The 72,089-nt window shown below is 47.2% G+C and overlaps 1 protein-coding gene and 2 long non-coding RNA genes across 3 annotated transcripts in view; all 3 read left to right on the forward strand.

Moving 5' to 3' along the window:
• Positions 1-1,078, forward strand: part of syngap1b (synaptic Ras GTPase activating protein 1b) — a 140,979-nt gene extending 139,901 nt beyond the window's left edge. Inside the window, exon 19 of the mRNA XM_030103511.1 lies at positions 1,071-1,078. Within this exon, the coding sequence (XP_029959371.1) occupies positions 1,071-1,078 (8 nt within the window). The remainder of the gene's footprint in view (positions 1-1,070) is intronic.
• Positions 1,079-6,256: 5,178 nt separating this feature from the next.
• Positions 6,257-7,194, forward strand: LOC115396564 (uncharacterized). Its single transcript, XR_003932390.1, has 3 exons — positions 6,257-6,373; positions 6,951-7,020; positions 7,130-7,194. It is a non-coding gene; the product is annotated as an uncharacterized LOC115396564 (long non-coding RNA).
• Positions 7,195-32,775: 25,581 nt separating this feature from the next.
• On the forward strand, positions 32,776-58,778 carry LOC115396562 (uncharacterized). The gene is made up of 3 exons (XR_003932389.1): positions 32,776-32,942; positions 46,490-46,545; positions 58,703-58,778. It is a non-coding gene; the product is annotated as an uncharacterized LOC115396562 (long non-coding RNA).
• The last annotated feature ends 13,311 nt before the right edge of the window (positions 58,779-72,089 follow it).

A 72,089-nucleotide genomic window follows, 5' to 3' on the forward strand; every position in this document is an offset into this window, starting at 1 on the left:
CGGTGGTCCCTCTGCCGGGTCGGTGGTCCCTCTGCCGGGCCGGTGGTCCCTCTGCCGGGTCAATGGTCCCTCTGCTGGGTCGGTGGTCCCTCTGCCGGGTTGGTGGTCCCTCTGCCGGGCCGGTGGTCCCTCTGCCGGGTCAATGGTCCCTCTGCTGGGTCGGTGGTCCCTCTGCTGGGTCGGTGGTCCCTCTGCTGGGTTGGTGGTCCCTCTGCCAGTGTCGGTGGTCCCTCTGCCGGGTCGGTGGTCCCTCTGCCGGGTTGGTGGTCCCTCTGCCGGGCCGGTGGTCCCTCTGCCGGGTCAATGGTCCCTCTGCCGGGTCAGTGGTCCCTCTGCCGGGTCGGTGGTCCCTCTGCCGGGTCGGTGGTCCCTCTGCCGGGTCAGTGGTCCCTCTGCCGGGTCAGTGGTCCCTCTGCCAGTGTCGGTGGTCCCTCTGCCGGGTCGGTGGTCCCTCTGCCGGGTCAGTGGTCCCTCTGCCAGTGTCGGTGGTCCCTCTGCCGGGTCAATGGTCCCTCTGCCAGTGTCGGTGGTCCCTCTGTCGGGTCAGTGGTCCCTCTGCCGGGTCGGTGGTCCCTCTGCCGGGTCAGTGGTCCCTCTGCCGGGTCAGTGGTCCCTCTGCCAGTGTCGGTGGTCCCTCTGCCAGTGTCGGTGGTCCCTCTGCCGGGTCGGTGGTCCCTCTGCCGGGTCAATGGTTCCTCTGTCGGGTCAGTGGTCCCTCTGCCGGGTCAATGGTCCCTCTGCCGGGTCGGTGGTCCTGGTGTTGGGTTTTATGTTTGGTAATTCATATTAAATTACTAAAGTATAGATTACCGAAGTATTTGATTAGTTTAAGTAATTTATTAGCTTATTAATTTCAGTAAATTGTCATTTACCAATTAATAATTACAGGTCATTAACAGTGAATCACTAATTACAACCAATTACCCTGTAACAGACTGTTTAAAGGGGCACAGCGCAGTTTTAAATATTAAATTATCAATTATTCACACCCACACACGTTTTCACCTTTGCCTGATGGGCAGCAAGAGCTATTTTTGCAAGATCGCAGTCGCTCCTATTGTCCTGTGCAGGGCACTGAAGGCTCAGCAATATCGCTCTGAGCCTGACGTAATGCGCCTCCCGCTGGCCTGGTAATCCTAAGTTTCGTTTTGTCCGCCATTACTCCGCCAGACGCTTAGCAGCAACAGCTGAGCAGTACTGAGGATGGAGCTTCCAGAAGTAAGAACAGACCGGCTTCCAGCACCTCAGCTCCACACAGACCCACCAGGCAGAAGAAACTTACATCTTACTGGAGCGCTGCTAAAAGAGCGAGGAAGGAGTTCCCCTCTTCTGTGCACGTACATGGGCACGAGCCACAGACACGAGCTTTTCACTAAGCTACAGTTACGCCTAAGGCCTGCAGGGGGTGCTGTTTTACATAAAACGAGCAAACTGCGCTGTGCTCCTTTAAAGTGAAGCACAAAGTACTGGCCTGTTACAGCGTAATTGGTTGTAATTAGTGATTCACTGTTAATGACCTGTAATTATTAATTGGTAAATGACAATTTACCCACCTGTTCAGACAAGCTGTGCGCGCCGACGGTCCGCAGGGCAATGTTAACTTTACTCGCACTGTCATGGCTGCTTCCAGTGGCAATGAAACCTCCACGGTACTCCGATGTAGTGAAGAAATCAAACGGACCCACATAGCAAAATGAGTCTGGCCCAGAAGTGGCCCACACTTCTCACTCACACTTGGCCCACATACCGCAATGAATTACGGCACTTGGGAGGGCCACCTCTGGTTGCCACATATTGCCCATGATTGTGCCATGTCTCAGCCACCTATTTAGCCATACGTGGCCCTGTCCTGGCCCAGTGTTGGGCGAGGTCAGTTTTAGTTTTTCTCCCAGATGTCAACCACCTGTATGACCACAGCTGGCCCGAAGGAAAGTTTTATACAACATATATCCCACACTGAATACAAATAACCCCCAAAAGTGAGATATGTAGTTGAAAACAGTAATGAAGCAGCAGAAATAAAGTTTGGGGTAAGTGGAAAACTTGTGAAGGACTGGACAAAGCAGAAGTTACTCTTACTGAAATGAATACAACAGAACAATTCGATGTAGTATAGTGTATAGTGGTAGTATAGAGTATAGTGGATGTTGAGCACATACAGAAGTCCAAACAGCAGAGCAGTGTGAGTAGTCCTTGATGCCATGCAGGATGATCTGATCCTCCTGCACCACAGCCAGCTCCGTCAGATCCTCCCCTTCTGGTATTCTGAGGATTCCCACGTTCAGTCCCCTCGTCATGTCTCCTCCATGTCTGTGGGCTCCTCAAAGATAAAAAGAAAAACAAAAAAAGCGCTGTTAGAGTTTTTACTTGTCTGCAAGTTCCAAAAAAGACATTTAACTCTAAAGTCCACTGGTTTGCTTCTGCTAAATCCATGTTGTCTCACATGGGTTTGGAGAGACTTTTGAGACTTGAAAAAACACACAATCACTGTAAATGCAAAGGAGAGCTAAACTTCTTCCATCATGACCACGGCTGGTTCTGTAGTGTTCAAGTGTTCTTCTGGGTTTCCCGTGGCAGAAGTGCAAAACTTACCTGTCCATCTCATCCAAGACGCAGCCAGGTGGAGCAAATACGATGAGCTACAACAGAAAATCCCATATTAGTACAGAGACAATGGTTACAGTACACTCAACAATCATAACTGTTTTGATTTTCTAGAGGCGTGCACATACACTAATACTAGTGCACTGATAATACAGTTTTTGTGTCAAATTCAACAATTTGCAGAATTTAAAAGCTGAAAAATATTTTAGGTGGGCTGAGGGCAGCAGCATTGTGCTGTATATTCCTCAACTAAACTGAAGACTTGGACCTTTAATTTAATAAAAATAGTGAACACCATTTTCACTTAAAACTGAAAAATGCTTGATTTTGAATTAGCCTTTTAATGTCAGAAACATGTCTGGAATCTGTTCTGACAGATTTACCAGATTGACAGATTTAATCCTCCGGCCTGCACACTCTGCTCCTGCACCCCCACCCGCGTGCCCCACGTGACTCCCCCATCCGCGCACTCCTCTGCGTGCACACCCCAAGCACACAAACCGACAGTCTGCCACGCCATCTCCCCCGCACCCACAAACGTCGTCAAACGTTGTCTGCTTTAATTCAACTGGCGTTTTCATGGTGCAGTCTGCACAGAGCAGGCTGGATTCATGTCATTCACTGGGACAAGTTGTGAATTAACATGTTCAAAAACGCAGAGTGTCCCGCTCGTTGTCTTGAGAAGCTCCAGTTAGCATAGCTAAAAGTTAGCTAAAAGTCTCACGTTTAGCCTTCTAATAACTTAACAATTTAAAGGCAAGAAAAAACCTCTGGGTAGTATTCATAAAGAACGGTGACTTACCTTTTCTGAATATGTGAGCGTGACTGAAGCCAGGCTGAAGGAACACGTCGCATGCAGCTGCAGAAACTGAACCGCCGGGGCTGTTTGAATGCACGTTCAACGTGCTGACGTCATCAGAAATGTCCAATGAGGAAAAGTATCATCGGTTCAAATTCCTAATTCCACTGGAATCGTTTTAATAAGTTTGGAAAGTTTTCTTTAGTGAACACAACATAAACATAACATCTTGAGTTATCACAACTGTTTCAATAATTTGAAGTCCTGCTGACTAAAATTCTTAATTTATCATGACTAATTGGTAGAATTATTTTTAACGGTGTACAATTTTAAAAGAAGAAATTTATATAAGGACCAAGCAAGTAAAACTTGTTTATGGAAGTTTGAAAGATGAACAGGATTTTTTTCAATGTTATAGTTACACTCTAGAGGAAATGTTAGGCCTCCAACCAGATAGCATGGCTAGACATAAAAATCCACATTTTTTCACAACACTTTGACACATTTAATCTTAAATTTTTTGTTTAGAGTATCGAAGTCTATGAAGTTGAGTCCTTCATTCTCATATGTATTCACGACAACAGGCTTTTTCCAAAAATATTTAAAAAGCATCTTATCCATGCACTAGATGGTTTTATTATCAACATATAAAAAAGGGCTGCGTAGGTGAGTCTCGAGACTCCCTCTGCTTTTGATTTAAGTATTCTTGATTTTCAGTGATGCTGTGGCTAATGCTTCACTTTATAAAATAGTCATGACTTTTGTACTTTTTTTCAGATTTAAGTTTGAATAGCAAAAAATATATTATAAGCAAATAGTAGGCTACAGCAGTAACAAATCTGTAATTTTGAAGTTATATATATTATGTATGCTATATGCTAGAATGAAAATGAGTGGTTTTAATGATAGTAAATGGGCCCAAAATCTTCTCCAGGAAAAAGTGTGATTTTTATTTGTCTATGATGTTATTGAAATGTCAACACACATTAAAAAAAATTTAAATCTTTGTCAGATTTCACAGAATGAACGACATGAATGAGAGCACAAATAAATTGATCAGCCTCTAGAAATAGGCCAAAAATATTGTGCATTAAAAGAGGCCAATTAAAGTTAATGGTATTTCACACCTGAAATTTAAGTTTTATTGCATTTGGTACAAACAATAATATCTGTCACTGTGAGCTTATCTTTACATGAAGAACAGACCCGGGCCGCATGTGGCCCACAGTTCAAATTTGATATGTGGGCCACATACTAAACTTAACATCTGGCCCACATCTTTTTTTCCACCTTAAAGTGATACCAACTGAATGCCACCTGTGGCCCACCGCTCTTTTTTGACACGTGGGCCACATATTGAACTCAACATCTGGCCCACATTCGGTTTGCCACCTTAAAGACGGCACCACCTCCGCCACATCTGGGCCACGTTTGGTTCACATGCTGCATGCCAGTGCCGACCGAATGCCACCTGTGCCAGCTTCCAGCCAGATGTGGCCCAAGTGTCTCTGCTATGTGGGGAATTTATTCTGGATCCACAAGACGATCTTCATACAGGAGCTATTAGGTAAGCAATCACCAACAGAAAACTTAATTCACGCTACAGCTGCGGTAAGAAAAACTGTGAAGCCTCCGTCCCCGCTTACGCCGGCACACGCCAACCCGTCCCTGGCCATTAGGCCGCTAATATAACCCAGCTGTGCGCCTCTCGGGGGGAGGTTCCATCAAACGTCATAATAAAATTCCGATCAAAATTATCTGAAGTAAACAAAACTTTTCTCCACGTAACTCATCAAACCAAAACCTTCCTAATCTCCTATCCAAACCCTCTGCAGTATGCAATGTAAATAAACATTAATCCAAACAATGAAATAACAGCACACCGATCTTACATCTTTAAATATAGACTCTGAAAGTCTGAAACTCTGAAGTCTTAATAAGATAGATTAAATCAATAAATGTCCAAAAGTCCGTTGTAAGCCTTGCCTCATGCTTTGGCTCCTGCACAAGCTTACTCACTTTGATCTCCAGTCCTCCTTCTGTTTTAATCCGGTAAACTTGTATTCGTAAATTCCTTTTAACACTTTTTTCTGTTTTAACCCATGTATTTGAAACTGTTTTTATCTTGTTTCCTTGTGCGGTGACCTTGAGTGTCTTGAAAGGCGCCGATAAATACAATGTATTATTATTATTATTATTAACCCTGAGCATTAAGAAGGAACAGTTGTGTAGTCCTTGTTTTCATCACGCTGAGGGAGGTACAAGTCTGGACGTGGACGACGTGACAACACCTGGCGACGGCGGTCCCGGGTATTCGGGATAGTGGAGATCAAGGGTTCCTGTAGACGGGTCTGCAGAAAACACATGATGATGTGAATTCACAAGACTGGAGCAGTGTACCAATAATGTTGATTTATAGTGACTGTTTGTCACTGTTATTTGTATTTTCTTTTTTGCAAAAGAAATCTGTTCGGATTCTTAAAAAAAAATAATAATAATAAGGTGCCTGACTGCTGAAAATTTGCACAGTTTTGTAAATTGTTTTATAAGAAGTTGAACTCCATTTGATTAAAATGTTTAAAGGTCCCATATTATCCTAAGTTTCAGCAAGTTCCAGTGGGTCTCAGAGGTCCAACACCAGTCTATTTGATGTTTTTTGCCTAAAAATCCATTTTTTCCTGGACTTCAGCCAGCCTGAAGTCCCCTCTCCTGAGCTCTGCTGAGAACAGGCTGTTTCTGGTCTGTAGCTTTACATTCCAATGAGCTGCTCTGACCACGCCTCCTCCACACCATATATGGGAGAGGGCGTGGCTCTCGCTCTGGTATCGCTGTAATGTTGACACGCAGAGCCGGCATGTCTGCTACGAACTCTGTGGTTCAGCCGTACCAATCTGATCCAGAGTCCGACCCAGAAGGAGAGGCTCCTGAAGAACTTCACACTCTGCGGCTGCAGCAGGACGGTTCTGAACGGTAAGTTCTCGATAGTATGTGTCCCTGATATTTTTCTTTTTACTTTGTGTGTGTGTGTTGTTGCACAGTAACTTATGCAGCTAGGTCACGTTAGCTCCTGCTAACGGTTACATCTCCGCTGTCGTCTCGTTACTTGGAGCTGTTTTGTTGAATGCGCACGATTGTGAAAAGCTGATAGTTATCTCTCATGACTGTATTCTTGCAGATTACGGAGAAAAAGTGTCGTCAGAGGACTGTTAAAGCCTCTGCTGTCTGTTGACAAAGGCCAGAAAAAGTCTTGTTTGTGATGTTTAGAGCAGAGTCGTTTGTCATCACAGCTCCCTGCCGTTTCTTTTTCACATCATTATGCACTAATTTAGCGTAAATATGACTGTATCAATAATCTTTTAGTCAGTTTTCATAATTGGAGTCGGTGCAGTGTTGTGTAAGCTACACTGTTCTCCATGTCCACATTAGTCACATGCTATAAATGAGATGTTTCTTGCACCTGAAGTGGCTTTAGGCTCAGGTTACTTCTGATCCACCTCTGCTTGTCCACTCATTTTTTGTTGAAATGTTCACTTTTCTCATTGGACAGGTGCAGCTGTGGAAACTGAGCTACCATGCCCACAGAAGCTGAGAATATCTGCTGTTTGGAGATACCACAGGTAGCTTCATCTATACCCAAACTGAAAATAATGTGTCTTGATGAGGCTCCATGTTACATTTACAGTATAAAACACAGTCCATACATTTACCTTCTGTAACTCCCTGTAGGTTACCAGACGGCTGCGGGAGGTGGAGGAGCAGCCGTCCTGTATGGTGGACCATCCTGGGTCGGAGCCTGTTTGCCTCAGTGTGTACTCTCTGCAGAAAGCCTGCCAGATGTATGGTGCTGACTGTGGTCCTTTACAGCTGAGAGGAATACACCAGTATGTTATGCTTTGTATCTAAATCAAAGATGTAGTCTTACTTTGCTTCAGTGAGCATAATCTTACAATTGTAACAAAACGTGATGAATGTGAATTGATTTTGCTTTTTTAAAACTGCATATTTCTTCCAAAAGCCGTTGGTCTGTACATCATTCATGTAATCACAGAGTCACTTCTGTAGACAAGCATTTATAGACATCACACACTTTACATATGACCATAACACGGGGCCAGCCTATGACTGGCAGTGACCTCCTCTGTCAGGCTGCTGAACTGTGCAGTGAGGTCCTCTGGAACGGGGATGGCCAGGACTGCCTCTGTGTGTGGAGCCGGATCCTTGAAGATTTCTTCAAAAATGAGGTCCATCATCTCAGCAACATACCCTGTTTCAGAAAAGACATGCACAAAGAAACTGTTGTTTTTGTTTAGTTTTTTTAATTTTACAATGACAGAGTTGTTTCCTAAATACGTCCTGGTGTTTGGCACTTTATCTGATTTACTGTTTTCACAAGGTTGTTTTTGGTGTGTTGAAGGTTCTTCCCAAAACACGTTTCGGTTGAAAAAATTAATAAAAGAATATGACACTTACAGAATGTTGCTCTGTCTTTAGTTGTTTTGCTCTGCATCCTCCCTTCATGGCCTTTGGAAAGTGGACCTTGAAGAGGGGCACGCCTTCGTTTTGGCTTGTGGTCGGTTGGCGTTTTCATTATAACACATGGCAGCCAGGTAGAGTCTGGAAGTCCAGGAAAGAGAAAATCAAAGACGTTAACGCTGACAGACACTTTTCACTAGACACTCACACAATTTCTATGTAACCAGTTTATTTTACCTTTAATTTCAGTGAAATATAAAAACCTGGAGAGGCTGCCCTCATGTCGCCACAACGATTACTTTGTCGTCCTGACGGAGCCGCTGCAGCATCACATCCTGCAGTGTCTTCCAGTGGCGAATGACTGCAGGCTCGATGAAGGATCTGGCACGCCGGCGAAACGGGTCATATTGTCATAGTTAGAACCATATTGACAGAGTCAAAGGAAATGTCACAGAGTCTGAATGGTCATAGGTGGAGTCCTGCCCTTTTGAAGATGCCACTGAAGAGGAGTCCTGTAATGGATCTGAATCAGCTCCTGCTCCTCGTCCAGGTCGAGACGAGATCTCTCTGAAGGTCTCTTTACTGGTGTTGATGATACATAAAAAGGATCTGTAGTGGATGTCCCAACACCAACATCCTGGCAGGACACCGTAGCCTGGACACCTGTGAAAAAATACAATTTTTACTAAAGGAAGTCTTTCCATGACACATAAAGACAGTAATACATTACATTATAGGTGAATAGTATTATAACAGGTGAATGATTACTAACTTCATCAACAGTAAATGAACTACACTTGACTACAGACCTTTACTTCTGACATGAGGCTGTAGAGTCCTCCAGGACAGCTGTGTGTCTCCAGAACGGGTCTCCAGTGGGTCCGTCTGGCAGGCAGCATCCCTCCATGCAGGAACATCTGTGGCTGCAGTTGATGTGCTGGCCTGTAGACAGGAAACAGAGGTTACACCTGCATCCTCTCAAATACACAGTTACTACAGCAACAAATACTGCAAAAAGTACATGTGCACAGCTCCACTACTTCCTGGAGTTCTGACAGCACCTTTGTTTACTGTCTTTCATGACAGGATGAACTGATTCATCCAGGTGTGTCTGACCAGTTCATCCTGTCATGAAAGACTGGAAATAAAGGTTCTGTCAGAACTTCAGGAAGTAGTGGAGCTGTGCATCTCGACCACTGTATCCCCCCCTTCACTTATTCCCTGTAATCCAACTACTACTACTATCAGGGAACAAAAACTATCGTTAGCATCTTGGTGCTAAGTAAAGGCTAACGCCTGATGAGGTGTACATTATCACCGTCCGCATCGTCCATACATTATCCCTTACGTATATAATGCTCGTTTTACATGAAATATATGTTCATACGGCAGTGTTTACTGCAAGGAAAGAAGTTTGGCCGGGGGGGCGGGGGCGTGTGGTGTCGCTGCTAACGCTGCTAACGGCTAACGCTGCTAACACTGCCGTGTTCAACTGTCGGGGAGTTTTTTTTTCTCTCTCTCAGGTGGAAACCCTGATACGTCTTCTCTTGAAACGTCCCCAGATATTATTTACCGTTGTGTGTTAAAGTAATATGAGGAGAGGACTCTATGTTAGCAATTACCATGTAATAACATGGAAACAGACCTCACTTCCTTTTACAGTACAAATCCACTTTAATAACCATGTAATTTCCAGGTAGATATTTTTCTATTTACTGGGTAATAAATGAGTAATTACCAGGTAATAACATGGAAACAGACCTCACTTCCTTTTACAGTACAAATCCACTTTAATAACCATGTAATTTCCAGGTAGATATTTTTCTATTTACTGGGTAATAAATGAGTAATTACCAGGTAATAACATGGAAACAGACCTCACTTCCTTTTACAGTACAAATCCACTTTAATAACTATGCATTTTTGAGGTAGGTATTTTTGCAGTTCCTGGGTAACGAATAAGTAGTTACCAGGTAATAGTGTGGAAACAGGCCTCACTTCCTTTTGCAGTAGTCTACAGTTCAACCGTAATTATCAGGTAAATGTTGTAGTTACTGGGAAATACTAAGAAGTTACCGGGTAAGTAGTAAAAACCACTTGACTGCTAGGGAAATACATAGCGTACACACCTAGCAGTACCTAGTAATACCTAGTAAAAAGTCTACATTTCCCAATGATTACATGGTAATTACTTAGCAATTACTTAGTAAGTACTTGGCAATTAACAACATTGTTAATATATAGGCTGCATTATTATTACCCAGTAATTAATACTTACTACCAGGTAGTTATTTGGTATTTGCCTGGAATTGGCTTGGTAATTACTCTAAAAGTACTAGGTAATTAGCAACATAGTTACCCTGTAATTACTTGGTAACTTTACAGTAACTTCTCCTTATTACATGGTATTTACCTTGCAATTACCATGTTAATCCATGGTAATTACCGTACCGTAAAAGGAAGCGTTACCAAAAATTACAGTACACGCAAAAAATATGTAATCTCGTTACAGGTACTTCTGATGAAAACACGGATTACTGAGCGGGATTACTTTTGAAAATCAGGCAGAATATACCAGCAACAGCAGACATCCGCGCCGTGTACAGACACTGACTGTAGAGGTTTATGTCTTGTGAGAGATTGATATTACTTACTCTCTTCAGCAAAAAGACTTTGCTGCTTCTTTTAAAGCCTCTATTTGATGAATGAAAAATGCTAGAATCATGGGACCAACTGTTACACAAAGCTCTTCAACTCCACTATCCTGTCAGGTTTGACTTGACATTATTACCAGCAGGGGGCATCACAATATCTGGTAAAAACTAAATTTCACCTATGTATATCAGTTTCATTTGAAAAAATAATCCAAAGAAGCATGTTCCTCGTCACTCTAAACCCCTAAATGTACTTAATTCGTATATTTCACTGTTCTATTTAGGGAAAACGTGTATTTTGAAGATAGAACTACAACTCCCAATTTCGCCATGATGCAAATCCATGGATGACGTCATGACTCTTTGTAGTTCTGTCTGGGGTTTGAACGTAGGGTTACGTTTCTGAGTCTATGAACAGCTGAACATGTACTACTGGTAATGTTTAATCAGTGTCTTATGAATTGAGTGTGAAGAAACACATCGCTCTGGATTTATTTCTGTGATTTGCCAGCTGCCGTGTGACTCCTCGGTGTTGCAATTCCCGCGAGATCTTGTGTTCTCGCGATACCAACAGTCCCGCTGTCCAAATCAGTGGTTTTTCGTCCACTGACAGTCTATGAGATGATTCTGGCGCAGGACTGCAGGCAGATGTGGAAGCCCGTTTGATCTGGTGCATACTCCCGCCGAACAGATGTGCATATGAGACGGATGCGGCGGGTTATTGTGCATATGAGACCACTCGTGTTCTTTGCACTACGATTCCCATGATTCTTTGCGGCCTGGTCACATGAGCGCACCTCCGATTGCTTGTAGCTACCATAATTACACAGTCTGTTATTTAATGCAAAGAGGAGTATTTGTGGGCAATCATTATTAGTTAAAAAGCAAAACTTTGTTCTTTAAGAAAAGAAATGCAGTCCGTGACGCACATCAGCTTCCGGGTCGGAGGTCAGAGTCCTTAACAACCGCGACTGGTTGTCAAGGACGCAGCGGAGCGGTAGCTCTGCAGAGAACGCTGTCAGGAGGCACGGAGGAACGAAAAAAAAAAAAACTGCAGATCACATCCATAACTGGAGTGGAAACCTTGAAGACAAAGAGCATGTTTGACTCAGGAGAAGCACTGTGCAAATTACAATACAAATATTTCTCCATTCTTTAGATTTGTTTTTTGTTTTGTTATTGTGGTTCATATTGTGGCTTCTGATCGGTTTCAGAAACTATTTCAAAGGTTTTGTTCTGTTTTGAAAATAAAACTGAAGTCATTCAATGCAGAGAATTGTATTTGCAGTCAAATGGAATTATTATTATTAAGTACAACTCACTCCGCTCCGCTCTGTTCCGCTCAAAAAAAAAAAAAACTCCAGTCCGTGGTGTCTGTGACATTATTTATACGGTCAATAGGGGGCGCTTGATTTTAAAACGTACCCCGTGGTCGTAATTTGAGGCATGAATTAACGACCACTGTGGTCGTTTGAATTGGAGGACTTGTTGCCCAGCAGGGTCCCACAAGGTGCAGAATGTAACGCCAGATGACGTCTTTTTTTTTACGGAATTTCGATGTCGGATATCAACGTCACCAGGACCTCCAGACAAGGGCCAAAAAAAAGTGGGGAAAATATAATTTAAGTTGACCAAAATCTAATCACCAGGTTCGCGGTCCAAGTTTGAGGCATATTTTTTCAGTCACTTCAAGCATTTCATTACAGACGGGCGACACACGAGATTCGAACTCTCGACTTAGTTCAGCGACCCTCAGCCTGACCTGTTCAGCTGTTAGTTTATCGAGTGGTTCATCAGTGAACGGGAGGGTGACCACTATTTGGCGGAAAACTACTCCTGAAATACAGTGCACACGAAACAAAGTGGTGCTTTTAAAAATGTTTGTTTTGTGTTTCTCCAAAGTTCACAGTTTGATGAAAATATACGAACTAAATTTAACGCTTGGGCCGCTCTTTTATTCGACATAATTGTGTCTTTACGAGACAATGAAAACAAACAGACTCAAAGAAAAAGAAATACAAGGCGGGCTTAACATTCACATAAACACTTTTCCAACGGTAAATTTATCAGCGTTGTCTGGATGTTGTTGATGTTGTTTTTTTTCAACTGACATATTTCAGGAAAATTTTTATAAGTCATGATTTTAAAAATACTAACGATTATATACATCTAAAGAATGTTGATATTTCAATGTTGAATCCACAGTGAGTTTACGACACAACTTCAAGCATTTACTATCAGCGTTGTTGTGATGTCCAGGGTTCCTATCAGCGTTACGAGTGGCCTGAGTCGGACAGGGTTTCTGCTGTTTTCTACTTTTTTTTCTCTTCAACTTGAAAACAAAGCTTTGCACTATTATTTAGCTGTCCCCCTTTATGACAAAACCAAAGTATGCATTGTTGTCTTTCCAAAAATGCGCCTGTTGTCTGGTTGTTTTCCAAAATATTTTTTGTAGCCGAGATAAAAGCTCACAAACTTTGCCAGTTTCGCTCAGGTGTGGCTTGGCAGAGTCGGACAGGCTGCGTTCGAAAACAGAAGCTCACCTTTTCACGTCTTCTGTTTATATCCTGAGATGTTTGCATTAGTCTGTTGTTATATTCCTTAAACACAGCCCCAACATTGCCTGCCCGATCCGGTCCAGGGCCGAATCAGAGCCGGCGTCACGACAAATAAGTTCCGATTTTAATTTTAGTTCCGGAGCTGAACCAGAGCCGGTCCAGGGCCGAATCAGAACCTCAGAGCCTCTTGCAGCCAGGTCCAGCCCATTAGCACTTTGTCCTGCAGACGGTTTGTATGCAAAGCTCAATATAAATACAGTTTGATTGATTGAATTAGGTCAGTAATTTACTATGAGTGACTTATTTATGTTCCTGATTAATGAGGGCAGCTAAAGATGTACATAGAAATGAGACAACTTGGACAAGCAAGACAAATTATTTTTAATGAAAACAAAATTTTTAAAGAGTATTAATAAAATGATTTTTAAAAAGTATGATGACAAACTAAAATTGATAAATTAATAAAGATATCATTGATAAATTGATAAATTAATTAAGAAATAATTTAAGTATTATTTACAAATATAATTTAATAAATAAAACTATTTATAAATAATTAAAAACTAAAAACCTATATATCTATACACCATTAACAAAAATACTGCTCCAGGCCCTCCTGCCAGGAAACACAAAGTGTGTGAAACCACTTGGAGCAGTTGTCCCACTGGACCCAGGACACCTCTTCTTCATCAGCCGGTGGACCAGGTTGTCTCCACCGGCCACACCGCCACACCTTTGGCTCCATGGCTTGTTTTTTAGTGGTGTGACCTGCAAAGGACAAATATGTATATGTTGTAAATACAAGAAACAATATCAGCTTGTGATAACCAATGTTATAATGTTCAGGTTGTTTTTACCGGCTGTAGGTGTCGTGGATCCAGTGGACGGAGAGAAGGGGCTGGAGCTCAACTGAAGACCTGTAATAAAGATAAAAACATTGTAAATGGTCCCATTATAAGACAGTTTTAACGTGTAAAACTGTTGCAATATAAATACAATTTTACCAAGTTTAATAATAGTACTTACGTGAGGGGGAGAGGAAGCTCTTTTTCTTTTTTTCAGGAGGCCATGAGCCTTTGTTCTGAGCTGTATTCCTAATAAATGGTCATCACAAGAAGAAAGTAAAAATGTTGTTCGCGGTTGTCATTTTCAGCACAATTTTAATTACTATTTCAAAATTTTAAGGGATTATTGTTTAACAGTTTTCATGTTGTTTATAGAAAGATGTATAAGAACATACTCACTCAGAAGGGTTTTCTGATCTGAAAAGTGGTCCGGGAGAAAGTTAGATCCACAGTCGAGCTGCAGACCTCCATATGCTGTTAGCCAATGGGGCATCCATGGCGCCGGCTCCCAAAACGGCTTTAATTGTCAAAAAACTCATTAGTTTCACCAATATTTCCTCCTGGTCCGCTCAGCCTCTCCTCCACCACAGCCCGGTGTGACAAAATCCAGGCTGTTGGTTTTACAGATCTCTGAAGTGAACACGGTGATCAGGAAGTAAACTGAAGTACATTCACCAAGAGACACAGTAGGGGGCGCTGTGCTCTGATCCCTTCTGAGTGAGTATATTGTTATACATCTTTCTATAAACAACGTGAAAACTGTTTAAACCGAACTTATCCTTTAAAGTTTCCTGTGTCAAACTTACCTTGACCTTGTAGAGGCATCACTGCAGGCAGGCTCGCTGTTGTTTGTGTTATGGAGTTATGACCGCAGGAGGATGTAGAGGGGGCCCCGGGGGCCCCGGGGGCTGAGGGACCAGAGATGGAGTGTCTGGAACTGACGGTGGGGCTGTCGGAGGACATTCTGCGACTGTGGCGGGAGGCTGGTTCACCAGGCAGGGCAGCTGCGGTTGTTGGTGAGATGTCTTCAGCCCGCCGCTGCTCTCGTCTGGGCCTCTCTCCTCGAAGCTCTGTCCTCTGCATCCTCGATAGCTGCCGTCATCTCCTCAGCCGAGAGGATCCGTGCCTTTGAGATGTTCCTCCCGGCTCTGCTGTTCTTGTGAGCGAATTTCATCTCAGCCAGGAGGTTGGCAAGACCTGATGGAATACGGCCTGAAGTCACCAACGGATGTGAATTGAAGACATCGGGCCTGGCTTCAGGAGGTGGAGGATCCAACGTAGAGGCTGAAGGTGGAGAGGATGGTCTTGGAGGAGGAGGTGGAGAAGGCGTGGCTGGAGGGGGAGTTTGAGAGGAGGGAGGTGGTTGCAACGGAGATGAAGGTGGAACAGGCTGACGGGGTGGAGAAGGGGGAGGTGAAGGTGCCTTATGTTGGGTCCGGACGGCATGACCCGGGACCAGTCAACTGCATCCGGATCCAAAGGGTAGAGGCCACATCTCCTGAACCCGGCCACCACAACCCCACGGTTCTTCAGCCTCTGATTTGAATGTTTGAGGACTCTTGAAAACTCTTTCTTTGAAACCAGAAAAGAGTGGCTAACAGCCGACAGATCACTCGTTGGGTGAGAAATCTGCCTTCAAGGGTCCAAAAAAACTCACATCCAGAGGCTGCAGAATGTGTGAGGTGTGTGGTGGCAAGCACAGAAGAATGACTCCTTCTCTCTGTGCCGCCCGAACCAGCTCTGGCCCGAAGTGGGACTAGTGGCCATCCATGATGAGGAGCAGGGACGCTCCTTGGTGGCGTGGAGGAGAAAATGAGTGGTAAACCACTTATAAAATAGCTCTCAACGATGTGCCCTGCCTGGGACTTCTCATAGAGAGCACTGGGGATGCCCTCCCTGTTGTATGCCCCCCCTGGATATCCTCCTTTGTAAACGATGAAAGGGGGGACATCCTCACCAGTCGCATTAAAACCGGCCAGGACGGTGATGTGGTCTCTTGTGCCAGGGGCCTGCCTGCATGCATGTTTGGTCCCCTGAGGCACGATGACTGTTCGCCTCACACTGTCAAGCTGGAAACCTGTCTCGTCACTGTTGTATATTTGCTGCGGCTTCTCCCTCGGCCCATGCTCGTCGACGGTTGCTTGGAGCAGTCTGAAATATTCCTCAGTGGGCCCCCTCTTAGCATGGGCAGCCCTCCCACGGTCAATAATGTCTGGGGTCCGGGTGGTGAGGCGCTCTCTGCAGTTAATCCACCACGTCAGGCCAAGTGCCACCTTTGGAGCCTCTCGGTGGCGCTGATTGTAGATGGCCAGAGCGCGGGCCCGGACCTACAACAGGATACGAAAAGTCTTAATTTTCTCTACTTATATTTGATTAAAATTAGGGCTGTCAAAAATAACTCGTCAATTGCGTTAATTAATTTATGTAAATAATCTGATTAAAATTTTTAACGCAGTTTAACGCATGCGCATCATGACAAGCCTCACCTCTACCAGCGGGTGGCGGTGGAATGCAAGCTGCCTGCAAGCTGCCAGCAACAGAAGAAGAAGAAGAAGAAGAAGAAGAAGAAGCCTCCCCTCAGCCTCGGCTCTCCATGCTTCACATGTACGCGTTTCCACGTCTGCTTTCGAGTGTCGCGCCACCGATGCCACGCGCTTTCTCCCACACTACAATCTGGCTGCTGCGCGGACGTCCGCGGATCGGTCCGCTGGGGTCCGCGGATCGGTCCGCTGGGGTCCGCGTATCGGTCCGCTGGGGTCCGCGGATCGGTCCGCGGACCCCAGCAGACAGGAATTCATGACGATTTTTACGTCACGCGGACCAACGCGCAACACGCACCCACGCGGACATGTGAAGCTGGACGGCAGCAGACAGGAGGCAGAGGAGGCCTGGAGTCAACTCATTTATCAGAACAGAAGAAGAAAGCAGTATGGAGGGAGATGAGCCGCTGGCCTCATGGATTCTACTTGATTGATTAAAAAATGTTGAAGCAGTTTTCTGTTTTCCACACAAAGAGGAGCACTGGCTAACAATGCCCTGTTTAATTGTGCAAGAATAAAGTGTGGTATCTCTTAGTTTTACTTTTCTTGTGCTACTACATTTGTTACAGACCTGACAGTGTAACTCCTGCCAAAAGCCAACGGTAGAGGGACTGCAGAGGGAGCGCTGCACACACACACACATTATGTTATGGTGTGCTTGTTTTAGTTTTTTGAATATTTATTTTATTTGGAGCCTTAAATATAAAACACATCATGTGTTAAGTATGTATAATCATGTCCTGTCGTTTTTTTGTTAATGCAATACAGGAGAAAAGGGTATATTTCAGACATAGTTGGAAATTGTGATTAATCTGATTAAACATTTTAATCATTTGACAGCCCTAATTAAAATATCACAAGTGACAGAAAGTAGAGCTTGACATTTCAAGAAAGCGTTGCTGAGCTGAGGCTTCGTCAGTGGAAACCCGCAGCTGGCAGAGTGCAGACAGCGCTCTGCCAGGGCGTTCTCATCCACGGTACTGAGAAGTGGCATCTGACCTTGTTGGCAGTCAGATGCCACCCTTCCACTGACTCGGTCACTCAGGCTGGACTCCGGGACCCCAGACTGTGCTGCTGCCTGCCTGATGGTGATCCTGCCGGCGTGCGCCTCCTCCACAGCTCCGGCCATGGCTTCCCGAGCCCGAAGACGAGTCTTCCTCTCCCCCTGTCTCTGCCTGATCTGGAGAATGTTTGGCATCTGAAGGATATAAATCAATAAATACAAAAATAGGGAACATTGGAAAAAGAGCTAATATAACCCAGTTTAATAATATAATTGTAATTCATTTTGTTAAAAATTGTTTTTCATGCAAAGTTCAAACACAGTTTTGTTACCTGAGGCAAGCTCTGGAAACATATTCTTTATACTCTGCAGGTACCTGCGGAAAAGACAAAAACACACACATTCCCACACCCCAAAACCCACCTTCTTGGCTTCAACGATTCTCCTCAGCTGCGATCCAGATTCTAGTTCTCAGCTTTTCACTGTATAAAAAATCTCTACTGCTGGCTGTGATTCGCTGATTATGACTCTTTCCCTCACTGGCTCTGGCCTCACTTGAAAATATAAAAAAAAACAGCATTTATCAAAATGGAAAATTGGTAGGAATGTTAACATTTTCTTAAATAATTGGCTTAAAATTGCAGTGTAAATAAAAAGTACAAGTAAAACTACACAATGTAGGAGTTACTTTTACTTACCCGAGTGAATTTTCTGTGAAATACTTATTATTTTGTACAAGTAAAGGGTGTGGAATTACATCTTCTCTGTTACACTTTCTGTAGTTTGGATCTCAATGTTTATATACTTTTTTGATTTTGTTCTTTTTAATGCATACCTGATGTTTTTGCCTAGTTAAATTCTCGTTATGTCCTGGTTTATATTATTTTTTTATTTTATTAAATAACTAAATTGATTGCAAATGAAAAATCAGTGTTAAATATTTTCACTCTCATGATTAAAAGAATATAACTTCTGTACTATTTACTAAAGTGCAATGTTAATCTGACACTTTTACAATAAGAAAAAAGTATAGTTTATCTGCATTTGCACACACTCCACACACACACACACAATAAGGAATCGTTTCAATAAACAAGTCACGTGACTCTTGAAACAACAAATCCTCGTCATTACAAGAACACAAAGAAAAGCAAAAAACTTTAACACTTTTCCTGATAAAACATTGGAAAATAAGGAAGAAATGGCAACATATTGACATTCAGCGTTAATTTTGACATGAATTTTTCATTTCATTTTAGTTTTAGTCACTCACCAAAGACTTGATTTAGTTATAGTCACATTTTAGTTTTGTTTCATTTTAGTTAAAATTTAGTCTGTGGAAATTAGTTTTAGTTTTAGTCTTAATTTTAGTCTTGATGAAATTTGACATTTTTGTTGTACTGTAGTAAATTAGATAGATAGATAGCTAGCTAGCTAGCTAGATAGATAGATAGATAACTTTATTGTTCCAGTAGGAAATTTGTCTTGGGCAAAGTGCTTCATCAACACACACATAAAAACAACACAACATAAAACCACAGCAGCAGAAGTGCAAAAGGATATTTGTCACGGTTGTAAAAGCTCCACTGTGAGCATATCTGTAATTATGTTTAGATATTTAAATTCAGAATGTATCATATAACTCTTGTATCATAAATATGAAAATCTATGGCTTGTTGGAAAAAAAATTAATATATAAACTTCTGATTCTTTATAAACAGATGACAGCCTGCAGGAAAAAAGCTCCAATCATAATGACCAGCAGGTGGCGGTAATGCAGCCAACGGGATGCAAGCTGCCGTAAAACATCACAGAAGAAGAAGAAGAAGAGACACACAACAAAAAACAGTGCTGCTGCGGTGCTGCGTCTCCGTATCGGAGCCGGACCGGAGCACCGGAGCCGGACCGGAGCCGGACCGGAGCGGGACCGGAGCCGGACCGGAGCCGGACCGGAGCCGGACCGGAGCGGGACCGGAGCCGGACCGGAGCCGGACCGGAGCCGGACCGGAGCCGGACCGGAGCCGGACCGGAGCCGGACCGGAGCTGGACCGGAGCCGGACCGGAGCCGGGGAGCCCGGCATGAGGATGGCTGCAATAACCCAGCTTGTCCAGCGGCCAGCGTCAGCTTTTTCGTCACATTTTTACTCGTCAGTTCATGATGTTCAGAGATTTTCTTTTAGTTTTTGTTGTCATTACTTATTAAATTTACGTTCTCGTCACATTGACATTGACATTTCTACCAACAATACAGGGCAACTTTGCCCAGTGTTCGCTGTTTTGCCCAATCAGGATGAAGCTAACGCTCTACAGGAGAGAATAACGAGGTATAGTAATCCAAACAAAATCAGCCAGGTGAGCTAGATTAGACGTCGCCCAGGTGCTACCGACGCTTAATGCCAATCAAATTATCTTTAAGAGCATAATTACTTTACAAATGGTGAACTTACAGACGTAAAATTCACCATAAAGGTAGATGAATCTGCTGAGATGCAGTTTACCTTGGTAGCAAGCGTCAGTTGTCGCTAACGTTTACGCAAGCGCGTCAAACGGCTATAAATAACTTGGTCCGACTCTGGCCAAGCGCATTCAGCGCATTCCACTTGGTCCGACTTAGGCCACGCTTCCGTTACTTCATTTGAATCAATCGCCAGCAGATGCTAACTCGAAATGTATAAAGAAGCATCCAACCTGCTGACAAGCCAAAATTCACAGGTACAGGAAACTACGATCACAATCCAATTCTTTTTAAACAGATTTTATTGCAAAAACTTCACAGTGCTCAAAATACTGGACCAGAGAAGAATCTGCAGCGAACTCTTCCTCCATCCGCTGTCCCAGCATGCTGTGGTGCTGATGGCCCTCAAAAGGGACTGAGACCGGCCGGTCCAAGGTGGCTCCAGACTACCGTCGGTCCACAAAACAGGAATCAGGGTTCCCCGACCACCGCTGGACCAGCGATTAAGGGAAAAACACTTAATTAGCCCGACAGCAGCGTCTCCAGCTCCATGGCTTTGGCAGTAAAGCTATGCATCTGACACACCTCCACTTCCGGGTTCACTCAGTCAAGTTAATGTACACTATGGCAGCCAATAAGTGAACACAGACACAGAACTTCCTGTCTGTCGCCCTTCAAAATAAAACAAAAATAAAATATATCAAAACCCATTTCATACATAATACGTCATCTCATCTCTTTCAGATGGTAAACACTTTTAATCAAGGAACATAAAGTTTCCCCGACTTTCGAATGTTCAATCGCATGTAGACGTGGACATCGGGTCCTAATTTAGACGTTCAGATCTTCAACGTCATCTAGACGTCGGAATTGGGTAATAATAAGACGTCCAAATACCTCACCTATTGTGGGCTTCCAAATAGCTCTATAATTGGTCTTGGACAGACGGACGCAATATGGACATGATCTGGACGTCCATACGATGTCCCATGTTTAAGGGGTGTTAACCTGTCAGTAACCTGTCAGTAACCTGCTAACCTGTCAGTAACCTGCTAACCTGTCAGTAACCTGTCAGTAACCTGTCAGTAACCTGTCAGTAACCTGTCAGTAACCTGCTAACCTGTCAGTAACCTGTCAGTAACCTGTCAGTAACCTGTCAGTAACCTGCTAACCTGTCAGTAACCTGTCAGTAACCTGTCAGTAACCTGTCAGTAACCTGCTAACCTGTCAGTAACCTGCTAACCTGTCAGTAACCTGTCAGTAACCTGCTAACCTGTCAGTAACCTGTCAGTAACCTGCTAACCTGTCAGTAACCTGTCAGTAACCTGCTAACCTGTCAGTAACCTGCTAACCTGTCAGTAACCTGTCAGTAACCTGCTAACCTGTCACTAACCTGTCAGTAACCTGCTAACCAGCCTCACCAGGCTGAACTCAGAAGAATCTGACGGAGGCAGTAATCTCTTCATCCTGGATGGAGGATTTACTGGAGACTGATGTTTCCTTCTGTCACTGAGGAATGAATGACCTCTGACCTCTGGAACAAACGGTGTTCATGTCCGACCTGAAGACACCCTGCTCCTCCTGCAGCAGAGCAGCTACACAGCAGACTGAGGATACAGTAGAAGTGTGTGTTACACTGTCAGTACAGCTGCTGCTGGACTGTAGAGCTGCTGGAGGAACAGTCTGGACTGATGGAGCTGATCCTGAGTCAGAAAGACAGGAAGTCAGGTTCTCAGTAGGTTAGGGGTTGAAGGTCATGTTGGCGTTAATTGGGGCTGAACACAGAGTTCAGCAGAGTTCAGAACATTTAGTGTTTACTGTGTAGAGCTGTCACTACACTGTCAGGATGACACAGTGTATTTGTCTTTATTTTTTATGTTTGCTGGTGAAGTGATCTAAAAGTAACTAAAAGTAATCTGGTACATTACTTTTTAATTGAAGTAATTAGAGCAAGTTACTGATTAAATTTTTTGACAAGTAACTTGTACTTGTACCGGATTACAATTTAAAAGTAACCGTCCCAGCCATGTCCAGAGGATTATGCCACTCATCCTGATGAGAGGAGCTGAATAGATGGAAACTGACCACAGAGCGGTGAGGACATGAAACCTGCTGTGTTTGGCTGAGCAGCTGTGAGGTTTGGTGAAGAAGTGTGAGAAACATGATCTGAGCTGCTGCTGTGAGCCGTGAAGCTGGGTTCTGGTCGGTTCTGGTCGGTTCTGGTCCCGACGGGAGGCGGTCGGCTCAGAGCAGATTCTGCCTGCTGTCTCTTCAAGTGTAGATTTTCTAGTTTCATATGAGACCCAGCATGGTGGAGCAGCCGGTTCTGGTTCTGGAGCGTTCTGCGTCTGGAGGTGCGGCTGAGGGCGGGTGTCGGATCGTTGCATCTGGATTTTAAAGTTGTTATAAAACAAACACTCGGCGGTCAAAGCGCAGCTGCAGCCTTCAGTCAGTGAGATGAAGGCTTCGGGATTGAGACAGTTGAAAGAAATCATCCTCACAGCATCTTAGGCTCTTTTTACTCCTGTTGAAGTGGAGCAGACGGCTGGACCCGGTGTTCCATATCCAGCTGTGACCATGTTCGCTGGTGACCGGTGTTCCATATCCAGCTGTGACCATGTTCACTGGTGACCGGTGTTCCATATCCAGCTGTGACCATGTTCGCTGGTGACCGGTGTTCCATATCCAGCTGTGACCATGTTCGCTGGTGACCGGTGTTCCATATCCAGCTGTGACCATGTTCACTGGTGACCGGTGTTCCATATCCAGCTGTGACCATGTTCGCTGGTGACCGGTGTTCCATATCCAGCTGTGACCATGTTCGCTGGTGACCGGTGTTCCATATCCAGCTGTGACCATGTTCACTGGTGACCGGTGTTCCATATCCAGCTGTGACCATGTTCACTGGTGACCGGTGTTCCATATCCAGCTGTGACCATGTTCACTGGTGACCGGTGTTCCATATCCAGCTGTGACCATGTTCGCTGGTGACCGGTGTTCCATATCCAGCTGTGACCATGTTCGCTGGTGACCGGTGTTCCATATCCAGCTGTGACCATGTTCACTGGTGACCGGTGTTCCATATCCAGCTGTGACCATGTTCGCTGGTGACCGGTGTTCCATATCCAGCTGTGACCATGTTCGCTGGTGACCGGTGTTCCATATCCAGCTGTGACCATGTTCACTGGTGACCGGTGTTCCATATCCAGCTGTGACCATGTTCACTGGTGACCGGTGTTCCATATCCAGCTGTGACCATGTTCGCTGGTGACCGGTGTTCCATATCCAGCTGTGACCATGTTCGCTGGTGACCGGTGTTCCATATCCAGCTGTGACCATGTTCGCTGGTGACCGGTGTTCCATATCCAGCTGTGACCATGTTCACTGGTGACCGGTGTTCCATATCCAGCTGTGACCATGTTGACTGGTGACCGGTGTTCCATATCCAGCTGTGACCATGTTCGCTGGTGACCGGTGTTCCATATCCAGCTGTGACCATGTTGACTGGTGACCGGTGTTCCATATCCAGCTGTGACCATGTTCGCTGGTGACCGGTGTTCCATATCCAGCCGTGACCATGTTCGCTGGTGACCGGTGTTCCATATCCAGCTGTGACCATGTTCACTGGTGACCGGTGTTCCATATCCAGCTGTGACCATGTTCACTGGTGACCGGTGTTCCATATCCAGCTGTGACCATGTTCACTGGTGACCGGTGTTCCATATCCAGCTGTGACCATGTTCGCTGGTGACCGGTGTTCCATATCCAGCTGTGACCATGTTCACTGGTGACCGGTGTTCCATATCCAGCTGTGACCATGTTGACTGGTGACCGGTGTTCCATATCCAGCTGTGACCATGTTCGCTGGTGACCGGTGTTCCATATCCAGCTGTGACCATGTTGACTGGTGACCGGTGTTCCATATCCAGCTGTGACCATGTTCGCTGGTGACCGGTGTTCCATATCCAGCTGTGACCATGTTCGCTGGTGACCGGTGTTCCATATCCAGCTGTGACCATGTTCGCTGGTGACCGGTGTTCCATATCCAGCTGTGACCATGTTCACTGGTGACCGGTGTTCCATATCCAGCTGTGACCATGTTCACTGGTGACCGGTGTTCCATATCCAGCTGTGACCATGTTCGCTGGTGACCGGTGTTCCATATCCAGCTGTGACCATGTTCGCTGGTGACCGGTGTTCCATATCCAGCTGTGACCATGTTCGCTGGTGACCGGTGTTCCATATCCAGCTGTGACCATGTTCGCTGGTGACCGGTGTTCCATATCCAGCTGTGACCATGTTGACTGGTGACCGGTGTTCCATATCCAGCTGTGACCATGTTCACTGGTGACCGGTGTTCCATATCCAGCTGTGACCATGTTCGCTGGTGACCGGAGCCTCTGGCGTCCGTTGTTCCTGCTCGCAGCAGCAGATGTGGAGAAGCCACTGAAGCAGGGCCGGTCCAGGTTTCTCAGGCGCCCCAGACGAACCCCAGACTAGCGCCCTGTGTTGGGGGGGGGTCCCGAGCGATGCCGAGCAGTGCGGTGCGACAGAGCATTGCAAAGCGGGGCGGCGCAGAGCGGTGCGAACACGGAGCGTGGGGGCGTCCCTTGCACGTCCACGGCGCCGCCCCCCCGTACACTGCGCCCTAGGGGGCCGTTTAGTTCGCCTATGTCTAGAACCGGCCCTGCACTGGAGCCTAGAGCTGTCCTGCCGCGGCGGAGCTGTCGGCGGCGGGCGTCGGCTCAGCAGCTGGCTGGACCCCGCTGATGAGGCGGGTTAAGCCCCTCATGGCGGCGCTGCGCTGTCGGTCCCTGAAGAGGAGCGTCCTCAGTCAAGCTGGCTTTGATATGTGGCTTTACTCACTATTGAGCACATTTCAACCAGAATGGAACCACCAAGATCACCAATATGCATTGAGCTCTTACAGAAATTGGATGAATTTGTTTCTCCCGTTTTATATTGGAATGGATCCTACTTCCTGTTTCCAGATGAACTGTGCAAAGCTCTGCTCCTGGACACCATTCAGTAGATTTACGTGACTCAGAGCACATCCGTGGGACTGGGTTGTCTATTCTATGCGCCTGGAAATGTGGTGCGCCATAAATATCAAAAAAGTTTTTGAAAAAGCATTGACTTGACGGTGTTTCATTATACTAAGCATTCATTGACGGTGTGCCTCATAATCCGGCGCCTTATAGTGCAGAAAATATGGTAAGTTATTGCATTATAAGGATATTGATAAAATGCTCCTCTAAAATTAAACTGACTCATTATTTTGGCAGTTTCATGCATTTCGATGTCTAAAATAAAAAAATCGAAAATCGAATCGCAATCACAATTATTGGTCTGAAAAATCGCTTTCAGGTTTTTTTTGCCAAAATCGTGCAGCCCTAGTTTGAACCCCTGAGCCTCTTCCAACCTGAACATTTCACTCTGCTATTGAGAAAACGGCTGTACTTTGACCTCTCTCCCCCCCCTCTCTCTCTCCCCCCCCCCCCTCTCTCTCTCCCCCCCCCTCTCTCTCTCTCCCCCCCCCCCTCTCTCTCCCTCTGTCTCTCTCTCTCTCTCTCTCTCCCAGACTCATGGCTGTGGAGGATGAGATTAGGGGCGGAGCCATCATTGAGCCCAAACCCAGGATTTTTGCTGATCAGGTCTGTGAGACGTCTTCTCTTCTTCTCTGCTTTTTCTTCTTCTTGTTCAGCCGACGGGTCCGTGCCCCCCCCCCCCCCCCCCCCCCCCCCCCCCGTCCTCCCTGCTGTTGCTATGATTCCTGTCTGCTGTGCCCCCCTGAACCCCGCCCCCTGAACCCCGCCCCCCTGGAGGGCCTGGCTGTGAGCGTTCTGCGGTTCTCCGGCTCTCCGGTGTCGCTTGTGTAAAGCCGAGCATGCTGGGCCGAACCGTCCCGGAAACCTCGTGACGCCCGCCGTGCCTGGAGCAAGCCCCGCCTCTTCCTGTGACACACTTCCTGTCCTCTCCTCACCTCATTGTCTCTCTCAGCTCATCCTGTCAAACCCATCCCTGTCAAGCTCATCCTGTGTGTGTGTGTGTGTGTGTGTGTGTGTGTGTGTGTGTGTGTGTGTGTCGTTGGGGTCCTTCAAGCCTCCTCCCCTCATGGTCTCTTCCAGCCTGCAGGCTCTCAGGGTCCTGGTGGTTCTCCTGGGTTCTGGTCTTTCACTGACCTGACCCGGGCCACATCCTGATGTCAGGACCTGATGGAGATCCTGGTGGAGTGTTGGAGCGGACTGAGGGGTTCAGGTCTCCAGAGCTGATCGGTTCTTGAGTCTTCCTCCACAGTCCAACCAAGTTCTTGATGAAGGTTCTCAGTGTTGGCTGATCTGGTTCACTTCCAGACCATCTCCATGTGTGGCTCTGAGGTGTAGACCTTCTTGCAATCAGTCCAAGCTGGTCTCTGTTCTTGTGGTCCTGGTGGTTCTTATGTTGGTCTCCTTTGTTGTGATATAGGTGGTCCTCAGGTTGGTCTCTGTTCTTGTAGTCCAGGTGGTCCTCAGTTTGGTCTTCGTTCTTGTAGTCCAGGTGGTCCTCAGGTTGGTCTTCGTTCTTGCAGTCCAGGTGGTCCTCAGGTTGGTCTTCGTTCTTGCAGTCCAGGTGGTCCTCAGGTTGGTCTTCGTTCTTGCAGTCCAGGTGGTCCTCAGGTTGGTCTCTGTTCCAGGCAGTTCTCAGGGTTGTCTCAGTTCTACAAGTCCAGTTGGTTCTCTAGTTGGAGGGTATTAGTACAGATGGTTCCCCTTGGAGGGTTCTGGTCTGGATGGTTCCTCTTGCAGGGTCCTAGTACAGATGGTTCCTGTTGGAGGGCTGTTTGTAGAGACTGGTCTTGGGTTTAACATGTTCTGGATTCCGGTCTTCTGGCAGAAGGTCTGACGATGCCCTGGTCTTAGTGTGAGGTTCCAGGTTTCCACTTAGCTCCGGGTCTACTTGGTCTGATTAGCTGCTCATATGGACCGCTGCTCCTGGTCTCAGATTGCGAGCCTGGCTGTCTCTCTGGTCTCCTATTGTGGTCTTGGTGGCCCCGGTGGTCCTCGTGGTCCCGGTGGTTTTGGTGGTCCCGGTGGTCTTGGTGGTCCTGGTGGTCACGGTGGTTTTGGTGGTCCTGGTGGTCTTGGTGGTCCTGGTGGTCCCGGTGGTCTTGGTGGTCCTGGTGGTCACGGTGGTTTTGGTGGTCCCGGTGGTCTTGGTGGTCCTGGTGGTCACGGTGGTTTTGGTGGTCCCGGTGGTCTTGGTGGTCCTGGTGGTCCCGGTGGTCTTGGTGGTCCTGGTGGTCACGGTGGTTTTGGTGGTCCCAGTGGTCTTGGTGGTCCTGGTGGTCCTGGTGGTCTTGGTGGTCCTGGTGGTCCCGGTGGTCTTGGTGGTCCCGGTGGTCCCTGTGGTCTTGGTGGTCCCAGTGGTCTTGGTGGTCCCAGTGGTCCCTGTGGTCTTGGTGGTCTCAGTAGTCTTGGTAATCCTGGTGGTCTTGGTGGTCCCTGTGGTCTTGGTGGTCCCAGTGGTCCCTGTGGTCTTGGTGGTCCCAGTGGTCTTGGTGGTCCCAGTGGTCTTGGTGGTCCCGGTGGTCTTGGTGGTTCCGGTGGTCCCAGTGGTCCCTGTGGTCTTGGTGGTCCCGGTGGTCTTGGTGGTCCTGGTGGTCCCTGTGGTCTTGGTGGTCCCGGTGGTCCTGGTGGTCCTGGTGGTCCCTGTGGTCTTGGTGGTCCCGGTGGTCTTGGTGGTCCCCATGGTCTTGGTGGTCCCGGTGGTCTTGGTGGTCCCAGTGGTCCCTGTGGTCCTGGTGGTCCCTGTAGTCTTGGTGGTCCCTGTGGTCTTGGTGGTCCCGGTGGTCTTGGTGGTCCTGGTGGTCCCTGTGGTCCTGGTGGTCCCTGTGGTCTTGGTGGTCCTGGTGGTCTTGGTGGTCCCCGTGGTCTTGGTGGTCCCGGTGGTCTTGGTGGTCCCAGTGGTCCCGGTGGTCCCAGGCCCTGACTGGCCCTGCTTCCTGGCTCTCCTGGACCGGTGCGTTGTTGTATTTGGTGAAGGTTTTTCCAGCTGGAGGTTTGTGAGGAACCAGATTCTGGTTCCCAGAAACTGCAGACCCTCTGAAGTGATGCGGTTTCTGTCGCCTCTTGGTGGCGTCTCTGTGACCTCAAATTGCATCTCTGGTGCGCCACTAATGCCTCTCTGTTGTGTCTCTGTTGTGTCTCTGTTGTGTCTCTGTTGTGACTCAGTTGCGTCTCTGTTGCGTCTCAGTTGCGTCTCTGTTGCGTCTCAGTTGCGTCTCTGTTGCGTCTCAGTTGCGTCTCTGTTGCGTCTCAGTTGCGTCTCTGTTGTGTCTGTGTTGTGTCTCAGTTGCGTCTCAGTTGTGTCTCTGTTGTGTCTCAGTTGTGTCTCTGTTGTGTCTCTGTTGTGTCTCTGTTGTGTCTGTGTTGTGTCTCAGTTGCGTCTCAGTTGTGTCTCTGTTGTGTCTCTGTTGTGTCTCAGTTGTGTCTCTGTCTCTGTTGTGTCTCAGTTGTGTCTCAGTTGTGTCTCTGTTGTGTCTCTGTTGTGTCTCAGTTGTGTCTGTGTTGTGTCTCTGTTGTGTCTCAGTTGTGTCTCTGTTGTGTCTCAGTTGTGTCTCTGTTGTGTCTCTGTTGTGTCTCAGTTGTGTCTCTGTTGTGTCTGTGTTGTGTCTCAGTTGCGTCTCAGTTGCGTCTCTGTTGCGTCTCTGTTGCGTCTCAGTTGTGTCTCTGTTGTGTCTGTGTTGTGTCTCTGTTGTGTCTCAGTTGTGTCTCTGTTGTGTCTCTGTTGTGTCTCAGTTGTGTCTCTGTTGTGTCTCTGTTGTGTCTCAGTTGTGTCTCAGTTGTGTCTCTGTTGTGTCTCTGTTGTGTCTCAGTTGTGTCTCTGTTGTGTCTCTGTTGTGTCTCAGTTGTGTCTCTGTTGTGTCTCTGTTGTGTCTCAGTTGTGTCTCTGTTGTGTCTCAGTTGTGTCTCTGTTGTGTCTCAGTTGTGTCTCTGTTGCGTCTCTGTTGCGTCTCAGTTGCGTCTCTGTTGCGTCTCAGTTGCATGTCTGTTGTGTCTCAGTTGTGTCTCTGTTGTGTCTCAGTTGTGTCTCTGTTGTGTCTGTGTTGTGTCTCAGTTGCGTCTCAGTTGCGTCTCAGTTGCGTCTCTGTTTCGTCTCAGTTGTGTCTCAGTTGTGTCTCTGTTGTGTCTCAGTTGCGTCTCAGTTGTGTCTCTGTTGCGTCTCAGTTGCGTCTCAGTTGCGTCTCAGTTGTGTCTCTGTTGTGTCTCAGTTGTGTCTCTGTTGTGTCTCAGTTGTGTCTCAGTTGTGTCTCAGTTGTGTCTCTGTTGTGTCTCTGTTGTGTCTCAGTTGTGTCTCTGTTGTGTCTCAGTTGTGTCTCTGTTGTGTCTCAGTTGTGTCTCTGTTGTGTCTCAGTTGTGTCTCTGTTGCGTCTCAGTTGCGTCTCAGTTGCGTCTCTGTTGCGTCTCAGTTGCGTCTCAGTTGCGTCTCAGTTGCGTCTCAGTTGCGTCTCTGTTGCGTCTCAGTTGCGTCTCAGTTGCGTCTCTGTTGCGTCTCAGTTGTGTCTCAGTTGTGTCTCTGTTGTGTCTCAGTTGTGTCTCAGTTGTGTCTCAGTTGTGTCTCTGTTGTGTCTCAGTTGTGTCTCAGTTGTGTCTCTGTTGTGTCTCTGTTGTGTCTCAGTTGTGTCTCTGTTGTGTCTCTGTTGTGTCTCTGTTGTGTCTCAGTTGTGTCTCTGTTGTGTCTCTGTTGTGTCTCAGTTGTGTCTCTGTTGTGTCTCAGTTGTGTCTCAGTTGTGTCTCTGTTGTGTCTCTGTTGTGTCTCTGTTGTGTCTCAGTTGTGTCTCTGTTGTGTCTCAGTTGTGTCTCTGTTGTGTCTCTGTTGTGTCTCAGTTGTGTCTCAGTTGTGTCTCTGTTGTGTCTCAGTTGTGTTTCTGTTGTGTCTCAGTTGTGTCTCAGTTGTGTCTCTGTTGTGTCTCAGTTGTGTCTCTGTTGTGTCTCAGTTGTTCCAGCATTTCTTGGTCAGTAATATATCAATTTGCCAACAATGTCAGGCCCCGTCCACACGAAGACAAAACGCTCATAGTTCCAAAAACGTTTGCCCGTAAAGACGGAGTTGATTCAATATTTATGACCGTCCACGTGACTGTTTCCAAAACGTCCGAAACATTGCAGTAACATGTAAGGCCATTAGGTGGCGTTTCATTGACAACCGCTGGAAATCATGGCAATATCATAGCGCCTCCGCCTTGTAGCCCTTTGTGATTTTTTTCATTGTCGATCCAACATTACATGAAGCATCCTGCTGACCGCTTCTTGACAAAATATAAAAGGGACGTTGATGTGAACTTTTCTTTCTGCGGAAATCACCCTGAAACAACTCAACACCTCTTTTGGACGTGATGACTCCAAGATCTTTTAGAAGGATTTCTGTCGCGTTGCAATTAATAAAGTACACAAGGACTTTACTTTGAGGTAGGAAAATGTGCTTTTTTGTTTCTTCAGAAAACAGGAAAAAGAATGACGGATTTTTTTTATCATCAATTTACTAATCCTAAAATCAAAATTCTTTAATCATAAATGCAAATACAGCAGGCAGAAGCCGTCATTTTCCCCACTTCAGAAATGTACTCTCTTGTATAAAAATGTTAAAAGACTCTGAAAACAAAAAGTCTGCAACAACTATCAGTATCTGTGAGAAATTTAAACCGTTTGAAAGAAACTGCTTGCTTACTGTGTACCCCCGGCATAATGTTTGCCATGTACGTGTATATTTAAAATATATATATATATATATATATATATATATATATATATATATATATATATATATATATATATATATATATATATGTATGTATATATACATATATGAAGCATGGCGTTCTCCATGTGGATTTGTTGTATCCGGTGGTGCTGACAGAGTACAATATTTTACTGTAAAAGCGGCAAAAGGCTCGCAGTCTTCAGCAGGATGTCTGCTACACCGCACAGCGCCACTGTTGTTGTTTACAGTGTTCTGCACGTTTGTTACGACGTAGCGCGATGACGCAAGCCTGTCAGGAAGCGCTCCAAAATAGGAGTAAATACGGAGACGTGGATTCAACAGTTTCGGGATCTGTTCACCCTGGGACCTGGTTTCAGAAATGTTCGGTTTCAGACCCACAGAACGCTGAATTTGTGTGGATGACAGGGTGAATTGATCAAATATTTTTGCTTTTTGGCCTGGATTCGTCTTCGTGTGGATGGGGCCTCAGTCGTCAGGTTGTTTTGGCTCTAAAGCAGCTAAGACGTGTGTGTGTGTGTGTGTGTGTGTGTGTGTGTGTGTGTGTGTGTGTGTGTGTGTGTGTGTGTGTGTGTGTGTGAGAGAGAGTGGTTGAAGCATGCAGATGTTCGTGGTTCTGCTCCTTGAAGCCTGATCCTCTGCATGCTGCCCAGCTCTTCACGCCCCCTAGTGGTGGTGGTGGTGGTGGTGGTGGTGGTGGGGGGTGGGGCGGGTCAGCCATGAGGGCTGTTCTTCTCTCGCTGCCATTAATAATCTCCATCATCTACACAAAGTCTGGCATCTCTCAATGAATTTAAATTTAAATGTTTTAACAGAAACACTTCTTCCATGTTTTTTCCACATGAAGACTCTGGCCGTTCCTCCGTCCTCGGGACAGTGGAACCCGGGTTCTAGTCGAGAACACACTTGTTAGTCGGACTTCCAGTGCAGACTGGTGACGAGGCGAGAACGCAGTGAAGGTCAGGATGTCCTGACGGCATCAGAGTGTTTCATTCATCCAGACAGAATATTGATCAAAGCAACATCAGATGAGTGTTTATAGGCAGAGATCAGGAAGTGTCCATGAAGAGAGTCGTTGGTGTTGGAACAATTTGATAGAGCAAGTCGCAGCATTAAACATGAGGAACACGTTAAAATAACGATACAGGAGGATCGAGACTGCAGAAAGATGTGGGGGAGCCAGACCCTAACCGGTCCAGATCTCCTGTTTAACCACAGGAGAGTCCCAGCCTGCTGCAGTCGAACGCCGGGTGACCTGGGACCGCTGGGACCGCCGGGTGGCCTGGGACCGCCGTCCGTCCTCAGATGTCCCAAACCGTCAGAACTAATCTTCAGATGAGCCTGACGAGACAGACTGAGCCCAGATCAAAATTCTAAACAGCTGTTGTCCCTGAAACTCCATTTAAAACTGCGTTCGGTTCAACAATAACGCTGATATGTCAGCATTTTTTACTCGCCACTGTGTGTTTACTCCTCCGTCATGTCTAGCCAAATGCATTCTGGGTAACTTTGCCTCTGTCTACAAAAGTCTGGTCCGATGCAGACTCAGTAGGGTGAGCGGAGTTAGTCACTTCCAGGTAGTTTATGCATGCTTGGTGAGATGCGTACTTTGGATTGGATCAGGACCTGGATCAGGACCTGGATCAGGACCTGGATCAGGACCTGGATCAGGACCTGGATCAGGACCTGGTCTCAGACTGATGACGACTCAAAAGTCCTTCGGTTCACGAGTCCAGAGAAGGACGCGTATTGAGGAACGGCCAGAGACAATGACTAAACATTCCACGCCCCTCAGGGAGACCACGCCCTCCTCCCAGAACATGCCCCACCCCCTCAGGGAGACCACGCCCTCCTCCCAGAACATGCCCCACCCCCTCCTGGAGACCACACCCTCCTCCATCCCTCAGACTTTCTGTTTGCTTTAAACGTGGCTTCAAAATTTTTCACTGTATTTTGACATTTTCTGTCTCGTTTCATCAATTCTGATTGTCCTGTTTGTCGAGGTGGACAACCCTCCTCCTCCTCCACTCCACCTCCTCCTCCACTCCACCTCCTCCTCCACTCCGCCTCCTCCTCCACTCCACCTCCTCCTCCACTCCGCCTCCTCCTCCACTCCACCTCCTCCTCCACTCCGCCTCCTCCTCCTCTCCTCCTGCTCTTGTGTTTGATGAGATACGGTGATTTCTCTTAGGGGAGACGACAGTCCATCCTAGTGCAGTCCCGTCTTGTTCCCGTCCCACCCCGAGTGTCCAGGTAATAACAAAGCCGACAGACTGTCCTCCGTCTCCTGCTGCCTCTGTCCACTCAACTCTTCTCTGTGTGCGTCCTGCTCCAACAACACTCCAACAACACTGTAAAACCACTCCAACAACACTGTCACACCACTGCAACAACACTATAACAGCACTGTGACAACACTCCAACAGCAGTGTAACAACACTCCAACAGCACTGTAACAACACTGTAACAGCACTGTAACATCACTCCAACAACACTGGAACAGCACTGTAACAACACTGTAACAACACTGTAACAGCACTGTAACAACACTGTAACACCACTCCAACAACACTGTAACAGTACTGTAACAACACTGTAACACCACTCCAACAACACTGTAACAGCACTGTAACAACACTGTAACACCACTCCAACAACACTGTAACAGCACTGTAACAACACTGTAACACCACTCCAACAACACTGTAACAGCACTGTAACAACACTGTAACACCACTCCAACAACACTGTAACAGCACTGTAACAACACTGTAACACCACTCCAACAACACTATAACAGCACTGTAACAACACTGTAACACCACTCCAACAACACTGTAACAGCACTGTAACAACACTGTAACACCACTCCAACAACACTGTAACAGCACTGTAACAACACTGTAACATCACTCCAACAACACTGTAACAGCACTGTAACAACACTGTAACACCACTCCAACAACACTGTAACAGCACTGTAACAACACTGTAACATCACTCCAACAACACTGGAACAGCACTGTGACAACACTCCAACAACACTGTCACACTACTCCAACAGCACTGTAACAGCACTCCAACAGCACTGTAACGACACTCCAGCAACACTGTAACAACACTCCAGCAACACTGTAACAGCACTCCAACAACACTGTAAGAACACTTCAACAACACTGTAACAACACTCCAACACCAGTCCAACAACACTGTAGCAAAACTCCAACAACACTGTAACAAAAATCCAACAACACTGTAACAAAACTCCAACAGCACTCCAACAACACTGTAACAACACTCCAACAACACTCCAACAGCACTCCAACACCACTCCAACACCACTCCAACAGCACAACAACAACACTGTAACAGCACTCCAACAGCACTCTAACAACAATGTAACAAAACTTCAACACCAGTCCAACAACACTAACAGCACTGTAACAACACTACAACAGCACCGTAACAACACTCCAACAACAGTGTAACAACACTCAAACAACACTGTAACAGCATTTCAACAACACTCTAACAGCACTCCAACAACACTGTAACAACACTCCAACAACACTGTAACAACACTCCAACAACACTGTCACAAGAATCCAACAGCACTGTAACAGCACTCCAAAAGCACTCCAACAGCACTGTAACAACACTCCAACAGCACTCCAAAAACACTGCAACACCACTCCAACAACACTGTAATAGCACTCCAACAGCACTGTAACAACACTCCAACCGCACTGTAACAACACTTCAACACCCCTCCAACACCACTCCAACAACAATGGAACCCCACTCCAACAGCACTCCAACACCACTCCGACAGCACTCCAACAGCACTGTAACAGCACTCCAACAGCACTGTAACAGCACTCCAGCAACACTGTAACAGCACTCCAACAGCACTGTGACAACACTCCAACAGCACTGTAACAACACTCCAGCAACAGTGTAACAGCACTCCAACAACACTGTAACAACACTCCAACAACAGTGTAAAAATACTCCAACAACACTGTAACAACACGCCATCAGCACTCCAACAACACCGTAACAACAGTCCAACAGCACTCAAACACCACTCCAAAAGCACTCCAACACCACTCCAACACTCCAACAGCACTCCAACACCACACCAACAGCACTTCAACAACACCGTAACAACACTCCAACAACACTGAAACAACACTCCAACAAAAAACTAACACTCCAACAGCACTTCAACAATACTGTAACTGCACTCCAACAGCACTGTAACAACACTCCAACAACATTGTAATAACACTCCAGCAGCATTGTAATAACACTCCAACAACACTGTAATAACACTCCATCAGCACTGTAAGAACACTCCAACAACACTGTAACAACACTCCACCAACACGCCAACCACACTCCAAGACCCCTCCAAGAACACTGTAACCACACTCCAAGACCACTCCAACAACACTGTAAGAACACTCCAACAACACTGTAACAACACTGCAACAACAGTCCAACAACACTGTAACAACACGCCATCAGCACTCCAACAACACTGTAACAACAGTCTAACAGCACTCCAACAACACGGTAACAACACTCCAACAGCACTTCAACAACACCGTAACAACACTCCAAGACCACGCCAAAAGCACTCCAACACCACTCCAACAACACTCCAACAGCACTCCAACAGCACTGTAACAACACTCCAGCAACACTGTAACAGCACTCCAACAACATTGTAAGAGCTCTCCAACAACACTGTAACAATACTCCAACAACACTGTAACAACACTCCAACAACACTCCAACAACACGGTAACAACACTCCAACAACACTGTAACAACACACCATCAGCACTCCAACAACACTCCAACAACACTCCAACAACACTGTAACAACACACCATCAGCACTCTAACAACACTGTAACAACAGTCCAGCAGCACTCCAACAACACGGTAACAACACTCCAACAACACTCCAACAGCACTCCAACACCACTCCAACACCACTCCAACAGCACTCCAACAACACTGTAACTGCACTCCAACAGCACTGTAACAGCACTCCAACAGCACAGTAACAACACTCCAGCAACACTGTAACAAAAATCCAACAACACTACAATAACACTGTAAGAACACTCTAACAACACTGTAACAACAATCCACCAACACGCCAACCACACTCCAAGACCACTCCAAGAACACTGTAACAACACCCCAACACCAGTCCAACAACACTAACAACACTCTAACTGCACTGTAACAGCACTGTAACAACACTCCAACAGCACTGTAACACCACTCCAACAACAATGGAACCCCACTTCAACAGCACTCCAACACCACTGAAAGCACTCCAACAACACTGTAAGAGCACTCCAACAGCACTGTAACAGCACTCCAACAGCACTGTAACAGCACTCCAACAGCACTGTAACGACACTCCAGCAACACTGTAACAACACTCCAGCAACACTGTAACAGCACTCCAACAACACTGTAAGAACACTTCAACAACACTGTAACAACACTCCAACACCAGTCCAACAACACTGTAGCAAAACTCCAACAACACTGTAACAAAAATCCAACAACACTGTAACAAAACTCCAACAGCACTCCAACAACACTGTAACAACACTCCAACAACACTCCAACAGCACAACAACAACACTGTAACAGCACTCCAACAGCACTCTAACAACAATGTAACAAAACTTCAACACCAGTCCAACAACACTAACAGCACTGTAACAACACTACAACAGCACCGTAACAACACTCCAACAACAGTGTAACAACACTCAAACAACACTGTAACAGCATTTCAACAACACTCTAACAGCACTCCAACAACACTGTAACAACACTCCAACAACACTGTAACAACACTCCAACAACACTGTAACAACACTCCAACAACACTGTCACAAGAATCCAACAGCACTGTCACAGCACTCCAAAAGCACTCCAACAGCACTGTAACAACACTCCAACAGCACTCCAAAAACACTGCAACACCACTCCAACAACACTGTAATAGCACTCCAACAGCACTGTAACAACACTCCAACCGCACTGTAACAACACTTCAACACCCCTCCAACACCACTCCAACAACAATGGAACCCCACTCCAACAGCACTCCAACACCACTCCGACAGCACTCCAACAGCACTGTAACAGCACTCCAACAGCACTGTAACAGCACTCCAGCAACACTGTAACAGCACTCCAACAAAACTGTAAGAATCAATCAATCAATCAATCAATCAATTAGATAGATAGAATAGAACTGAAGCCAGTCCACGGGCAGGACCGACAGGAGTGTCCTCCCGGTCCGGACGGAGCTTGTTCGTAGGCCTTCATAATAGTGGAGTCAGCAACTGAAACTGGAGAAGACTCCCCCTCGAAGGGGGGGACAGCAGGTGAAAAGCAATGAACGGACTAAAGGGAATAACATTCAGACATTAGAGGACAGAGCTCAGTGCACCGTACTTCCCACAGCATTCTAGCTCCTAGGGCAGCTTTGTGGATAGTTTACTGTTTAAACTAGTATTTAGTTAGTATAGTTTAGTTTAGTTTAATTTAGTTTGGTTTAGTTTAATTTTGTTTAGTGTAGTTTGGTTTGGTTTAGTTTAGTTTAGTTTGGTTTAGTTTGGTTTAGTTTAGTTTGGTTTAGTTTGGTTTAGTTTAGTTTAGTTTAGTTTAGTTTGGTGAGGTTTACTATAGTTTAGTTTGGTTTACTGTAGTTTGGTTTGGTTTACTTTAGTTTGGTTTGGTTTAGTTTAGTTTAGTTTAGAGTCCCTAGCTGACCTGATCATAGGCTGCATCGAAGAGAAACGTCTTGAGCCTCACCTTAAATGTGGAGACTGTGTCTGCCTCTTTGACACCACTTGGAAGCTGGTTCCATAAAAACGGTGCCTGATAGCTAAAGGCTCTTCCACCTAGTGTCCATTTAGAGACTCTAGGAGTCACCAGTAACCCTGCATTTTGAGAGCGAAGTGCTCTGATTGGTTGATAAGGCGTTAAAGCATCTTGGAGATAGGTCGGAGCCATCCCATTTAGGATTTTGTAAGTGAGGAGAAGGATTTTAAATCTAACTCTAAACTCGACTGGAAGCCAGTGAAGAGATTTTAGAACGGGAGCACTGTAACACCACTCCAACAACACTGTAATAACACTCCAACAGCACTGTAACAACACTCCAACAGCAGTCCAACAACACTAACAACACTCTAACTGCACTGTAACAGCACTGTAACAACACTCCAACCGCACTGTAACAACACTTCAACACCCCTCCAACACCACTCCAACAGCACTCCAACAGCATTCCAACAGCACTCCAACAACACTGTAAGAGCACTCCAACAGCACTGTAAAAGCACTCCAACAGCACTGTGACAACACTCCAACAGCACTGTAACAGCACTCCAACAGCACTGTAACAACCCTCCAGTAACACTGTAACAACACGCCATCAGCACTCCAACAACACCGTAACAACACTCCACCAACAAACCAACAACACGAAAAGACCACTCCAAAAGCACTCCAACACCACTCCAACAACACTCCAACAGCACTCCAACAACACTGTAGGAACACTCCAACTGCACTGTAACAGCACTGTAACAACACTCCAACACCCCTTCAACAGCACTCCAACAGCACTCCAACAGCACTGTAACAACACTCCAACGACACTGTAACAGCACTCCATCAACACTAACAACACTCCAACAGTGTAACAACACGCCATCAGCACTCCAACAACACTGTAACAACAGTCCAACAGCACTCCAACAACACAGTAACAACACTCCAACAACACTCCAACAGCACTGTAATAACACTCCAACAGCACTGTAATAACACTCCAGCAGCACTGTAACAACACTCCAACAACACTGTAGCAAAACTCCAACAACACTGTAACAAGAATCCAACAACACTGTAACAAAACTCCAACAGCACTCCAACAACACTGTAACAACACTCCAACAACACTCCAACAGCACTTCAACAACACTGTAACAGCACTCCAACAGCACTCTAACAACAATGTAACAAAACCTTAACACCAGTCCAACAATACAAACAACACTGTAACAACACTACAACAGCACTGTAACAACACTCCAACAGCACTGTAACAACACTCCAACAACAGTGTAACAACACTCAAACAACACTGTAACAGCATTTCAACAACACTCTAACAGCACTCCAGCAACACTGTAACACCACCCCAACAACACTGTAATAAAACTCCAACAGCACTTTAACAATACTCCAACAGCACTCCAACAACACTGCAACAACACTATTACACCACTCCAACAACACTTCAACAGCACTGTAACAGCACTCCAACAACACTGTAACACCACTCCTACAACACTCTAACAGCACTCCAATAACAATGTAAAAACATCCCAACAGCACCGTAACAGTACTCCAAAACCACTCCAATAGCACTGTAACAGCACTCCAAAAGCACTCCAAAAACACTCCAACAGCATTGTCAGAACACTCCAACAACACTGTAACAACACTCCACCAACACACCAACAACACTCCAAGACCACTCCAACAACACTGTAACAACACTCCAACACCACTCCAACAGCACTCAAACACCACTGCAAAAGCACTCTAACACCACTCCAACAGCACTTCAATAACACTGTAACAACACTCCACCAACACGCCAACAACACTCCAAGACCACTCCAAGAACACTGTAACAACACTCCAACACCACTCCAACAGCACTCAAACACCACTGCAAAAGCACTCCAACACCACTCCAACAGCACTTCAATAACACTGTAACAGCACTCCAACAGCACTCTAACATCGTAACCAAACTTCAACACCAGTCCAACAACACTAACAACACTCCAACTGCACTGTAACAGCACTGTAACAACACTCCAACACCCCTTCAACAGCACTCCAACACCACTCCAACAACACTGAAACCCCACTCCGACAGCACTCCAACAGCACTGTAACAGCACTCCAACACCACTCCAACACCACTTTAACAACACTCCAACAGCACTGTAAGGACAATCCGTCAGCACTGTTACAACACTCCACCAGCACTCCAACAGCACTCCAAAAGCACTCCAAAAGCACTGTAACACCACTCCAACCGCACTGTAACAACACTTCAACAGCACTGTAACAGCACTTCAACAACACTATTACACCACTCCAACAGCACTGTAACAGCACTGTAACAGCCCTCCAACAGCACTCCAAAAGTATTGTAACAACACTTCAACAGCACTGTAACAGCACTCCAACAACACTGTAACACCACTCCAACAACACTCTAACAGCACTCCAACAACACTCTAACAGCACTCCAACAACACTCTAACAGCACTTCAACAGCAATGTAAAAACACTGTAACACCACTCCAACCGCACTGTAACAACACTCCAACAGCACTGTAACAGCACTCCTACAACACTGTAACACCACCCCAAAAGCACTCCAACAGCACTGTAACAACACTCCAACAGCACTCCAACAACACTGTAACACCACTCCAACAGCACTGGAACAGCACTCCAACATCACTGTTACAGCACTGCAACAACACTGTAACAACACTCCAACAGCATTGTCAGAACACTCCAACAACACTGTAACAACACTCCAACCGCACTGTAACAACACTTCAACAGCACTGTAACAGCACTTCAACAACACTATTACAACACTCCAACAGCACTGTAACAGCACTACAACAACACTGTAACAGCACTCCAACAACACTGTAAAAGCACTCCAACAACAGTGTAAGAACATTCCAACAACATTATTACACCACTCCAACAGCACTGTAACAGCACCGTAACAGTACTCCAAAACCACTCCAACAGCACTGTAACAGCACTCCAACAACACTGTAACAGCACTCCAATAACACTGTAACAGCACTCCAACAGCACTGTAACAACACTCCAACAACATTGTAACAGCATTCCAACAACAGTATTACACCACTCCAACAACACTGTAACAACACTCCAACAACACTGAAACAACACTCCAACAAAAAACTCACAACACTCCAACAGCACTCCAACAACAATGTAACAAAACTTCAACACCAGTCCAACAACACTGGAACCCCACTCCAACAGCACTCCAACACCACTCCGACAGCACTCCAACAGCATTCCAACAGCACTCCGACAACACTGTAACAACACTCCAACAGCACTCCAACAACACTGGAACCCCACTCCAACAGCACTCCAACACCACTCCGACAGCACTCCAACAGCATTCCAACAGCACTCCGACAACACTGTAACAACACTCCAACAGCACTCCAACAACACTATAACAGCACTCCAACAATACTGTAACAGCACTCCAACAACACTGTAACAACACTCCAAAAACACTCCAGCACTACTTTAACAACACGTCAACAACGGTCCATAAACAGCCCTACACCAACACTCAAACAGTACTCCAACAACACAATATTAACACTCCAACAGCACTCCATCAACACTCCCAGCAACATTATATTAACACTCCAACAGCATTCTCGCAACACTCCAAAAACAACGTCACAGCACTCCAACAATACCAAACCAACACTCCAACAACTTCATAACAACTCTTCAGCAATTGTCCAACAAAACTGTAACAGTCCAACACTATAACAATGTTCCAACAGAACTCCAACAGTCCAGCAACACTATAACAACAGTACTCCAGAAACGCTATTACAACAATCCCTCAACACTCCAATAACACTCCCAACAACACTACAACAAGACTCCAGCAGCACTCCAACAGTATTATAACAACACTCCAACAACAGTCCAACAACTTTTAAATAACTGACCAGCAAAAGTCCAACGAAACTATAACAGTCCAACACCATAACAATACTCCAACAGAACTCCAACAACAGTCCAACACCAAAAACACTCCCAACCACACTATAAAAAACTTCAACAGCAGTCCAACAGTATATTAACACTCCAACACTGCAGCAACATGTCAACAACAGTTCAACAACACTATACCAACACTCCAACAGCACTCCAGCAACACTCCAACAACATTGTAACAGCACTCCAGAAATACTATACCAACACTCCAACAACAGTCCAACAACTTTTAGACAACTGACCAGCAACAGTCCAACAAAGTATAATAGTACAAAACTATAACAATAGTCCCAACAACACTATAAAAACATTCCAACAGCACTCCAACAACACTGTAACAGTACTCAAAAACACTAAAACAACACTCCAACAAAACTGTAACAAGACGGTAAGAACGCTCCAAAAACACTCAAACTACACTCCAACCCCCCCCCCCCCCCCCCCCCCCCCAGTCCATGAACCAAACCCCACTCCCACCCCCACTGCTCTCGTTCTTCATATGATCCACCCAAGTTCCTGGGCTGTATTTCAACCCCACCCCCCAACCTGCCAACAACACTGTACCAACACTCCAAAAGCACTCCAACAGTCCGACTCTATAACAACACTCCAACAACACTCCACAAAACACTAAAACAACACTCAAACAACTATATAACAACTCTCCAGTTACAGGTAAACAAAACCATAACAGTCCAGCACTATAACAATGCTCCAACAGCACTTCAACAACATTCAAACAACACTATAACAACAGTCCAAAAACACTCCAACAGCAATGTAACAGCACCCCAACAATATTGTAACAACACTCCAGCAACACTGTGACAACAATCCAGCAGCACTTCCATCAACACTCCCAACAACACTCCCAACAACACTTGCAACAACACTATACAAACACTCCAACAACCCTCCAACAATATTATAACAACAATCAAACAACAACTGCTGGAGCTGAACAGGGAACAGGGAGCTGAACAGGGAGGTGAACAGGGAGGTGAACGGGGAGCTGAACAGGGAACAGGGAGGTGAACAGGGAGGTGAACAGGGAGGTGAACAGGGAACAGGGAACAGGGAGGTGAACGGGGAGGTGAACAGGGAACAGGGAGCTGAACAGGGAGGTGAACAGGGAACAGGGAGCTGAACAGGGAGCTGAACAGGGAGGTGAACAGGGAACAGGGAACAGGGAGGTGAACGGGGAGGTGAACAGGGAACAGGGAGCTGAACGGGGAGGTGAACAGGGAACAGGGAGCTGAACGGGGAGGTGAACAGGGAGCTGAACAGGGAGCTGAACAGGGAGGTGAACAGGGAACAGGGAGGTGAACGGGGAGCTGAACAGGGAACAGGGAGCTGAATAGGGAGCTGAACAGGGAGCTGAACAGGGAGGTGAACAGGGAACAGGGAGCTGAATAGGGAGCTGAACAGGGAGCTGAACAGGGAGCTGAACAGGGAGCTGAACAGGGAGCTGAACAGGGAGGTGAACAGGGAGCTGAACAGGGAGCTGAACAGGGAGGTGAACAGGAAACAGGGAGCTGAACAGGGAGCTGAACAGGGAGGTGAACAGGGAGCTGAATAGGGAGCTGAACAGGGAGCTGAACAGGGAACAGGGAGCTGAACAGGGAACAGGGAGGTGAACGGGGAGCTGAACAGGGAACAGGGAACTGAATAGGGAGCTGAACAGGGAGCTGAACAGGGAGGTGAACAGGAAACAGGGAGCTGAACAGGGAGCTGAACAGGGAGCTGAACAGGGAGCTGAACAGGGAGGTGAACAGGGAGCTGAATAGGGAGCTGAACAGGGAGCTGAACAGGGAACAGGGAGGTGAACGGGGAGCTGAACAGGGAACAGGGAACTGAATAGGGAGCTGAACAGGGAGCTGAACAGGGAGGTGAACAGGGAACAGGGAGCTGAATAGGGAGCTGAACAGGGAGCTGAACAGGGAACAGGGAGGTGAACAGGGAGGTGAACAGGGAGGTGAACAGGGAGGTGAACAGGGAACAGGGAGCTGAACAGGGAGCTGAACAGGGAGCTGAACAGGGAACAGGGAGGTGAACAGGGAGGTGAACAGGGAGGTGAACAGGGAGGTGAACAGGGAACAGGGAGGTGAACAGGGAGCTGAACAGGGAGGTGAACAGGGAACAGGGAGCTGAACAGGGAGCTGAACAGGGAACTGAACAGGGAACAGGGAGGTGAACAGGGAGGTGAACAGGGAACAGGGAGGTGAACAGGGAGCTGAACAGGGAGGTGAACAGGGAACAGGGAGCTGAACAGGGAGCTGAACAGGGAGCTGAACAGGGAACAGGGAGGTGAACAGGGAGGTGAACAGGGAGGTGAACAGGGAGGTGAACAGGGAACAGGGAGGTGAACAGGGAGCTGAACAGGGAGCTGAACAGGGAACTGAACAGGGAACAGGGAGCTGAACAGGGAGCTGAACAGGGAACAGGGAGCTGAACAGGGAGCTGAACAGGGAACTGAACAGGGAACAGGGAGCTGAACAGGGAGCTGAACAGGGAGGTGAACAAAGAGCTGAACAGGAAACAGGGAGCTGAATAGGGAGCTGAACAGGGAGGTGAACAGGGAACTGAACAGGGAACAGGGAGCTGAACAGGGAGCTGAACAGGGAACTGAACAGGGAACAGGGAGCTGAACAGGGAGCTGAACAGGGAACAGGGAGCTGAACAGGGAGCTGAACAGGGAACTGAACAGGGAACAGGGAGCTGAACAGGGAGCTGAACAGGGAGGTGAACAGGGAACAGGGAGTTGAACAGGGAGCTGTACAGGGAGGTGAACAAAGAGCTGAACAGGAAACAGGGAGCTGAACAGGGAGGTGAAAAGGGAACAGGGAACTGAACAGGGAACACAGAGCTGAACAGGGAGGTGAACAGTCAGCTGAACAGGGAACAGGGAGCTGAACAGGGAACAGGGGCCTGAACAGGGAGCTGAACAGGGAACAGGGAACTGAACAGGGAGCTGAACAGGGAACAGGGAGCTGAACAGGGAGCTGAACAGGGAACAGGGAGCTGAACAGGGAGCTGAACAGGGAACAGGGAGCTGAACAGGGAGTTGAACGGGGAACAGGGAGCTGAACAGGAAGCTGAACAGGGAACAAGGAACTGAACAGGGAACTGAACAGGGAACAGGGAACTGAACAGGGAGCTGAACGGGGAACAGGAAGCTGAACATGGAGCTGAACAGGGGAGGCTCTGCAGAGCAGAGTCAGGTGATGAATCAGTCCTGAACCAGTCAGAGTTTCAACATGGAGAAATCCTTCAGTGGAATCATTTTGACTTCTCAACATGTTGATTAATCCAGAGAGCAGAAACAAGACCTCCAGCTGACCCCCATCAGACCTCCAGCTGACCCCCATCAGACCTCCAGCTGACCCCCATCAGACCTCCAGCTGACCTCCATTAGACCTCTATCTGATCTCCACTTGACCTCCACCTGACCTCTATCTGACCTCTTCCTGACCTCCATCTGATCTCTTTTTGACCTCCACCCGACCTCTGTATGATCGCCACCTGACCTCTAGCTGACCTCCATCAGACCTCTATTTGACCTCCATCAGACCTCTACCTGACCTTCACCTGACCTCCATCAGACCTCTATTTGACCTCCATCAGACCTCTACCTGACCTTCACCTGACCTCCACCTGACCTCTATCTGACCTCCATCAGACCTCCACCTGACCTCTATCTGACCTCCATCAGACCTCCACCTGATCTCTATTTGACCTCCACCTGACCTCAATTTGACCACCACCTGACCTCTATATGACCTCCACCTGACCTCCACCAGACCTCTATCTGACCTCCACCTGACCTCTATTTGACCTCCACCTGACCTCCACCAGCTCTCCGCCCCTCCTGTGTCTGTTAGCCGACTGGAGTGAATTGAAATCTCCGTATCTGACCCAGTCCTTCCCTGAAGAACCCCCATTCTTGTGCTCATGGTGGTTCTGCGTGGTTCTGTCTGTTCTTCTTCAGTTCTGACTGTTCCTCGGTGGATTGGTGGCCAGTCATCATGTCTGCTGCATGTTTCTGTTCTTGTGTTTGTTTTTTGTGTTAACGTTTGCACTGCTCGGATGATAATTACTCATTTTAGGCCTTCTAGTCGCTGCTTATGACCTTGAAACAGGTAAAATTGACAACTACTCCAGGTTCATTTAAATGTATAATTCTGGGAAGATTTCAGTTTGCTGTGGAAATTCTCAATCCACTGATCAGAGATTGGAGGAGATGGGTAAGCGTTTCCATGTGCATCCTTTACAACACGCCAAGTTTTCAAATGTTGTGTGTTTGTGTGTCCGATACCTCAGTTTCCATTAGCTTTGAGCCAATCACAGCTCACTCCAGACTGCATGTGAGCACGCCAGGCAGTCAGAGAACGAGGCCAGTTCCACGTAACCAAAAGAAAGGATGTCAACCAACATCTCTGGTTCTGGCTGTGCTGCTCGATCTGTTTAATGGACATGTGTACTGGTTTACACATCCGTACTAGATGCAGTTTGGGTGTGAGCGTCTTGGTGGAGTCCTCATGTTGCTGGCATCCTGGACGGTCGGCCCACGCAGAGCTGTTCACAGCACCAGACAGCAGCTGAAAGTCTTTCTCATTTGCTTTGGTTCTGATTGAGAAGAGAAAAAAAAAATCAATCTAATTTTGGGGTAATTCATTTTTTCACCTGTGTTTTTTTTTTTTTTTTACAGTGAAATGGAAGCACCTCCCACTCATAAGTGGACACACTCACCAGAACCACTTAGTGCAGTGATATTTTGCATTTGATCCATTTTTTTTCTTAACTGGATGCAGACCAACTATCTCTCCTCTTTCCTGTCTCCCCTCTCCTCCCCCTCTTCTCTAGCACCTCATTCCATCCATTTATGATATTTCACTCTTCTCCCGTGTGAGCGTTAAACGGTATGTGTACATCCCCCTTTTTGTCTGATCGATCTCCAGATTTACAATGAGCCACCTGCTGTGATTTCCAGAGGCTTCTGCAGGAGTCTGCTGACCAAACGGCTCTTTCTCTTTAACATCCTCTGGCAGGAGCTGCCATCATAGTATAGGCATGAATAGAGTCCTGATAGTTATCCATTTCCAGAATAACTTCACTGTCTTCTCTTCCCACTGCTCCTATACAGATGTCAGTGAACACGACTGGAGTGCTGGCTTGATAAATGCTAATAATGAAACTAATGTTGCATTGCTGTAACTTTGTGCCAGTGTAAGTAGAACCAAAAGATGGCAAAAACCAAACTCGGTCTTGATCACTGGCCAAAGGCTCCAACTCAAAGATGAAGGGCCATGCAGCATTTCAGTGCTGAGTGATGGCTTTGGGTTGGATGTTTTCGGTCAGCGACTTTGACAGAGCTTTGGATTTGATGCCCAGGCGTTGTGATGTATCTATATCATGTTTCATTCTAAAATATTGAAAGTTGAAAGTATTGCATGTTTTTAATGGTGAGATGATGCCCTATCATTTTCCCGTCACACTGGCAGACCAGCATCACTTCCTGCCAGTCGCTGCAGGTTTACCTGCTCAAACAGAAAACGAAGCACCGGGTAGCAGCGTGCCTGTCTTTAGCAAAGGCCAAAAATGGAGACCAACATAGACCTGTAAAATCCAAGATGGATCAAAATGATACAGCATCAAAACATCATACACCAGCAAACACAGCATAGATCTCGAAACAACAACATGGACGAACAGACAAGAGCATCAGACAATCATAAACCACCAGACAAAAACGAAAAAGGGAAAGAGGCCAATGAAAACCAGTTTGAATGCACATCAGACTATCAGACTAATACAGACCAGTTTTAATGGATATCAGACCAACGTAGACCAGTATTAATTGTACACCAATTTTTATGGGTATCAGACTGATGCAGACCAGTTTTAAGGGGTATCAGACCAATATAGACCAGTATTAATAGATATCAGACCAATGTAGACCAGTATTAATTGTGCACTAGTTTTAATGGATACTAGACCAATGTAGACCAGTATTAATGGATATCAGAGCAGTGTAGACCAGTATTACTTGTACACCAGTTTTAAAGGGTATCAGACCAATGTAGACCAGTATTAATTGTACACTAGTTTTAATGGGGTTCTGAACAATGTAGACCAGTTTTAATGGATACCAGACCAATCTAGTCCAGTATTAATGGATATCAGACCAATGTAGACCAGTATTAATGGATACCAGACCAATTTAGTCCAGTATTAATAGATATCGGACCAATCTAGTCCAGTATTAATGGATATCAGACCAATGTAGACCAGTATAAATGGATATCGGACCAATGTAGACCAGTATTAATGAATACCAGGACAATATAGTCCAGCATTGATGGATGTCAGACCAATGTAGACCAGTATTAATTTTCCACCATTTTTATGGGTATCAGAGTGATGCAGCCCAGTTTTAAGGGATATCAGACCAACGTAGACCAGTACTAATGGATATCAGACCAATGTAGACCAGTATTAATGGATATCAGACCAATCTAGTTGAGTATTAATGGACATCAGACCAATGTAGACCAGTACTAATTTTCCCCCATTTTTTATGGGTATCAGAGTGATGTAGACCAGTTGTAAGTGATATCAGACCAATGCAGACCAGTATTAATGGATATCAGACCAGTGTAGACCAGCATTAATTGTACACAGGTATTAATGGATACCAGACGATGTAGACCAGTATTAATTGTACACTAGTTTTAATGGGGATCTGAACAATGTAGACCAGTATTAATAGATATCAGACCATTGTAGACCAGTAGTAATTGTACACAGGTATTAATGGATATCAGACCAATGTAGACCAGTATTAATTGTACATAGGTATTAATGGATACCAGACGATGTAGATCAGTATTAATTGTACACTAGTTTTAATGGGGATCTGAACAATGTAGTCCAGTATTAATAGATATCAGACCAACGTCGACCAGTATTAATGGATGTCAGACCAATATAGACCAGTATTAATGGATATCAGACGATGTAGACCAGTATTAATTGTACACTAGTTTTAATGGGGATCTGAACAATGTAGACCAGTTTTCATGGATATCAGACCAATCTAGTCCAGTATTCATGGATATCAGACCAATGTAGACCAGTATTAATGGATATCAGACCAATTTAGTCCAGTATTAATGAATACCAGCCCAATTTAGTCCAGTATTAATAGATATCAGACCAATATAGACCAGTATTAATTTTCCCCCATTTTTTATGGGTATCAGAGTGATGTAGACCAGTTTTAAGTGATATCATACTAATGCAGACCAGTATTAATGGACATCAGACCAATGCAGACCAGTATTAATGGATATCAGACCAATGTAGACCAGCATTAACTGTACACTAGTTTAAATGGCGATCTGAACAATGCGGAACAGTTTTAATTGTACACAAGTATTAATGGGGATCTGACCAATGCAGTCCAGTATTAATAGATTTCAGACCATTGTAGACCAGTCGTAATTGTACACCAGTTTTAATGGGGATCTGACCAATGTAGACCAGTATTAATTGTACACAGGTATTAATGGATATCACACGATGTAGACCAGTACTAAGTGTACACTAGTTTTAATGGGGATCTGAACAATGTAGACCAGTTTTCATGGATATCAAACCAATCTAGTCCAGTATTAATGGAGTATAAACTCCCCCTAGAACTGCCACCTTAACGTGGTGGGGGAGTTTGAGAGCCCGCATGATCCCAGGAGCTATGTTGCCGGGGGGCTTTATGCCCCCTAGTAGGGTCTCCCATGGCAAACAGGTCCTGGGTGACGGGCCAGACTGAGAGCAGTTCAAAACCCCCTATGATTAGAAAAAGAACAAAGGTCGTTACGTCACCCGGTATGGCGCAGCCGGGGCCCCACCCTGGAGCCAGGCCTGGGGTTGGGGCTCGTAAGCGAGCGCCTGGTGGCCGGGTCTTTGCCCACAGGGCCCGGCCGGGCTCAGCCCGAAGGGACGACGTGGGCCTGACCTCCGGTGGGCTCACCACCCACCGAGGGAACCGTAGGGGCCGGGTGCAGTGTGGATTGGGTGGCAGCCGACGGCAGGGTGCCCGGCGACCCGATCCCCGGACACAGAGACTGGCTCTAGGGACATGGAATGTCACCTCGTTGGCGGGGAAGGAGCCTGAGCTTGTGAGGGAGGTTGAGAGGTACCGGCTCGATATAGTCGGGCTCACCTCCACACATAGCCTGGGCTCTGGAACCCAACCTCTCGAGAAGGGCTGGACTCTCCACTTCTCTGGCGTTGCCCGCGGTGAGAGGCGGCGGGCTGGTGTGGGTTTGCTTATAGCCCCACAGCTCAGCCGCCATGTGTTGGAGTTCACCCCAGTGAACGAGAGGGTTGCATCCCTGCGCCTTCGGGTCGGGGATAGGTGCCTCACTGTTGTCTCGGCTTACGGGCCGAACAGCAGTGCAGAGTACCCGGCCTTCTTGGAGTCCCTGGGAGGGGTGCTGGACAGTGCTCCAACTGGGGACTCCATTGTTCTACTGGGGGACTTCAACGCCCACGTGGGCAGCGACAGTGAGACCTGGAAGGGGGTGATTGGATCGCACGGCCTCCCCGATCTGAACCCGAGTGGTGTTCTGTTATTGGACTTCTGTGCTAGTCACAGTTTGTCCATAACGAACACCATGTTCGAGCACAGGGGTGTCCATAAGTGCACTTGGCACCAGGACACCCTAGGTCGGAGGTCGATGATCGACTTTGTTGTCGTGTCATCTGACCTCCGGCCGCGTGTTTTGGACACTCGGGTGAAGAGAGGGGCAGAGCTGTCGACCGATCACCACCTGGTGGTGAGTTGGATTCGCTGGCGGAGGAGGAAACCGGACAGACTTGGCAGACCCAAACGTGTTGTGAGGGTCTGCTGGGAACGTCTGGCGGAACCCTCTGTCAGCATGGCTTTCAACTCCCACCTCCGGGAGAGCTTCTCTCATGTCCCGAGGGAGGCTGGGGACATTGAGTCCGAGTGGACCATGTTCTCCACCTCCATTGTCGAAGCAGCTGCTCGGAGCTGTGGTCGTAAGGTCTCCGGTGCCTGTCGTGGCGGCAACCCCCGAACCCGGTGGTGGACACCGGAAGTAAGGGCTGCTGTCAAGCTGAAGAAGGAGTCCTATCGAGCCTTGCTGGCTCATGGGACTCCCGAAGCAGCTGACGGGTACCGGCAGGCCAAGCGAACTGCAGCCCGAGCAGTTGTGGAGGCAAAAACTCGGGTCTGGGAGGAGTTCGGGGAGGCCATGGAGGAGGACTATCGGTCGGCCTCAAAGAAATTCTGGCAAACCGTCCGGCGCCTCAGGAGGGGAAAGCAGGTCTCCGCCAACACTGTTTACAGTGGAGGTGGGGAGCTGCTGACCTCAACTGGGGATATTGTTGGACGGTGGAAGGAATACTTTGAGGACCTCCTCAATCCCGTCGCCACGTCTTCCGTGGAGGAAGCAGAGGCTGAGGTCTCAGAGGTGGACTCGTCCATCACCCAAGCTGAAGTCACCGAGGTAGTTGGTAAGCTCCTTGGTGGCAAGGCACCGGGGGTGGACGAGATTCGGCCTGAGTACCTTAAGTCTCTGGATGTGCAGGGACTGTCTTGGTTGACACGTCTCTGCAACATCGCGTGGCGGTCGGGGACGGTGCCTCTGGATTGGCAGACCGGGGTGGTGGTCCCCCTGTTTAAAAAGGGGGACCGGAGGGTGTGCTCCAACTATAGGGGGATTACACTCCTCAGCCTCCCCGGGAAAGTCTATTCCAGGGTACTGGAGAGGAGGATCCGACCGATAGTCGAACCTCGGATCCAGGAGGAACAATGCGGTTTTCGTCCTGGTCGTGGAACAGTGGACCAGCTCTAGACCCTCTATAGGGTGCTCGAGGGTTCGTGGGAGTTTGCCCAACCAGTCCACATGTGTTTTGTGGATTTGGAGAAGGCATTCGACCGTGTCCCTCGTGGTGTCTTGTGGGGGGTGCTCCGGGAATGCGGAGTCCGGGGCCCCTTGTTAAGGGCCGTCCGGTCTTTGTATGACCGGAGTAGGAGTCTGGTCCGCATTGCCGGCAGTAAGTCGGACCTGTTCCCGGCGCATGTTGGACTCCGGCAGGGCTGCCCTTTGTCACCGGTTCTGTTCATAATCTTCATGGACAGAATTTCTAGGTGCAGCCAGGGGCCGGAGGGGGTCCGGTTCGGGAACCACAGGATTTCATCTCTGCTTTTTGCAGATGATGTTGTCCTGTTGGCTTCATCGAACCCGGACCTACAGCATGCACTGGGGCGGTTCGCAGCCGAGTGTGAAGCGGCAGGGATGAGGATCAGCACCTCCAAATCCGAGGCCATGGTCCTCGACCGGAGGAAGGTGGCTTGCCCCCTCCAGGTTGGTGGAGAGACCCTAGCCCAAGTGGAGGAGTTCAAGTATCTTGGGGTCTTGTTCACGAGTGGGGGACGGATGGAGCGTGAGATTGACAGGCGGATCGGTGCAGCGGCTGCAGTGATGCAGTCGTTGTATCGGTCCGTCGTGGTGAAGAAGGAGCTGAGCCGAAAGGCGAAGCTCTCAATTTACCGGTCAATCTACGTTCCCACCCTCACCTATGGTCATGAGCTTTGGGTCATGACCGAAAGGACAAGATCCCGGATACAAGCGGCCGAAATGAGCTTCCTCCGTAGGGTGGCTGGGCGCTCCCTTAGAGATAGGGTGAGGAGCTCAGTCACCAGGGAGGAGCTCGGAGTAGAGCCGCTACTCCTCCACATCGAGAGGAACCAGCTGAGGTGGCTCGGACATCTGTTTAGGATGCCTCCTGGACGCCTCCCCAGGGAGGTGTTCCGGGCATGTCGCACTGGGAGGAGACCCCGGGGAAGACCCAGGACACGCTGGAGAGACTATGTCTCTCGGCTGGCCTGGGAACGCCTTGGGATCCTCCCAGAGGAGCTGGAGGAAGTGTCTGGGGACAGGAAGTCTGGGCATCCCTGCTGAGACTGCTGCCCCCGTGACCCGGCCCCGGATAAGCGGTAGAAAATGGATGGATGGATGGATGGATTAATAGATATCAGACCAATCTCGTTCAGTATTAATGGATATGAGACCAATGTAGACCAGCATTAATTTTCCCCCATTTATTATGGGTATCAGAGTGATGTAGACCAGTTTTAAGTGGTATCAGACTAATGCAGACCAGTATTAATGGACATCAGACCAATGTAGACCAGTATAAATGGATATCAGACCAATGTAGACCAACATTAATTGTACCCTGGTTTTAATGGGGATCTGAACAATGTAGTCCAGTATTAATAGATGTCAGACCATTGTAGACCAGTCGTAATTTTACACTAGTTTTAATGGGGATCTGACCAATGTGGACCAGTATTAATAGATATCAGACCAATGTAGACCAGTATTAATAGATATCAGACCAATGTAGACCATTATTAATTGTACACAGGTATTAATGGATATCAGATGATGTAGGCCAGTATTAATTGTACACTAGTTTTAATGGGGATCTGAACAATGTAGACCAGTTTTCATGGATATCAGACCAATCTAGTCCAGTATTAATGGATATCAGACCAATGTAGACCAGTATTAATGGTTATCAGACCAATTTAGTCCAGTATTGATGAATACCAGACCAATTTAGTCCAGTATTAATAGATATCAGACCAATGTAGACCAGTATTAATTTTTCCCCATTTTTTATGGGTATCAGAGTGATGTAGACCAGTTTTAAGTGGTATCAGACCAATGTAGACCTGTATTAATTGTACACAGATATTAATGGATATCAGACGATGTAGACCAGTATTAATTGTACACTAGCTTTTATGGGGATCTGAACAATGCGGAACAGTTTTAATTGTACACAAGTATTAATGGGGATCTGACCAATGTAGTCCAGTATTGATAGATATCAGACCAATGTAGACCAGTAGTAATTGTACACTAGATTTAATGGGGACCTGACCAATGTAGACCAGTATTAATAGATATCAGACCAATGTAGACCAGTATTAGTGGATATCAGACCAGTGTAGACCATTATTAATTGTACACAGATATTAATGGATATCAGACGATGTAGACCAGTATTAATTGTACACTAGTTTTAATGGGGATCTGAACAATGTAGACCAGTATTAATAGATATCAGACCAATGTAGACCAGTAGTAATTGTACACTAGATTTAATGGGGACCTGACCAATGTAGACCAGTATTAATAGATATCAGACCAATGTAGACCAGTTTGAAGGGATATCAGACCAACGTAGACCAGTATTAATGGATATCAGATCAACGTAGACCAGTATTAATGAATACCAGAACAATGTAGTCCAGTATTAATAGATATCAGGCCAATCAAGTCCAGCATTAATGGATATCAGACCAATGTAGACCAGTATTAGTGGATATCAGACCAATGCAGACCAGTATTAATGGACATCAGACCAATGTAGACCAGTATAAATGGATCTCAGACCAATGTAGACCATTATTAATTGTACACAGATATTAATGGATATCAGACGATGTAGACCAGTATTTATTGTACACTAGTTTTAATGGGGATCTGACCAATGTAGACCAGTATTAATAGATATCAGACCAACTTAGACCAGTATGAATGGATATCAGACCAATGTAGACCAGTATTAAAGCTAGGGTTGGCGATTTGAATGAGATACATTTTTTTAAATACTGGTTAAAATGATCTTTATAACCCGATGGGAAACAATTCATAGCGTGTTCTTAAAGTAGTTTGGAAAATATCCGCTATCTACAGCAGGAGTAAAACGGGAAAAACAGCAACCAATCGTCTTGACGGGACACCTTTTTTTTTAAACCAATCAAATCCCTTCGCCGTTCGACCTGCCCCCTGCGCGTACATGTCAATGGCGTGCACTGACCCTGGTTCAGTGCGCGCGTAGAAGGACGGAGCGTCGTTGCAGAACGGCGGAGAAGAATGTTTGGGGCTTTACTTACCGGTGAGTGCGCCATAACTTGGCATAGTGCAAATAAAGAAAAACGAAGAAACGAAGCGCTGAGGACAGGTTACTCCAGGAACGCACTGGACGCGAAAGTGCTGCGCGCACCGCACGTCTCCGCGTCTCCGCTCCCAACGGAGCTCCTCCAATGGGGTGGGAGCTGGGCGGAGCCTTGGGAGATGCTACATTCGTGCCACATGCTAGTTTTCCAAGATCGCCAACCCTAGCTTTAATGAATACCAGAACAATGTAGTCCAGTATTAATAGATATCAGGCCAATGTAGACCAGTATTAATTTTCCACCATTTTTTATGGGTATCAGAGTGATGTAGACCCGTTTTATGGGATATCAGACCAACGTAGACACCAGTATTAATGGATATCAGACCAATGTAGCCCAGTATTAATTTTCCCCCATTTTTTATGGGTATCAGAGTGATGTAGACCAGTGTTAAGTGATATCAGACTAATGCAGACCAGTATTAATGGACATCAGACCAATGTAGACCAGTATAAATGGACATCAGACCAGTGTAGACCATTATTAATTGTACACAGATATTAATGGATATCAGACGATGTAGACCAGTATTAATTTTCCCCCATTTTTTATGGGTACCAGAGTGATGTAGGCCAGTTTTAAGTGGTATCAGACTAATGCAGACCAGTATTAATGGACATCAGACCAATGTAGACCAGTATTAATTGTACACTAGTTTTAATGGGGATCCGAACAATGTAGACCAGTATTAATAGATATCAGGCCAATGTAGACCAGTTTGAAGGGATATCAGACCAACGTAGACCAGTATTAATGAATTCCAGAACAATGTAGTCCAGTATTAATAGATAGCAGACCCATCTAGTCCAGTATTAATGGATATCAGACCCATCAAGTCCAGTATTAATTGATATCAGACCAATGTAGACCAGCATTAATGGATATCAGACCAATGTAGACCAGTATTAATGGACATCAGACCAATGTAGACCAGTATTAATTGTACACTAGTTTTAATTGTGATCCGAACAATGTAGACCAGTATTAATAGATATCAGGCCAATGTAGACCAGTTTGAAGGGATATCAGACCAACGTAGACCAGTATTAATGAATTCCAGAACAATGTAGTCCAGTATTAATAGATATCAGACCCATCTAGTCCAGTATTAATGGATATCAGACCCATCTCGTCCAGTATTAATGGACATCAGACCCATCTCGTCCAGTATTAATGGATATCAGACCCATCAAGTCCAGTATTAATTGATATCAGACCAATGTAGACCAGCATTAATGGATATCAGACCAATGTAGACCAGTATTAATGGATATCAGACCAATGTAGACAAGTATTAATGAATATCAGACCAATGTAGACCAGTATTAATTGATATCAGACCAATGTAGACCAGCATTAATGGATATCAGACCAATGTAGACCAGTATTAATGGACATCAGACCAATGTAGACCAGTATTAATTGTACACTAGTTTTAATTGTGATCCGAACAATGTAGACCAGTATTAATAGATATCAGGCCAATGTAGACCAGTTTGAAGGGATATCAGACCAACGTAGACCAGTATTAATGAATTCCAGAACAATGTAGTCCAGTATTAATAGATATCAGACCCATCTAGTCCAGTATTAATGGATATCAGACCCATCTCGTCCAGTATTAATGGATATCAGACCCATCAAGTCCAGTATTAATTGATATCAGACCAATGTAGACCAGCATTAATGGATATCAGACCAATGTAGACCAGCATTAATGGTTATCAGACCAATGTAGACCAGTATTAATGGATATCAGACCAATGTAGACAAGTATTAATGAATATCAGACCAATGTAGACCAGTATTAATTGATATCAGACCAATGTAGACCAGCATTAATGGATATCAGACCAATGTAGACCAGTATTAATGTTAATGAATATCAGACCAATGTAGACCAGTATTAATGGATATCAGACCAATGTAGACCAGTATCAATGAATATCAGACCAATGTAGACCAGTATTATTGGATATCAGACCAATGTAGCCCAGTATTAATTTTCCCCCATTTTTTATGGGTATCAGAGTGATGTAGACCAGTGTTAAGTGGTATCAGACTAATGCAGACCAGTATTAATGGACATCAGACCAATGTAGACCAGTATAAATGGACATCAGACCAGTGTAGACCATTATTAATTGTACACAGATATTAATGGATATCAGACGATGTAGACCAGTATTAATTTTCCCCCATTTTTTATGGGTGCCAGAGTGATGTAGGCCAGTTTTAAGTGGTATCAGACTAATGCAGACCAGTATTAATGGACATCAGACCAATGTAGACCAGTATTAATTGTACACTAGTTTTAATGGGGATCCGAACAATGTAGACCAGTATTAATAGATATCAGGCCAATGTAGACCAGTTTGAAGGGATATCAGACCAACGTAGACCAGTATTAATGAATATCAGACCAATGTAGACCAGTATTAATGGATATCAGACCAATGTAGACCAGTATTAATGGACATCAGACCAATGTAGACCAGTATTAATTGTACACTAGTTTTAATTGTGATCCGAACAATGTAGACCAGTATTAATAGATATCAGGCCAATGTAGACCAGTTTGAAGGGATATCAGACCAACGTAGACCAGTATTAATGAATTCCAGAACAATGTAGTCCAGTATTAATAGATATCACACCCATCTAGTCCAGTATTAATGGATATCAGACCCATCTCGTCCAGTATTAATGGATATCAGACCAATGTAGACCAGCATTAATGGATATAAGACCAATGTAGACCAGTATTAATGTTAATGAATATCAGACCAATGTAGACCAGTATTAATGGATATCAGACCAATGTAGACCAGTATTACTGAATATCAGACCAATGTAGACCAGTATTATTGGATATCAGACCAATGTAGACCAGTATTAATTTTCCCCCAGTTTTTATGGGTATCAGAGTGATGTAGATCAGTTTTAATGGATATCAGACTAATGCAGATCAGTATTAATCAATATCAGACCAATGTAGACCAGTATCAATTGTACACAAGTATTCATGGGTATCAGACCAATGTAGACCAGTATTAATCGATATTATACCAATGTAGACCAGTATTAATTGTTCACAAGTATTAATGGGTATCAGACCAATGTAGATCAGTATTAATTGTACACTAGTTTTAATGATGATCTGGCCAATGTAGACCAGTTTTAATATATATCAGACCAATGTAGACCAGTATTAATGGATACGAGACCAATGTAGTCCAGTATTGATAGATATCAGACCCATCTAGTCCAGTTTTAATGGATATCAGACCAATGTAGACTAGTATTCATTGTACACAAGTATTACTGGGTATCAGACTGATGTAGACTAGTGATTTAAGGGGCATCAGACCAGTAAGAAGTGGTGCTGGCTTGTTGCAGATGTTCTATCTGGTTCTACATGTTTTGAAATCAAAACTGTGGCGTTGGCCTTTGGCCTTTAAGATTGTCAAGCTTCTCAGTCATGTGACTCATCTCTTGGACTCTGATTGGTTAACGACTCCTGTGACTTCCTGCTGTTTGGCAGAGGATTTTAACTCGCCCCTTCCTCCCTCATCTCCTCTTCCCCGTGTCCCTGTTTTCTCTTATGCTGCTGTTTTTATCGGTGTTCGTCACACATTCACCTCCTGACTCATCTCTCTCTCTCTCTCTCTCTCTCTCTCTCTCTCTCTCTCTCTATCACACTCTCACTCTCTCTGTCTTTCTCTCTTCCGCTGTCTTCCTCTCTGTCTCTCTCTCTCTCTCTCTCTCTCTCTCTCCCCTCGTTCACACGCCCTTCACATCTCGTCACCGTTACTCCTCCCTCACCTCCTCAACATGGGATTGCTTTTCTGTTCTTACATGTCATGCAATGCGTGCACACACACACACACACACACACACACACACACACACACTCACACACCCTTCCATCGCTCATTGAATGGCCTCTCTCCCTACGACCATCTCTCCCTTGCCCCCCCCCCTCCCCCCCCCCTCCCCCCCTCTCTCTCTAGGAGGACCAGCTTTCCTCCCTGGGTTCAGCAGACCCCGGTGTGAAAACTGAAGGGGGAGGCGGAGGCGGAGGCGGAGGAGGAGCGCTTCCCGTCCATCACAGCCTCTCGGGCCTTTTCTCCGGCAGCGCGCCCCCCAGTGGAGCCCCCCCCCTCAGCGTAGAGCGTCCCGTTCAGAATGGAGAGCTCCGTGGCGTCCACACGTCTTCCTCCGCCGCGGCCGCCGCAGGCGTAGCAGCAACCGGGGGAGTAGATCAAACACCGCAACCCTGAGCCGAATCAGAGAGAGACTGCCCCCCCCCCCCCCAACGGACCCGATATGTCATTTAAAAAGCAAACGAGAGAGAAGAAATGAGACAAGCTGCTGTCCCACTCCGCCCTCGTCCTCTGCGCCCCCCACCCCCACCCCCACCCCACTCAAGGGCTCTTTTCATGGACGGTTCCACCAGAGTCCATCTTGCAGGACAAGACGTGGACGTACGTCAACCCCCCATGAATCTGTGCACTCTGCATGTTTGACTCTGAGGATCAAGTGCTATGGAATGTCTGCCCCCCCCCCTCCAAAGACTTCATAGTAGCCATTAGCAGTGAAGTGCTCTGAGCTGTCAGACAGCTCGCCGTGACCTTTGACTCCCTGGATGTAGACGAGATGCGCCGTCTGCCTTAGTGCCTTTGATCATTCTTCAACAGGGTTCTCCAGCAGATCCACGGGTAGCTCTGCTAGAGGTGATTGATGGGGGACTTTGAGGGACTTTGAGGACTTTGAGGGACTTTCTCTTTTCCGGGACTTGGCTCAGCCCGGTTTTTTTCTCTTCTCAAACTCAGAACCGATCTGTGATCCGGTGGTGCTAAACAGAACCGAACGGTGCCGTGTCCAGGTGGGCTGTCTGTGTGTGCCTCACTCATGACTCACCCCACCCCCCCTCCAGGAGGACAGGATGTCCTCTGTGTCTCGTCCCCTGTGCGTCCTCTTGTCTTCCTCCGTCCGTGGGACTCCTCGCCTGTCCATGTTGTCTTGTTTCTCCTCACTCCTCCCCTCCCTGCTGAGCTCCAGTCAGCAGGCAGCGGTTCTGCTGTCAGTCTCCAGCACTGTCCAGACATCCTGACGTCTCACGTCCTCTGAGTAACGCCCTGTCCCGAGCATGCTCTCCGCCTTCAGAGCGAAGACAGACGTTCTGTTCTCCTCCATTGCTTTGCTCGCCGCAAAGTGCCTGGATGGACGTAACCTCCGTCCGCTGGCAGCAGAGCAGCTAGTCTTCAGCAGATTGCACTTTAAACACAGCAGTAGATCTGCTTCACATTTCTGTCTTTCATTTGAAACTTCATAGATCAAGAGCAGTGGAAGCATTAAATCCATGTGTTTTAGGAGCGTAAAGTGAATCTGCTCCATGATTTCTTGACTGAACTGTTTGTAATGTGCATCCATGTTCCTTTCATTCTGTGTATGAAGTGTTGCGAGGTGTGTGTGAGCCTGTTTTCTATCTCTGTAGCCTCATGTACTCACACACACACACACACACACACACACACACACACACACACACACACAGGTCTGGTGGGCTGGTTCTGGTAGGCGGATCCAGGACCAGCGGGACCGTTCCAGGTCAGCCTCTCGTTCCCACTGCACTGTCAAACCGTTCAGAACGTTCACAGTGGCGCCACCTTCAGGTGGAGATGAGGAAGGTTGACATCAAGCATTTGGGTAGGGTCTCCACCAGCGTTCCTAATTCTTTTAAATCTTTCATTTTCAAAAGAAAATTGTGCCAATGAGGAAAAACTGCAGATAAAAAAATAAATTTATGTCTAAAAAGTAATTTTGATCTGAATGGATCTGAGAGAAACGATGCAGGAGCTTCATTTGAACTGTTCTCATTAACTGGAAACACCGTCACTCTCTAAAGATGTAGTTTTACAACAGGAAGTCACCTGACGGCTTGAACACCCTGATAACTTACCCATCAGGCCCCACCCCCTCTGCACCTATCATCAGGCTCCGCCCACCAACATTTCTCATCGTTAGGCCCCACCCCATTAGACCTCCTGCCCCCGCTCGGGTCCACCCTATCAGGGCCCGCCCCCTCTGCCCCTATCATCATCAGACCCCACCCATCAATATATGTCACCATCAGGCCCCGCCCCATTAGACCCCACCCCCATCAGACTCTGTCCCCATCAAGGTCTGTCCCCATCAGACTCTGTCCCATCAGAATCTGTCCCCATCAGACTCTGTCCCATCAGACTCTGTCCCATCAGACTCTGTCCCATCAGACTATGTCCCATCAGACTCTGTCCCATCAGACTCTGTCCCCATCAGACTCTGTCCCATCAGACACTGTCCCATCAGACTCTGTCCCATCAGACTATGTCCCATCAGACTCTGTCCCATCAGACACTGTCCCATCAGACACTGTCCCATCAGACTATGTCCCATCAGACTCTGTCCCATCAGACTCTGTCCCATCAGACTATGTCCCATCAGACTCTGTCCCATCAGACACTGTCCCATCAGACTATGTCCCATCAGACTCTGTCCCATCAGACTCTGTCCCATCAGACTCTGTCCCCATCAGACACTGTCCCATCAGGCTCTGTCCCCATCAAGGTCTGTCCCCATCAGACTCTGTCCCCATCAGACTCTGTCCCATCAGACTTTGTCCCCTCAGACTATGTCCCATCAGACTATGTCCCATCAGACTATGTCCCATCAGACTATGTCCCATCAGACTCTGTCCCCATCAGACTCTGTCCCATCAGACTATGTCCCCATCAGACTCTGTCCCCATCAGACTCTGTCCCCATCAGACTCTGTCCCATCAGACTATGTCCCATCAGACTCTGTCCCCATCAGACTCTGTCCCATCAGACTATGTCCCATCAGACTCTGTCCCATCAGACTCTGTCCCCATCAGACTCTGTCCCATCAGACTATGTCCCATCAGACTCTGTCCCATCAGACTCTGTCCCATCAGACTCTGTCCCCATCAGACTCTGTCCCATCAGACACTGTCCCATCAGACTCTGTCCCATCAGACTATGTCCCATCAGACTATGTCCCATCAGACTCTGTCCCATCAGACACTGTCCCATCAGACTATGTCCCATCAGACACTGTCCCATCAGGCTCTGTCCCCATCAAGGTCTGTCCCCATCAGACTCTGTCCCCATCAGACTCTGTCCCATCAGACTCTGTCCCCATCAGACTATGTCCCATCAGACACTGTCCCATCAGACTCTGTCCCATCAGACTATGTCCCATCAGACTATGTCCCATCAGACTCTGTCCCATCAGACTCTGTCCCATCAGACTCTGTCCCCATCAGACTCTGTCCCATCAGACACTGTCCCATCAGACTCTGTCCCATCAGACTATGTCCCATCAGACTATGTCCCATCAGACTCTGTCCCATCAGACTCTGTCCCCATCAGACTCTGTCCCATCAGACTCTGTCCCCATCAGACTCTGTCCCATCAGACACTGTCCCATCAGACTCTGTCCCATCAGACTATGTCCCATCAGACTCTGTCCCATCAGACACTGTCCCATCAGACACTGTCCCATCAGACTATGTCCCATCAGACTCTGTCCCATCAGACTCTGTCCCATCAGACTATGTCCCATCAGACTCTGTCCCATCAGACACTGTCCCATCAGACTATGTCCCATCAGACTCTGTCCCATCAGACTCTGTCCCATCAGACTCTGTCCCCATCAGACACTGTCCCATCAGGCTCTGTCCCCATCAAGGTCTGTCCCCATCAGACTCTGTCCCCATCAGACTCTGTCCCATCAGACTTTGTCCCCTCAGACTATGTCCCATCAGACTATGTCCCATCAGACTATGTCCCATCAGACTATGTCCCATCAGACTCTGTCCCCATCAGACTCTGTCCCATCAGACTATGTCCCCTCAGACTCTGTCCCATCAGACTCTGTCCCATCAGACTCTGTCCCATCAGACTATGTCCCGATCAGACTCTGTTCCATCAGACTCTGTCCTATCAGGCTCTGTCCCCATCAAGGTCTGTCCCCATCAGACTCTGTCCCCATCAGACTCTGTCCTCATCAGACTCTGTCCCCTCAGACTCTGTCCCCTCAGACTCTGTCCCCTCAGACTCTGTCCCATCAGACCACTTACTATGATGTGACTCATTAGCTGTAGAATGCCATGTCAGGACAGACGATGCTAACACCGCCTGATGGTTTGCACCAGCTGTTGCTCCAGCTGTTGCTCCAGCTGTTGCTCCAGCTGTGACTCCAGCTGTTGCTCCAGCTGTGACTCCAGCTGTGACTCCAGCTGTTGCTCCAGCTGTTGCTCCAGCTGTGACTCCAGCTGTGACTCCAGCTGTTGCTCCAGCTGTGACTCCAGCTGTGACTCCAGCTGTTGCTCCAGCTGTGACTCCAGCTGTTGCTCCAGCTGTGACTCCAGCTGTTGCTCCAGCTGTGACTCCAGCTGTTGCTCCAGCTGTGACTCCAGCTGTTGCTCCAGCTGTGACTCCAGCTGTGACTCCAGCTGTGACTCCAGCTGTTGCTCCAGCTGTGACTCCAGCTGTTGCTCCAGCTGTGACTCCAGCTGTGACTCCAGCTGTTGCTCCAGCTGTGACTCCAGCTGTGACTCCAGCTGTGACTCCAGCTGTTGCTCCAGCTGTGACTCCAGCTGTTGCTCCAGCTGTGACTCCAGCTGTTGCTCCAGCTGTGACTCCAGCTGTTGCTCCAGCTGTTGCTCCAGCTGTGACTCCAGCTGTTGCTCCAGCTGTGACTCCAGCTGTTGCTCCAGCTGTTGCTCCAGCTGTGACTCCAGCTGTTGCTCCAGCTGTGACTCCAGCTGTTGCTCCAGCTGTTGCTCCAGCTGTGGCTCCAGCTGTGACATCTTGACATGGCATGCTGATCAGTGATCAGTGGTTCTTCAGGAAAAGGTTCAAGCCGTCAGCTGCAGCCTGAATGCTGCCAGTGATTGGTGGCTGTGGTTGAAAGGGGCGGGGCCCAGTACCACATGCTCCATCTTTACTTTTGTTACAATAGAAAACCCAAATGAAGGCAGGGAGAGGCCCCTGCTCCGCCCGGGAAAGGCTTCCTCCACAGCACTGCCTGTGTTCCCCCAATATGTGGGAGGTGTGTGGGTGGTGTTTGGACGGTGTTTGGACGGTGTTTGGACGGTGTTTGGGAGTTGTTTCTACGGTGTTTGTGCGCTGTTTTGGAGGTGTTTCTGAGGTATTTCGGTGGTGTTTAGGTGGTGTTTGGACAGTGTTTGTTCACCGTTCGGGTGGTGTTCAGGAGGTGTCTGGGAGGTGTTTGTTTACTGTTAGGGTGTTGTTTGGGAGGTGTTTGTAAGTAAGAAAGTCAAATTTGTTTATGTGGCGCTTTTCACAGACATCGGTCACAAAGAGATTCACAGTGTAAAAATCACAACGAGATCAAAGACATTTCACAGAGCGTAAGAACAACAGTCATATGGACGGAAGGTGTTACTGCCAGGACACGCTGGCCGGGGCCTGGAAGGCCTGCTGGGGGTCTGGAAGGCCTGCTGGGGGTCTGGAAGGCCTGCTGGGGGTCTGGAAGGCCTGCTGGGGGCCTGGAAGGCCTGCTGGGGGTCTGGAAGGCCTGCTGGGGGCCTGGAAGGCCTGCTGGGGGTCTGGAAGGCCTGCTGGGGGCCTGGAAGGCCTGCTGGGGGTCTGGAAGGCCTGCTGGGGGCCTGGAAGGCCTGCTGGGGGTCTGGAAGGCCTGCTGGGGGTCTGGAAGGCCTGCTGGGGGCCTGGAAGGCCTGCTGGGGGTCTGGAAGGCCTGCTGGGGGTCTGGAAGGCCTGCTGGAACAGATAGGTTTTGAACAGTTTCTTGAAAGCATCCACCGAGTCCAGGGACCAGGGGCCTCACCTATAAAGCTCGCTGCACAAAACGAGCCCCAAACTCTGCGCAGCGGCTCCTCTGCGCCGAAGCGGGCGCCTATACACATTTTGCGAAGGGAAAAAATGCGCGTGACCTTACGGTCCTCACCGCCAACAAAACAGCTGCCGTACAGGACCGCACAATTCAGAGAAACTACGTGGAGACGAAAAAGCACAAGGAAACGGAATTGAAAGTCCTTTATCTGTCCCGCATGGGGAAACTGTAGGGTCGCAGCAGCAAGAAACGTAGAAAGAAAAGTAGAAAAATACAAAGCCCAACCAGACAAGGGCAAGTTAAATATAATTTAAGTGTAAAATTAGATGTAATTGCATAACAGAAATATACTGACCGACACAACTAATTATTCAAGTGAAATTAAATATAACGAAAATACAAATCGAAGACACATATAATTAAATAATAGATAGAAGCCGGCAGATATAAATCAAGCATAATTTACACCAAGATCCAAGACAGATATAATGACATAAATAACAGACAGAAGTTCCATATAATCTAAATCTACATTAAAGGTGCTGTAGGCAGGATTCCGCATCTCCGCCATCTTGCTTAGGGTTACCTAAGCAAGATGGCGATTTGACCCATCTAAGAAGACAATTTGAAACCCAGCACAGCCAATCCTGTCATGTTTTCTCTGACATCACACCCTCACGCAAGTTAAGCCCCTCCCACAAAAACGTGCGACGAACGCCCCTCGACCAATCACGGTTAGAGCCTCAGGGGCTCTTCTGATTGGTCAAAGATACCTGGAGCTGTCGAGATTCCTTTTCAGCTCAGAACAGAGACAGATGGAAACGCCGCGCCCTCGCGGTAGAGCAGTGATGCTACACTCCTAAAGGATTATCAATGGATACTCTAACTTTTAATCCAAAGAAAACACAGAAAAATTAGCACTGACTAGCAAAATCCTGCCTACAGCAGCTTTAAGACAGACAGTGAGTGGTGATGAGCACATGAGGGGAGACACTTTGAGGAAGTCATGTTCAGAGGCTTTGGAATGTTTCCATCCTGAACCCTCCCCTTTCTACATCTTCTACAATAAACACTACATCAATAGTTCAAAGGGAGCAATCAGACACATCACGGAATAAAAACATGCACAGCACTTACAAATACCGACTGTCACTTGTAATGACATAATTCTTCTCATGATACACACTTCAAATTGTTCTCAATTAAATTGCAAATTGACACAAAAAATGTTTTCTAGTTTACCATGGCCATATCTGACGTCTGAACCCCGAATCATCCGGGTTCACAGCCTCTGTGTGCTGCAGCACATTAAACCCTGTTGACTCGAGGCAAAACAGTTTTGATAATGCCTGGATGCACGATCATATTGTGCAACCAATTTCCACTACAATTTTATGTTAAAGGGGACGTTCATCAGTGGACCTCTTTGTTAAACCTGTAAACTCTATTAAATAGTCTGATACCAATGTGAAACGACACCAAAGTGTCCAGTGATGCGGTTCATGTCTTTGCCCGCAAGCCCTGAAAACGTTCTGCCTGGCTGTGAAGGCTCTGGTTCACTGAGTTTTTTTCAAGCCGGACCGTTGAGACGTAGATGTGATCCAGACTTCCTTATATGGTCATGCTGAGACCCGGCCCTGGTTCTCTGTGCCTGGTGTGTGTGTTGGTGTTAGATCCAGAGAACATGGCTCCCAGAAAATGTTTATTTGGATATCCTGGAAAGGCAGTTTTATTTGGCTTTCCTGAAGACGAAGTCGCCAGGCAGCAGTGGGAATTATTTCTTTTTCCGGGTCAGAAGAAGACAAATCCTCCAGTCTCTGTCTGCCGACGGCATTTTGCACGGCGCTGTTTTGCAGAAGCGGTAAGTTAGAACTTTTCAGTGTCCTGTGTTTATTCTGTGTTAGCTATAAAAGTTATTTTAGATGGTAAGGTTGGGGCCTCGACGAAATCATCAGCTGATAGGGGAATAGCGCAAAAAAGTTAGAATTACCACCAACGTCCGAAATTAACAGCTGCAAACGGCAGATGAATTTTCTGTTTGGCGAGTAAATAGCGGGGTTATCTGCCACACGGGGCAAGGGGGGAATGTTTTCTACCATAATAATAATAATAGGAAGCGTTTTGGGACACAAAGTGTGGGATCACTGCAAGCTGAAAGGAAAACACAGTGCAGCCTGTCTGTGGTGCTTCGGAGCTATCCTAGCATCGTGTGCTACACCAAGACGTAGCAGGTTTACTATCAGAGCAGCGTCGCTGCAGCAGGTTAGTGAAAACACAACCGTCCCATGAGGGTTTCTGCCAGACCTTTTCAGTCCGGGCGCCCGGCCCGCGCTATATTCTGCAGCACCCGGACAACGGACAGGAAAAAAATAAATTAAAAAATAGTGCCGTGTCTGCGGCTAATTAGCAGTTGTGCACCGCGGAGCAGCAGCAGCAGCCGCTTGGACACTCCGTGTGAGCAGCGCGCTGCTCAGCATCACTCCCCCCGACACACACACACACACACACACACACACATGTTCCCCCCTGGCTAAGCTTTTATCCTGCAGGAAACACTGTAGGCGCAAATAAATATTTTTACAATCAGCTGTTTACACGTCTGAGTCCCAGAGGAGAGCCAGCAGTCGTCACCAACTGTCTTTGAATGCGCCACACCGCCGAGGAGGTCCTTGAACGCAACGCGAGATTAAATGGAAGTGATTCCACAGAAGAGGCACAACATGTTCAAAAGTTCAGGCTGGATTTCTGAGGAATGTTCCATTTCACAAACAGCTGATATGGAAACGCTTGTCAGTTATCTCCACTTCCGTACCAGCAAAGTGGGTTTGACCAATCACAGCGAGTGGGATGTGCACATGGATGAGACTGGGATGGAGTCAACTGAACAGAGCGTTTTCGGAGGAAGGAGGAAAAGCGAGGAAGTGGAGCAGTAAAAGACACAGATCGAAGAAGCTTTCAGTGCCGGTTATCCTGTATAGGCCCTCTAGGGGGGGCTAGAAATTAAATACGAATGAGCAAAACCAGCCGATGAACGTCCCCTTTAAAGGGGCTGTATCATGCAAAATTCACTTTTTGTATGTTTTAACCTTGTTATATAGTTATGTTCTCACCTAAAACACCCCAAAGTGTTTTTTTTCCTTCGTGCCTGCGTGTTTAAGCTTTCCCAGTGTTTCTGCTGCTCAGAGAGGCAGCCCCTCCCACCGTGAAAACGCTCTGTTTCCCACGTTCACGTCACACAGTGAAGATGGCTCCTCTGAGCCCCCCCCCCCCCCCCAGGCCCTCGGCAATCAGCGTTGCTGCTTTTTGTAACTCCGATTTCGAGGATAAACTTTGACCATCATCTGAAAGCAACAGTCAAGCAAGAGCAAGAGTCTGAAGGGTCTGAAGGGTCTGGAGGGTCTGGAGGGTCTGGAGGGTCTGGAGGGTCTGAAGGGTCTGAAGGGTCTGGAGGGTCTGAAGGGTCTGGAGGGTCTGGAGGGTCTGGAGGGTCTGAAGGGTCTGGAGGGTCTGGAGGGTCTGGAGGGTCTGAAGGGTCTGGAGGGTCTGGAGGGTCTGAAGGGTCTGGAGGGTCTGAAGGGTCTGAAGGGTCTGAAGGGTCTGGAGGGTCTGAAGGGTCTGGAGGGTCTGAAGGGTCTGAAGGGTCTGAAGGGTCTGGAGGGTCTGAAGGGTCTGAAGGGTCTGGAGGGTCTGGAGGGTCTGGAGGGTCTGAAGGGTCTGGAGGGTCTGGAGGGTCTGAAGGGTCTGGAGGGTCTGAAGGGTCTGAAGGGTCTGGAGGGTCTGAAGGGTCTGAAGGGTCTGAAGGGTCTGGAGGGTCTGAAGGGTCTGGAGGGTCTGAAGGGTCTGAAGGGTCTGAAGGGTCTGAAGGGTCTGGAGGGTCTGGAGGGTCTGAAGGGTCTGAAGGGTCTGGAGGGTCTGGAGGGTCTGAAGGGTCTGGAGGGTCTGGAGGGTCTGAAGGGTCTGAAGGGTCTGAAGGGTCTGAAGGGTCTGAAGGGTCTGAAGGGTCTGCGCTTGGTGAGTTTCTCACAGGAAAAGACGTTTTTGCGTGTAGAGAAGCTAGAGCTAAAGAGCTAAAGCTAGCTAGCGTATTTGTTTTGAAGCTCTGATTGGTTGAAGTAGCTGTCAGTCAAAGTCCACAGGGGGAGAGGCGGGATTTCAGTGAAACGGAGCGTTTTCTCTTCCGGGTTTCAGAATTAGCCCCAGAAAATCTTTTATTTCACACAAAATGACTTTTCCTTAGCGCCAAAAATAAACTATTACCATGTTAATGCCATTTCTAGGGTTTGGACGAGCTGAAAAAGCAGGATACAGCCCCTTTAAGTTTTTTTCTTTTCTTTCTTTTTCTTTTCTTTTTTTTTTGTTTTAAGGTGTTTCTGCCATGTTGAGACTGTATGAATTATTTCAACTCTCCTTCAAGTGGGACACTTTCCTTCCCTCCAGCAGTAGAGTCCCGATGGCTCTGGTCCTGCTCCACTCAGTGTCTCCGTCTGTCCCTCCACTGCTGTGTCCTCCAGAGAGGACAGCAGACCGGCTGTCCTCCTCACCATGAGGATCCAGCATCAGCTCAGACCTCCACAGCAGCAGGTCCTCCTGCGGCGGCGTCTCGCCTGCCGGCGACTCTGGTTCTGCAGCGAGACGCTGATCGGCTGGAGAGGAAAAGCTGCGTGACTCTGCTGAATGTGCCATTAAATTGTAAATGCCATGATTATGCTTACTGTTGCTCATCTGGCTGATCAAAAAGTGTTTTTCTATCATTTTCGTTCGTTTCTTTATGTTTGGAATAAGATTTAAAATGTTGCTTTTTTTTTATTTGAGTGCTTCAACCGCAACCCGCCCAATGTCATTAAAATCTTAATTCTTCGACCCGTCCTCCGCCCGATCCATGGTTATCTGCAGGCTCCGCTGCGCCGCACCGTCTAATGTACCCACATTTCATTCATGAGTTCATTTACATACCCATATATGGTGCCAAGGGGTGGAGTTGGTGGGATTGTGGGTGTGATCGGCCACCGTCACCTTCTGCGGATTTGAAACCGTGACTTGGAAATTGCGAACAGCTGTGCGGCTGACTTTTTTTTGGCTCCTGAATTTTTTTTGCGGACAGAAGTTTGCGTTGCGTTCCCACGCTCCATTACTGTCAGATTTTCCCGCAGAGTTTCAGAGGTGAGGCCCTGGTCTGGAGGGAGCTGGTTCCAGAGGCCAGGTGGATGTAGATGAGCGGTCACCCCTAGTTTCAAAACCAGTACAGGCGGCTCTCAGAAGGTCCTGGTCGGGACCTCAGGCTCCGGGCCGAGCTGTAGGGTGTGATGTGGTCTCTGATACACATAGAGGCCATGTAGGGGTCGAAGGTCAGCCCCAGGATTTCAACCTGGACACAGAACAGAACAGGGAGCCAGTTCAGACAGTGTTTGCACACTGTTCAGGTGGTGTTCAGGTGGTGTTAGGTGGTGTTCGGGTGGTGTTCAGGTGGTGTTCAGGTGGTGTTCGGGTGGTGTTTGGGGGGTTTGTTCACTGTGTGGGTGGTGTTCAGGTGGTGTTCGGGTGGTGTTTGGGGGGTTTGTTCACTGTGTGGGTGGTGTTCAGGTGGTGTTTGGGGGGTTTGTTCACTGTGTGGGTGGTGTTGGGTGGTGTTCAGGTGGTGTTCGGGTGGTGTTTGGGGGGTTTGTTCACTGTGTGGGTGGTGTTGGGTGGTGTTCAGGTGGTGTTCGGGTGGTGTTTGGGGGGTTTGTTCACTGTGTGGGTGGTGTTGGGTGGTGTTCAGGTGGTGTTCGGGTGGTGTTTGGGGGGTTTGTTCACTGTGTGGGTGGTGTTCAGGTGGTGTTTGGGTGGTGTTAGGTGGTGTTCGGGTGGTGTTCAGGTGGTGTTCAGGTGGTGTTAGGTGGTGTTAGGTGGTGTTAGGTGGTGTTCGGGTGGTGTTCAGGTGGTGTTCGGGTGGTGTTTGGGGGGTTTGTTCACTGTGTGGGTGGTGTTCAGGTGGTGTTCGGGTGGTGTTTGGGGGGTTTGTTCACTGTGTGGGTGGTGTTGGGTGGTGTTCAGGTGGTGTTCGGGTGGTGTTTGGGGGGTTTGTTCACTGTGTGGGTGGTGTTGGGTGGTGTTCAGGTGGTGTTCGGGTGGTGTTTGGGGGGTTTGTTCACTGTGTGGGTGGTGTTGGGTGGTGTTCAGGTGGTGTTCGGGTGGTGTTTGGGGGATTTGTTCACTGTGTGGGTGGTGTTGGGTGGTGTTGGGGAGGCATGGGCCGTCCTCTGAGTGGGGAATGTAGATACTGTGAAAATACCTCGTTGACTCAGGTGAAACGCAGATCCAGAGACCAGTCTGATTGGCCAGCTCCCTGATCAAGCTCCTCCCCCATGTCTTGTCCTCCTCTCTGCCCCCCCCCCCCCCCCCCCCCCCCCCCACCCCCCCACCCCACCCCCACCCCACAGCCATTCTCGCAGCTTCATGGAGGACAGTGTGGACCCTAGCTGGCTGATGCACCGCCACCGGCTGTCTTCGGGGTGGCACGGCCAAATGTCCCGAGCCCTGTCTCGTGATGCCATTGGCTGACAAAGGGACAACTTGGGCTGCTGGTCCCATTCCCTTTGCTCAAGAGACGGTGCAGAGCCGCAGCGGACCATGTGAGGACCTGCCGGCTTCTTCTTCTTTCTCTTTTGTTTGCTTTTTGAACCATTTTCCTCGGGCCCTCTCTCTCTGATTCGATGTTTTGAGGTTGGAGCGCCGTCGTTCTGATATTTGACATAAAGCTAACGCTGGCTGGACGCTGGCTGGACGCTGGCTGGACGCTGGCTGGACGCTGGCTGGACGCTGGCTGGAGTCTACCAAGAATGCAAAGAACAGCTATGCAGCCCCATCAGTCGGCAGAACGGAGGAACACAAAGGCCAAGGAGACAGAATCTGTCAGGAGGACGGGGGGGGGGGGGTTTCCACGGTGCTTGACTCCTCTCAGGATTTCAGTCAAAGCTGATTTCCTTTTCCCAAAGCATCCAAAGCATTTATCTCCCTCTATCAATCTATCCATTAGTATTTTTAAACGGTTCCTCTTCATCTTCGCCGGAATCCTGAATGATCCTCTCCAGTCTTCGAAAGAACTTGATCCTCTTTCTGTCTGGAGTCGTCGTTTTTATCTCTGCCGTTCTCCTCCAGACTCTATTTTCAGAGAAAACGTGAAATATGCACAGCCTGACGGAACACTGGCACTAATTTATATTTCTATGACAGAACCGAGGTTCCTCTGTTAGTGTTTAACACCCTGGAGGAACCGAGGTTCCTCGTTTAGTATTTAACACCCTGGAGGAACCGAGGTTCCACAGCAGTTCTTTAATTCTTGGACGTTCCGAACTCTTTTTTATGAACACATTTTCTTACCGACATCGGGACAGAAACGCGCCAAGCTCGTGTTTCACCTGCTCCCCCGACGACCAGGGTTAGGGTTAACCCTTAATGCTGACCTCTGACCCTCCAGCATTCTAATCCTGACTACTGACCCTGAATCTTCACCCTAACCCTTGACCCCGAATCCCT

This window comes from Salarias fasciatus, chromosome 11 (assembly GCF_902148845.1).
Source record: "Salarias fasciatus chromosome 11, fSalaFa1.1, whole genome shotgun sequence".
In the NCBI taxonomy this organism is placed as follows: Eukaryota; Metazoa; Chordata; class Actinopteri; order Blenniiformes; family Blenniidae; genus Salarias; species Salarias fasciatus.